Here is a 72,089-nt window from a genome sequence, read left to right on the forward strand (position 1 = left end):
TAAGGTGCTTGGTTTTAAAGCTTAAGGTGCATTAAAATAAATCTAAATTACCTTATAGAGAAAAGTTGAGAATTACCACTACTAAGCCTTAGGTGCATGAATATAAAGCTTAAGTTGCGTAAATTTAAAGTTTAAGGTGCATGGTTATAAAGCTTAAGGTGCATTAAATTAAATCTAGATTGCGTTACAGTGGCAAGTTAAACATGACAATTGCCAAGCCTTATGTGCTTAAAATTAAAGCTTAAGGTGCGTGAATTTGCTCTTTAAGGTGCGTGGTTTTAAAGTTTAAGGTACATTACTTTGAATTACCACTGCCAAGCCTTAGGTGCACGAATTAAAAGCTTAATATGCGTGAATTTACAACTTAAGGTGCGTGATTTTAAAGTTTAAGGTGCATTAAAATAAATCTAAATTGCCTTACAGATAAAAGTTGAAAATTACCACTGCCAAGCATTAGGTGCATGAATATAAAGTTTAAGGTGTGTGAATTTAAAACTTAAGGTGCGTTGTATTAAAGCTTAAGGTGCATTAAATTAAATCTGAATATAAAGAGTAAAGTGCATACTTGCATCTCATCAGTTGATCAAGGTTGAACGTGAGGAGCTGCTGGAGACTGTGGTTCATGTTGGAAATTTATATAGTAATGGAGATTAATGTTTCAGATGAACTACCGTGAAAGCTTAAATAATATTTGGAGTTGTGGAGTTTTAAATATTATTTTAGTTTGGTAGAAAGTTAATTAAAATACTGGAAGAAATTTATATAGCTATATGTTTGAGATATATAGCTATATGCTTGTGATATATAGCTATATGCTTGAGATATATAACTATATGCTTGAGAGTATTAATGCATGTTTGGATTTTTTTCATGCGTAAGATTTTGAAGCATTTTGAAGCTATATGCTTCAAAACTACACTTAACGTGCTTGGAATATGCTCTTCTATTTATGCATTTTGAAGCTATATGCTTCAAAGTTACACTTCACATGCTTGGTATATATAGTTTTATGCTTGAGATTATTGAACTACATATATGTATATTATTTATATTTATCCTTTGCATGATTTCATGCATAAGGAATATATATATATATATATATATATATATATATATATATATATATATATATATATATACTAGTTTTTTACGCGCATTGCGCGATTGAGATAATGCCCAATATTTTTTAAATAAGTATTTTAAAGTATATCAATGCAAGATTATATTGGAATTGTTCATGCATAGATAATTGAATGTTAAATTTGTTTATTTAAATAGGCAATTCTAAATTTACAAATGCAAGATAATATAGTCAAGATTGATTATAGTTGTCAATAAAATAATTGTATAGGTATGGTTGAAACCAAATACAGGACATAAGGGAGAGAAAATAAAATTAGGGCATAAATTATTAAATACTCCGTATATACTAATATTGAAGAGCTAACTACTGATTGTCAAACAAGGACATTGCGAGATAGTTTCTCACTTCAATTTGTTGTGTGATTTGAATACTCTTTTTGTCAATAAATCTCCCAAGTAGTTAATATGATTGACTTAATTATATTTTTTATTTTTTTTATTTTAAAACAATTATTATTATTATTATTATTATTATTATTATTATTATTATTATTATTATTATTATTATTATTATTATATCATCATACCCTTAAGTCATTTTACATGTTAATCTAAACAACTAATTTTCACTAATATAATCCGCTAACACTAACCGCTAACTGCTGATTGTCAAACAAGGATATTGCGAAGTTGTTCTCACTTCAATTTGTTGTGTGATTTGAATGGTCTCTTTGTCAACAAATCCTTCAAGTAATTAATATGATTAGCTTTATTAATTATATTTTTTTAATTTTTTCATGGTATTAATAAAATACTTGGTAAATAAATATATAGCATTATTTTGTATTATAAGTTTGATATTTAATTTAAAAAAAAAAATAGTGCACAAAAAAAAGTAATAAAGACAATGTGTGAATATAATCAATTGATGAATTTGAATGTAAAGAATTTTAAATTGGATAAATATAAAGACAATATAACTAATAAAATTATTTCTCTTAATTAATTTATTAATAATGAATTATTTTTTTAATAAAGACATTGTAGGGACAATGTAGCAAATATAATCAATTGATAAATTTGAATATAAAGAATTTTTATATTGGATAAAAATAAATACAATATAACTAATGAAATTATTTCTCTTATTTAATTTATTGATAATGAATAATTTTTTTTGAATAAAGGCATTGTAGACACATAATTCTAAATTAAAAAATGATATGTATTATTTTTTGTTGTAGCTACTAAATTATTATTTTTAATTAATTTAATAAGAGTAAAATAGAGTACTAATTATGCCAACTTTGATTGGGATGAGGTTCGAACCTAAGACATTTAAATTCTTATTAAAATCAATGAGTAAGTTAACGGTGAACTAACAGAAATTAACGGAAAAGATAATATTTAACGGAAAAGTTAATGGAAAATCACACTCAATAAGGATAAATTAGGAAATCTTAAGGAAAAATTAAAAACTGATCAATCTGAGCCATTCATTTGATTTAAAAATTCGACCGCCATTTTTTCTACCCATTATAGGCCTAACTCTCTTGGGCTCTTATTAGTATAGTAGATATATATATATATATATATATATATATATATATATATATATATATATATATATATATATATATATATATATGTATGTATGTATGTATGTATGTATGTATGTATATAATTTTGCATACAGTTACTGACTCAAAATAACTTTAATTATTTCTCCCATGATGGATATATCATTCAGGATATATCTTATCTTATGGAAGTTGAGTTTTAAATCACAGCAACTTCCATGTAATTTCTCCAAACAAATATATTTTTCATCTATAAATATTTTGGAGAAACATCTGAAAGGGAGATGCAAAAACTTGCATTAAACTGAGATTTTCACAGTCTTACAGTTTTTCAGGAAATTCTCAAACAAAGCAACTTGAGAATTTCATTCATCTTCTTGTATCCCATAAGATTAAATCTTGAACCTTGTTGCTTTTATAGAGGGAGATTTAAAGCTTATAGGAAAGTGATTACACGCATGAAGATATCAAATGATCCAGTTTTTGTTCCCTGCTCTATTCTGTATTATTGTTGTATCTCAAATGTATTACAGATTACAAGCCCTTTATCCAACAATCTATAAGCTTTAAAATATAAACATGTGATCATTGGTCTTGCCTGGGAAGAATAAGTTCTCATCACGGTAATATTTTCAGAATGAGATTCCGAATTTGTCGATGAGAGGATGACAGAAATCACTTTTGGGTTTGTCATTGTTTATTGTACAAGAAGATTTCCGTGCGGTTTTGCATGGTGTTCATGGCATGCTTATTTACATGTTATACATGTGGTTTGAATACATGCTATGAAGTTTCATTTCCGTTTTTACTCAAAATCATGGGCATATCAAATTATGCCAAGATGATTAGTGAGATGTGTAAAATGATTTTATGTAAATAAATCATTTTGTTAGCCATGATTTAATTGGCATGAGAAGATATGTTCTCTCCACAGTGGGGTTAGTGGTTTTAGCGCATCAAAGGCCGGAAGAGATGGATTATCAAGGCAGATACAAGTTACAGGATGAGATCGGTACATTACCTTTTATATATTTGTATCGGCCTCGGCAGGTACGTAAGTTTTAATTTATTTTACTTACTGGTTAAATTCTGGATCATGTCTCGCATATATGCATGAGATTCTTTTGAGTTTTGCATAGTCTGATAGATACAATGATATGTTTATGCATGTGTATAAATAATTTTATATTGAGACTCTGTCTCGGTTGCATGCATAGTATACAAGATACATATATAATATGTTGGATCTTGAGGTGCTATAAATATACCAAATTCAGATTAATTTGGTGATATTAATTTATCTATTGCGTTCTGCATGGTTACAAAAGTTGTGGAATTGTTTTAATGTCCTGCATGACATTATTGATTATTTTAGCACACAGATGTTTTATCCTTGTGAAAGCCTGAAATACTTTGTTATATTTCTGATTAAGGCAGAAAGCCTTTGAAATATTCTGTCAAATTTATGATAAAGACAGAAATGCCTTGGAAATATTTTGGTAAATTTTTTAATGAAGGGATGCAGGAAGTTTTATGCATGAGGTATGCATAATGAAATTCATAAAAATTTATGAATGTATTTAACACACAGTTTCTCATATTGGAAATTTGTTAAAATTCTTAAAGCCAAAAAGTTTACTAGTTTATCTAGTATGAAGGGCAATTAGCAGTGAAAAGAAAGTTTAAATTTAAATCATGGATTATGATTTAAGTTGGTTTGATTCTTTAGTTTAGAAGAAACATGAAAAGTTAAAAACTTAAAATCAAAACGGTTTATTCTCCAAAGTTGATGTTCTCTGAATGGAGGAGGTTTATTCTCCAAAGTTGATGATGTCTCAAACGGAGGAGGTTGAATTTTTATTTTAAGGAGTCCTCACTGCTAATAAGTTCAACATGATGATTGAAATTCTAGGAATCTATTGACTAGGAATTTGCAGGATATAAATATTTATTGACTAGGAATCTATTAAGTGGGTTCCGATATAATCAATTAAATATTTTATTTCACCAGTTCATTAATAGAATATTTAAATTCTATTGGTGAGCTGTCGTAGGCTTCCAAATTAAAACCTTACAAACGTAGTAGCGGGAGTAAGGATCGATCCCACGAGGAGTAACTAGTTTAACTTTTGTGCTCAAATTAAAGGTAGGGGGTTTGGAATATATCGAGAATAAAGATAAAATAAAAGAGAATTTAAATAAACAAGAAATTTAATTGAACGAATAGAGCAATGAAAATAATATATCGAAAACACTTATAATAGGAGACCTTGGTCAGTAAAGATCCACCACCGGAGTTTAACACTGATCATTGATTTATAAAGTAATTAATATGCAGTTGAATATTTGTCGTGAAATTATTTCATTTCCGTTTTCCCTTAGTTGTAGGTAACTAAAGCACACGCGGTTTAATTACCCCTAACTACTAAATAACCTAAGACAAGCGCTATAGATTTAATTTAATAGCAGCAATAGGAACTAGGAAAACCGACAAACTAAATAACACAAGCACAAGCGGTTGCATTTAATTTAGGAAAATATTCTACCCGAGTCCAATTATCACTAAGCCGTCAATAATTAACCCAGTTGCTACTGAATATTAGAGTAATTTGTAGCACAACATTATCTAATATAGCAAATAATTATATCAAATAAATAACTAGTAGGCCTCCCTAGCAATTAAATGACACAATTATTTCAAATAACTTAGAAGAATATTTAATACTCAAATGCATAAAAAATATATAATAAAAATAAATAAATAGCCTTACAGCGTATTGAACTCCGGGGCTTCAATTCACTAAACCAAACAAGAAATTAGCCGCGAATGGGCATTGATAACAACCTTAAAGAATATTCGAGAGGAGGGAAGAATGAACATTTTACAATAAGAAACTTCTACTATTTATAGCATTCTAAAAATAAACCTAAACTATTTCCTACCACTTGTTTCCTACTTTTGTGTCATATGTTGAAACTCCTTGTAATAATGCCTTGGAATAGCTCCCATTGACTTTATTTTTGCTGCTGCACCATATGTTTTGTTAGGAAAGCAAACAAATTAAAATATTATATTTATTTAATTTATTTGTTGATTTCTAATATATATATATATATATATATATATATATATATATATATATATATATATATTAATTAGTATGTATTATATATATATTATATATTATATATTGTATTATATATAAAAAGAACTAATTATTAGATAATATTAAATAACCAATGTAAAATTATTATAAAAAAGTACCTAAAATATGAGTGTAAAATGTGCATATCAAATCCCCCACACTAAAACATTTGCTTGTCCTCAAGCAAAAAATATTATTTGCGAAGTAAATTAAGATGAAATTCCCAAAACTCATAACATATCATGAACAACAATCTGAAGCACCCTGCAATTAATAAGTTAGCACCCCTGTTCAAAAAAGGAGAGAACTAAACAAGTAAGCTCTCACAGGAATATCACTCATCACTCAAGTGTTTGATGGGTATAGATTTCACTCATGTTCATTCCTATAAAATTGCTCTACCATAGGCTTGCATATCTTCTCAATCACCACTACAAGAATCATGCATGACACAAATCATAAGGACTTTCCATAGGTTGTAATGGGGCTAGGGTTAAGGTAGGGAATATTTTAGGAAAGTAGTTTAAATAAAACCTTCAAAGTAGAGGAGCAAAATAAATAGAATTAATCTAACACCCTTTTTTTCACTCAAAACATTTCCCATTGAGGCTCCAACATGCCTATCATTCTCAAAAGTATAGAATGCTTCCTCAGTATTACCAGAATTCCCTTTACTTCATTTATTTAGAAGTAACTTCAACTCAAAATTAATTGCTGATTCTTTCTCATTTATTTCAGCAATATTTTTTCTTTTTCAAACATATATTCTCCATTTTTCCCTTTTCATTTTTTCAATTTTTCATGCCTTTTTTTTTTTTTTTTTTTTGAATCGAGAACTGCTTCATCTTTTCTTTTCCATAGAAGACCAACGACATATTGGCAACGAAGATACAACTCACCTCACTCTCAATCATATTAATAAGAGTAAGTGATCTCCCCCACACTAATCCTTCCCAACCTCACGTAGATTACAAAAATAATCCAAAATTTGCTCAACTAGTTATTCAGCTGGGTGAAGGCATTATTTTAGATATAAAAGGCTTGTAATGTGGTTCAAAATAAAGAAAGGAATGGTCATAAAGCTCAAAGTGGTTAACAAAGGGAAATAAATCATAGGACAAACCGGTTATTTGGCTAGTGAGGCTCAAAATCAAATAATGGCCTTAATCACATTTGAATCATGCATGGTCTAATTAGCTTTAAAAGAGAATCAAGGCAAGTTCTAGAGAAACAAAATTATGGAAGAAAGCGCACAATAGAAAGAAAATAAGACCGAAGTGTCGGTCAATGGCTCAAAATACTCACAGGTTTATTGCTTACTTAGTATAGCCACTACATATCAAACAAGAGATGTTAACAAACTAATCACAACTTGGCAAACTATTTATTCAATCATGTCATGAATTCCAAGAAGGAAAAAAATATTATTTTTCAAAATAATACTTATTTTGCATAAAATACTAAGAAAATATTTGTGAAAATTTTTGAAAATTTTGACATATGCAAACAAATAATAAAACTAAATTCCCTCCCCCACACTTATTATCAACGTTGTCCCCAATGTTGAATAAAAACATGTAGAATAAGGGTTATTGAATGAGAATAGGGAATAGAAGAAAAAGAATTGAACAAACACACCTTAGGTTGCCTCCTAAGCAGCGCCTTTGTTTATCGTCGTTGGCTCGACTTATGATATATCTTTAAATTTCCATCGTCTTTTTGAGTACCTTCGATGATTATGAGTATTCAAAGAAACAGCCCCTTCATGCAGATTAGGACTCAAAGATGATTTATTATTTGGTTCTTCTTTATTTTCAATAGAAGCAATTGCATTAAATTTAACAAGTTTCAAGGAATCAACAAAAATTGCAAAATTATCATCACTAGGAGATTTCATGGTATCATAAATATTAAAGTTCACAAATTTACCATTAGACTCCATTGTAAGCATGCCACTATGAATATCAATTTTCGTTTTTGCGGTTTTTAAAAATGGTCTTCCTAACAAAATATGAGAAATTTGATTATTATTTTCCATATCAAGGACATAAAAATCAGCAGGAAAAACCAAGTTATTAACTTCAACAAGCAAATCTTCAATCACACCCCTAGGATATGTAGTAGATCCATCAGCCAATTGAATTATTATACTAGATTTATTCAAGGGTCCAAGATTTAAAGAAGCATACACAGAATATGGCATAACATTAATAGAAGCTCCTAAATCTAACATAGCATTTTCAAGTTTCACACCACTTATCATGCACGGAATAGTAAACATACCTGGATCTTTGCACTTTTCAGGAAGATTGCCTTGACTAGCCATAGAGACATTCTCGTGCACTTTCACTTCATCAACTCCTTTATTTTGTTTCTTTTTCAATGTGCATACCTCTTTTAGAAAATTTGCATAGCGAGGTACCTTTTTCATAGAATCTAAAAATGGTTTATTAGCCTCACATTCACGAAATGTCTCATATAAATCATTATTTGAGTTTCCTCTTATTGGTTCCAAAAGAGCTTGAGGAAAAGGTGGTACTGGTTCATAATCAGAAAAAGAAGAAAGGTTACCTTGGGACTTCTCTTTATTGGCAATGTTACCTGCACTTATTTCCTTGTCTAAATCAACATTCTTTTCCAGCGACATACTTCCCACAGTAATTGCACTTACATTCTCTTTAGGATTAACGATCGTTTGAGAGGGTAATTTGCCAGAGCTCTGTGCTTCCAACCGACTTACCGTAGTTGCTAGTTAGCCCACTTGCCTTTCTAAGTTTTGAATACTAACCTTTGTTTCTTGAATACTAGCTCTTGTCTCTTGTTGGAATAGTTGTGTTTCTTGTTGAAACTGCAAAGTGTTAGTAGCAAGAGATTTAACAATATCTTCTAGATTCATACCTGAGCTAGAGCTTTGGGCTGGTTGTTGGCTGGAAGGAAATTGTTGTCTATACTGTTGATAATTGGAACGATTCTGAACAAACTGGTTCCCTTGTGAGTTCTCATAGCTAAGGTTCGGGTGATCCCTCCATCCAGGATTATATTTATTAGAAAATGGATCATACTTACCTTGAGGTTGTCCAGGAAAACCTCCAGCCATGTTGACTTGTTCAACTTCTTGAAGAGTTGGGCAGGCATTAGTTTGGTGCCCAACTACCGAGCAAATTCCACATGCTTTTACAGTTTGCATATTGCCTATTGCTAATTGACGAACAAGAGTAGCTAAACCAGAAATTTGTTGTTCAAGAGAAGAAATATTTACCTCATTCACTTGCTTAAACGATTGGACTATTCTATTGCCAAACTGTTGAGAATTTGCAGCCATGTTTGCAATTAAATTTCTTGCAGCGTCTGGTGTTTTGTCAACTAAAGCACCACCGCTTGCAGCATCAATCATGCTTCTATCCATTGGAAAAAGTCCTTCATAAAAGTATTGAATGAGTAATTGATCACTAATTTGATGGTGTGGGCAGCTTGCACAAAGCTTCTTGAAACGCTCCCAATATTCATACAAAGACTCTCCATTGTTTTGCCTTATACCACAAATTTCCTTTCTAATGTTGGCCGCCCTTGAAGCTGGGAAATATTTTTCAAGGAATGATGTCTTTAAGTTATTCCATGTGGTGATGCTCCCAGAAGGTAGATAGTATAGCCAATCCTTCGCTGGATCTTTCAACGAAAAGGGAAAGGCTCTCAACTTGATTTTTTCCTCAGTAACCCCAGTGGGTTTCATACTTGAACACACCACATGGAATTCTTTTAAGTGTTTGTGGGGATCTTCACCTGCAAGTCCATGAAAAGAAGGCAACAGATGAATTAACCCAGATTTTAATTCAAATTGTACATTAGCATCCAGAGCGGGAAAGGTGATGCATAAAGGTTGCTGATCCAAATTTGGAGCACCAAGCTCTTTTAAAGTCCGATTTTGAGCCATGGGTTCCCCTTCTGAATCAGAGTTGGCAGAATCGGTAGCCAGATCACTAAACTCTAATTTCCTCAAAGCTTGATTCTTCCACCTGCGTACAGTTCTTTCAATTTCTGGATCGTACGGCAATATTTCTTTGTTAGAAGATCGAGTTATAGGCATAAACAAAAAGAAAATATATTGCAGCAATTATGTAAAAGTAACGAAAGAAAAGATTGTTTTTTAATTTTTTTTTTTTTTTGGGACAAATTAACGAGAAAAACAAATAAACAAATAAATAATTAAATAAACACAAAATAAACAAGAAAATCTCCCCGGCAACGGCGCCAAAATTTGGTGAGCTGTCGTAGGCTCCCAAATTAAAACCTTACAAACGTAGTAGCGGGAGTAAGGATCGATCCCACGAGGAGTAACTAGTTTAACTTTTGTGCTCAAATTAAAGGTAGGGGGGTTTGGAATATATCGAGAATAAAGATAAAATAAAAGAGAATTTAAATAAACAAGAAATTTAATTGAACGAATAGAGCAATGAAAATAATATATCGAAAACACTTATAATAGGAGACCTTGGTCAGTAAAGATCCACCACCGGAGTTTAACACTGATCATTGATTTATAAAGTAATTAATATGCAGTTGAATATTTGTCGTGAAATTATTTCATTTCCGTTTTCCCTTAGTTGTAGGTAACTAAAGCACACGCGGTTTAATTACCCCTAACTACTAAATAACCTAAGACAAGCGCTATAGATTTAATTTAATAGCAGCAATAGGAACTAGGAAAACCGACAAACTAAATAACACAAGCACAAGCGGTTGCATTTAATTTAGGAAAATATTCTACCCGAGTCCAATTATCACTAAGCCGTCAATAATTAACCCAGTTGCTACTGAATATTAGAGTAATTTGTAGCACAACATTATCTAATATAGCAAATAATTATATCAAATAAATAACTAGTAGGCCTCCCTAGCAATTAAATGACACAATTATTTCAAATAACTTAGAAGAATATTTAATACTCAAATGCATAAAAAATATATAATAAAAATAAATAAATAGCCTTACAGCGTATTGAACTCCGGGGCTTCAATTCACTAAACCAAACAAGAAATTAGCCGCGAATGGGCATTGATAACAACCTTAAAGAATATTCGAGAGGAGGGAAGAATGAACATTTTACAATAAGAAACTTCTACTATTTATAGCATTCTAAAAATAAACCTAAACTATTTCCTACCACTTGTTTCCTACTTTTGTGTCATATGTTGAAACTCCTTGTAATAATGCCTTGGAATAGCTCCCATTGACTTTATTTTTGCTGCTGCACCATATGTTTTGTTAGGAAAGCAAACAAATTAAAATATTATATTTATTTAATTTATTTGTTGATTTCTAATATATATATATATATATATATATATATATATATATATATATATATATATATATATATATTAATTAGTATGTATTATATATATATTATATATTATATATATTATATATTATATATTATATATTGTATTATATATAAAAAGAACTAATTATTAGATAATATTAAATAACCAATGCAAAATTATTATAAAAAAGTACCTAAAATATGAGTGTAAAATGTGCATATCATCTATCTATCATCATGTTCAGTTGGCTAAGTGGATGAGATTAAAAGGAATTTTGATATACTTGAATAAAACCATTAATTATGGTTTAGTATATTTAATAGAAATTTCCATCCTGGAAAGATATTCTAATGTCAGTTGAATGTCTAATCATGAAACTTATTCCTCATTTAGTAGATGGATATTTCTACTTGGAGGAGGTATTGTTTTATGGGTTCTAAAAGCAAAGTTGTTTTTTTCAACTACGGCATTTGAATTTCTTGTGTTGGCTTTGACATGCAAGAAGTTGATTGGCTAAGGAATTTGATTATTTAGATTCCGGTTTGGCCAAAACCGATGTCATCAATTTTAGTACATTGTGACAGCTGTTGGGAATAACATTCAAGAGGTGAATGGGCGGTCAGAATTATTCTTGTGGACAAGAATTAATCTAGTGCGTTAGTGGGCACATCTGAACGCAACTTGCGTTCCCTCTCCCCTTTTTTCTCTTTTTTTTTTTTTGGCTGGTACAGGGGAGACAGGTATTCTCACTACTATAAATACCTGTCTTCCCAGACCTATTTCTCTACACTTGAAAAAAAGCTCTCAAGCTCTATAAATACTCTGAGTACGTATCTCTATAAGTGCAACTGAGTTACGTGAGTACTTCTGTGTGAGCCAGTCGAAAGCTCCCGGGTTAAGACCGCACAGTCTCCGGATATAAGCTTTTAAGGCAGTGTCCTGCACACGTCACAGAAACTATCCTAAACATATCCCAGCCTATATCAATCGTAGTCCATATAAACCTACGACATTTTTATAAAAACCACAACAATTAAAAGCTTATATATAAAATGAAGATGTCGTCCCTCCTTTCCAAGCCCGCCACTAAACTCTCGAAGATCGAGCCGTTGAACGGTATAAATTACCGAAGGTGGGCTGTGAAGATGATGGTGCATTTCGAGACGCACGAGGTTGACTACGTGCTCACCAGCTGTCCTTTCGGTCAAACCACTGCAGCAACGACTCCAACAACACCAACACCAGTCGGAGATGAGATCGAGATTGCTTCGACCGAAGACACAATTCCAGATCCGGTGACACCAGATCCAAAGACGTCTGCGCCCGCAAAATCGTCTGCAACAAGTCAAGACGTTCGAAACAAGTTCGAACGTGATAATAAAATGGTAAGAGGCATACTGCTTCAATACATGTCTGATTCTCTTCTGGATATTTATGCACCTCACAAGTCCGCGAAGGCAATCTGGGATTTGCTACAAAAGAAATACGGGTCAGATGATGCAGGCCGGAAAAAGTATGCTGTTGCAAGTTGGTTAAACTACAAAATGGTTGACGGTAAGCCTATTATTGATCAAGTTCATGAGTTCGAAAATTTAATTGGGGATTTAATAACCGAGGGGATTCCGGTAAGCGACACATTGCAAACTTATGCTTTGGTTGAAAAATTACCTGAATCGTGGTCTGAATTTCAAAATAAAATGAAACATGAACCAAAGTTAAGTACATGGGAAGAAATGGTGAATCACATAAACATCGAAGAGGCGTTTCGCCTAAGACAAAGGTCAGTTTCCTCTCCTGAAAATTTAAAGGCTAACGTTATAGAAACAAGTGACAGGTCAAAAAGTGCAAACAATGGTAAAAATAAAGGTTGGCAGAAAGGCATGAAAGCAAACAACTCTAAAAACTTCAAGGCGAACAGAAACCAAAAATCAGGGAAAGGAGGTGGCTGTTATGTCTGCGGCAAACATGGCCATCGTGCAGCGCAGTGCTACCACAAGAAAGGTGGATTTGATCAAAAAGGGAACCAAGGAGGACCAAAAAGCCAAGCAAATGTGGTGGAAGATTCTGAAGTTGTAGCAGCCGTTGTAACACTAGAAGCCAACGTTATAGAAGACTCCGAAGAATGGATCGTGGACACTGGAGCGTCACGCCATTTTTGTTCAAACAAGAGTCTTTTCAAGAATTTTCAAGCAATTGCTCGAGGGCAAGGTGAACAAGTTTTTATGGGCAATGATAGCGTGGCCGAGGTAAGAGGTAGTGGTACCATAGAAATAAAACTATGTTCAGGAAAAAAATTGTTTTTAAACAATGTAATGTATGTTCCCTCTCTGCAAAGGAACTTAGTCTTGGGGCCTTTATTAGTGAGGGCCGGGATTAAGTTAGTGTTTGAATCTGACAGAATGATAATGACTCGTAGGGGGGATTATCTGGGGAAAGGTTACATGCGTGGGGGGCTTTTTGTGTTACCTTTCATTTCAAACAAAAACAATGCAATCAACATGAATAATGTGGCCAGTGGCACTGGCAGTTCTGCTTATATTGCTGTTTCGTTTGACATGTGGCATGCTAGATTAGGACACATTGGTGTTAAATGCATGAATAGACTAAAGAACATGAACTTGCTAGCTAATGTAACAAATGACACTATAACACAATGTGAGACTTGTGCTGAAGCAAAGTTCATTAAGAAACCGTTTACTTTAGTTAAGCATAAAACAACATGTGCTTTAGAGTTAATTCATTCTGACTTAGCAGACTTTAGAAACACGAAATCTAAAGGTGGAAAAAGGTATTACATATCCTTTATTGATGATTTTACTCGCTTTTGTAAAATATATCTGCTAAGAACTAAGGATGAAGCCGAAGATAAATTTGTTATTTTCAAAAATGAAGTTGAAAATCAACTAAGTATGAAAATAAAAAGATTGCGTTCAGATAGGGGGGGTGAATATGAATCTGCATCCTTTAAGTCGTTATGTGAAAAACATGGAATTATCCATGAAGTGACTGCCCCTTACACCCCTCAACAGAATGGCGTAGCCGAGAGAAAAAACCGAACTCTCAAAGAAATGATAAACGCCTTTTTGTTAAGTTCGGGAGCTCCCAATACACTTTGGGGAGAAGCCGCGCTTACAGCGAATCATATCCTGAATAGAATACCCCACAAGGGGTACGATAACACACCTTATGAGATGTGGAAAGGATACTCCCCAAATCTGAAATACTTCAGAGTGTGGGGGTGCCTAGCGAAAGTTGGGCTTCCCTCGTTCAAAAGACCTAACCTTGGGTCTAAGACTGTGGATGCAGTCTTTGTTGGGTATGCAGAAAAGAGTGCAGCCTACCGGTTCATGCTATTAGAAAACCGGTCCATATGTGAAGCCAGGGAAGCTGAGTTCTTTGAAACCATCTTCCCCTTGAAAACCCCTAATAGGACCGAATCGCTTTCGGTTCCATACTCACAAATTGAGAGTGAGCCTGAACAACTCAGGAGAAGCAAGAGACAACGCACTGAAACTACCTTTGGTTCAGACTTTATAACATATATATCTGAGCTAGAAGACTTAAATGAACTTTCTGAGCAGTTCGTGTGTCAACTAGTCTTAGAAGACGAACCAAAGACTTTCGATGCGGCTATGCGCTCAGTTGATGCGGTGTTCTGGAAAGAAGCCGTTCAAAGTGAACTAGACTCAATAAAGTCTAATCACACGTGGGAAATAGTAGAACTTCCCAAAGGGGCCAAGCCTATTGGGTGCAAGTGGATATTCAAAAGAAAACTTAGACCCGATGGGTCAATAGAAAGATTTAAAGCGAGGTTAGTAGCCAAAGGCTATAGACAGAAGTTTGGGGAAGAATACTTCTGTACTTACTCGCCTGTGACAAAAATAGCAACAATAAGAGTGTTATTTGCATTAGCCGCAGCACACAAGTGGACAGTCCATCAAATGGATGTCAAAACGGCCTTCCTAAATGGAGACCTAGAGGAAGAAATCTACATGGACCAACCTCCTGGGTGTGTAGAACCTGGACAAGAAGGGAAGGTCTGTAGACTAGTGAAGTCCCTATACGGGCTAAAACAAGCTCCAAAACAGTGGTATGAAAAATTTCACAAAACACTGTTGGATCTGGGTTACGCGGTAAACAGATCAGATGCTTGTCTATACTCAAAAGAAGTTGAGTCAAGCATAGTACTCATCTGCATCTATGTAGATGACATGCTAATCTTTAGTCTTAATGTCGAAGCAATAATAGAGACCAAAAGGTCTCTTTCTGAAAGATTTGACATGAAGGACTTGGGGAAGGCGGATGTGATACTTGGAGTGAAAGTCATTCAAAGTGAAAATGACTACAAGTTGTCACAAAGCCACTAAACAGAAAAACTGTTAAGGAAGTTTGACAGTTATGAAGTGACCCCGGCTCCAACTCCGTATGATTCTAGTGTCAAACTGAAAAAACACACTGGAGCAGGAGTGGCGCAAGAGGACTATGCGAAATTAATAGGGAGTCTGATGTTCCTAATGAACTATACCAGACCCGACATCGCTCTTGCAGTCAACAGACTCAGTCGGTACACTCATAATCCAAGTGAGGTCCACTGGCATGCATTAAAACGTGTACTACGTTATCTGAGAGGCACCATCGAGTGGGGCCTGCAGTACACTGGTTTTCCAAATATCTTAGAGGGATATTGCGATGCAAACTGGGTCAATGACAGTGATGATGTAAGCTCCACCAGTGGGTATGTATTTACCATGGGCGGAGCAGCTGTGTCGTGGAAATCCACGAAACAATCATGCATAGCCAGATCAACAATGGAGGCTGAGTTCATAGCTCTTGATCTGGCTGGGCAAGAAGCTGAATGGCTGAGAAACCTACTGGCAGACGTGCTGTTGTGGGGGAATTCTGCTCCATCAGTGCCCATTCATTGTGACTCACAAACTGCCATATGTGTAGCAAAAAATAGTTCCTACAATGGAAAAAGAAGACACATAAGAGTCAGACACGAGTCTGTAAGGCAGTTAATTGTGAACGGAGTACTCACATTAGAGTATGTGAAGTCCGAGAGGAATATTGCAGATCCTCTAACAAAAGGACTGAATCGGAAAGCTATCCTTGATACGTCAAAGGAAATGGGCTTAAAATGAGAGGTAAGGAATTCAAGGTGGACACCACTGTAGTGGTCAAACGAAGCCATGAAAAAACTTACGTAAGAAAGTTGAAGGGTATGCTAAAGTACTGATATGTGAACCAGAGTTCAAAACTACCCACTTCTCAAAGAGTTCAAGACTTAGTTCACTCCTGAGAGGTAAGTTACTCAGGTCACTACGTGCCAGTTCAAGGTTACACACTGGCATTAAGGTCAGTCTAGGTGGTATACTCAAACGCCCTGTTACCACACCCCTTGAATGTGTGGGGGATTGTTGGGAATAACATTCAAGAGGTGAATGGGCGGTCAGAATTATTCTTGTGGACAAGAATTAATCTAGTGCGTTAGTGGGCACATCTGAACGCAACTTGTGTTCCCTCTCCCCTTTTTTCTCTTTTTTTTTTTTTTGTGGCTGGTACAGGGGAGACAGGTATTCTCACTACTATAAATACCTGTCTTCCCAGACCTATTTCTCTACACTTGAAAAAAAGCTCTCAAGCTCTATAAATACTCTGAGTACGTATCTCTATAAGTGCAACTGAGTTACGTGAGTACTTCTGTGTGAGCCAGTCGAAAGCTCCCGGGTTAAGACCGCACAGTCTCCGGATATAAGCTTTTAAGGCAGTGTCCTGCACACGTCACAGAAACTATCCTAAACATATCCCAGCCTATATCAATCGTAGTCCATATAAACCTACGACATTTTTATAAAAACCACAACAACAGCGCTACTACACTAGCCAAAGCATATAACAATAAGTTATAATGGCAAGTTAAGACACATAGGCATGAGATATAGCTATGTGCGGGAGCTCCTAAGTTATGGTGTTGTAGCATTGGACTTTGTACGGTCCCGGTTTACTTTAACGGATCCGTTTGCAAGAGTCCTTACAAGGGACATGGTACATCGGAAGGGATATGGAAAGCCTAATTATTTAATTGCAAGTGAAGGAAAGCTCAACTCACGTCAAAGTTATTACGTTAGACCTTGAGTTCAATGTAGATGAGTACTTCATTTTGTGATTGCAAGCATCAAAAGTATAAATTAAAATTTGTATCCCAAGAAAAAGTGATGATTGGTTCTGCATTGTTGTAGGGATGAGTTTTTACTCTTAACTGATCTTTTAAAAAAATGCAAGATGCTGTGCATGATATAAAAGATTAGCCTCTGTGAGCATGAAGTGTGGCCGCTTCAAACAAGTTTGGGCTTTACTTGGTATGTGCTCATTAAAGGATACGGACGCATGGCCATAATAGTGTCAAGTTACAGTGAGTTGTAATGACTGTAAAATTTGTGTGTGTTATATCTACGTTTCTTCAAAGAGATTGCGTGATTCAAAGTTCGTCCATCACTGCAATCCGAATTAATGTAACGCATATAACACTATGTGAAAGTTCAATCTCTAAGACACTTTCATTTATGCATGAGTTTTGGTTTTATCTTGGTAAAGAATTAATTTTACTATATAAATGGAGGAAATTTATATAGTATTGGAGATTAATGTTTCAGATGAACTACCGTGAAAGCTTAAATAATATTTGGAGTTGTGGAGTTGTAAATATTATTTTAGTTTGGTAGAAAGTTAATTAAAATACTGGGAGAAATTTATATAGCTATATGCTTGAGATATATAGCTATATGCTTGTGATATACAGCTATATGCTTGAGATATATAACTATATGCTTGAGAGTATTAATGCATGTTTAGATTTTTTTCATGCGTAAGATTTTAGGGCATTTCGAAGCTATATGCTTCAAAACTACACTTAACATGCTTGGAATATGCTCTTCTATTTATGCATTTTGAAGCTATATGCTTCAAAGTTACACTTAACATGCTTGGTATATGTAGCTGTATGCTTGAGATTATTGAACTACATATATGTATATTATTTATATTTATCCTTTGATTTCATGCCTAAGGAATATATATATATATATATATATATATATATATATATATATATATATGTATATAATTTTGCATACAGTTACTGACTCAAAATAACTTTAATTATTTCTCCAATGATGTATATATCATTCAGGATATATCTTATCTTATGGAAGTTGAGTTTTAAATCACAGCAACTTCCATGTAACTTCTCCAAACAGATATATTTTTCATCTATAAATATTTTGGAGAAACATCTGAAAGGGAGATGCAAAAAACTTGCATTAAACTGAGATTTTCACAGTCTTACAGTTCTTCAGGAAATTCTCAAACAAAGCAACTTGAGAATTTCATTCATCTTCTTGTATCCCAAAAGATTAAATTTTGAACCTTGTTGCTTTTATAGAGGGAGATTTAAAGCTTATAGGAAAGTGATTACACGCCTGAAGATATCAAATGATCCAGTTTTTATTCTCTGTTGTATTCTGTATTATTGTTGTATCTCAAATGTATTACAGATTACAATCCCTTTATCCAACAGTTCAACATTTACTTCTTCACCTTCAACCTACTGTGGTTCAAATTGTGGTTCAACTTAGACCAATTCAGCTGCAGTAGCTTGAAAATGGTCCTCAACTCGGCCCTGACCAAAACCTCCAGCCTCAAGCTATTTTGCTTCTCGATCCTTAAGAGCCTTTGTTATCCACCATCTGAACGATAGAAAACTCCTAGGAACAGACCGAGTGAAGAGAAAAACACGGTCAACATAAAAGACCTGAATACAAATGAAAGGTGTCAGTAATAAAATTTGGTATCTATTACTTTTTCATAAATTGTGTATGTATTAAATCTTACTGTCAGAAAAGGGTGTTTGAACCAATCGCCAACATCTTTGGATTCGTTCATCACATTAATTAAATCACCATATGTGATTTTTAGACCACCCCTGACAACTAACCGTTTTCATTCTGTAAAAAGAGGAAAATTCCCTACCCTTTTCCTCCTCTAAATCTCATCGGCAAAGCACTCCAATTACTGCATTGTTTCTTTGATTTTGCCCGTCGAACTCCAACTGCAACCTCACTATGACCCTCTTCGGCAGGGACCAATTCTAATCGCCTTGATCTTTTGCGACGGGAGCCTAAAGTTACAAACAAATACAATGACATACTTTTAAAGTGAGAAGTTTGAATGCTTAATGTGCATTAATTTGAGTATAGACTGCATTAGACTAAAAAGTTAAGAATTACAACTACAGAGCCTTAGGTGCGTGAATTTAAACCTTAAGGTGCGTACATTTACTACTTAAGGTGCGTGGTTTTAAAGTTTAAGGTGCATAACTTTGAATTACAACTGCAAAATCTTAGGTGCATGAATTTAAAACTTAAGGTGTGTACATTCACTGCTTAAGGTGCGTTGTTTTAAAGCTTAAGGTGCATCACTTTGAATTACAACTACCAATCCTTAGGTGCGTGAATTTAAACCTTAAGGTGCGTACATTAACTGCTTAAGGTGCATTGTTTTAAAGCTTAAGGTGTATCACTTTGAATTACAACTGCCAAGTCTTATGTGCGTGAATTTAAACCTTAAGGTGCGTCAATGTACTGCTTTAGGTGCGTGCTTTTAAAGCCTAAGGTGCATCACTTTGAATTACTACTTCCAAGACGTAGGTGCATAAATTTGAATCTTAAGGTGCGCCAATTAACTATTTAAGGTGTGTTGAATTAAAGCGTAAGGTGGGTCAAATTGAATCATTAATACCTTAGACTAAAAACTTGATAATTACTACGGCCAATCTTAAGGTGAGTGGATTTGAAGCTTAAGGTGCATAGTATTAAATCCTAAGGTGCGTAGATTTAAACCCTAAGGTGCGTGGATTTAAAGTAAATTGTATAAACAATCAATTGACTACAAAGCACAATAACACAATCACAAACACATCTAAAAATTATTAAAATCATAAAAACTAAGATAAAAAACACCAAAACACCTAAAAACTACGATGATGCAATCCTTTACTTAATAATAACACGGTATTTTGATGAATAGGTGAAATTTACCTTGTATAGCCGACGTCGGTTGCGCCTATTGGGTTACATTCTATTCAGAAACCATTGATGTTGTGTTTTACTTAATGCTTCGCGTCGCGTATATTATGTTGATATTTAAATGGAAAAGAAACAATGAGAGATACCAGCAACAGAGGAAAACACTTTGACGGTAATAATGTTACCGGTAATAATAATACTATAATAACGCTATAAGAGAGTAACAATAGTTGTATTGCTCTTGTCTCGGTATAGAAAATACAGTCCCCCTTTGCTAGCTGAGAAGAGCCCATTTATACTTAGAGTCCTAACGGTAACAACATGGGACATAAATGGGGAGCCTAGCCTTTAATTCTCTTTCATCAATGGGGGCTTCAATGCTGGCTTCAATGACAGTAAAGGTGGCCTGTTGGAATTCCGAACCGTTGGAGTTCTGCCCGTTGGGTTCCCATGTGATGCTGAGTCAGATGCCCATTTGTGATCCGGGTCGGGTGCCAGCCCTATTATCCTGTCACCGGTCCCCCCTACTCCTGAGTCAACGGATGTGTTTGAGTTGACTAGGGAGTAAGACTGAATTTGCTTGATATCGTGCAGAATCCTGGTTGATCCCGAGTATGTGATTTTATTTTCCAAATCACACATGAATTTTTTTTTATGCTGGCCGAGACGGGCTGCGGCTTAGGCAGGCCGAGGTGCGTGCCGCCAGCGGATCACGGCCTAGGCGTCGCCTCGACCGATCGTGGCCGAGGCGTGCACCCCGGCCGATCGTTCGTGGCCGAGGCGTCGCCTCGACTGCTCGTGGCCGAGGCGTCACCTTGGGCGATCGTGGTTGAGGCATCGCCTCGACCGACCGTGGCCGAGGCGTGCGCCTTGGCCGATCGCGGTCGAAGCGTCGCCTCGACCGATCGTGGCCGAGACGGGCTCTGGCCTTTTTTTTTTTTTTTTACGGACAGACTGAGGCGCCGCCCCGGGCAGTGGCTGAGACGCGGGCCTCGGCCTGGCCGAGGCATGCGCCTCAGGCCCCCGGCCGAGGTGCTGCCTCAGTCAGTGGCCGAGGCCTGCGCCTCAGGCCCCGTCCGAGGTGCTGCCTCAGCCGGTGGCCGAGGCGTGCGCCTCAGGCCCTAGGCCGAGGTGCTGCGCCTCGGCCAATCGCCGAGACGCGTGCCTTGGCCTAGCCGAGTCGTGCGCCTAGCGGCTTTTTTTTTTTTTTTTTTTTTGGATCGAGGCGTCGCCTCGACCAGGAGGCCTAGGCGTCGCCTCGACCAGAAGGCCGAGACGTGCGCCTCGGCCTGTGGCCGAGACGTGCGCCTCGGCCTGTGGCCGAGGCGCTGCCCGGCCCCTTTTCTTTTTTTTTTTTTTTTGGCCGAGGCGGACTTCGGCTCTTCGGCCGAGGCGCATGCCTCGGCCAACCCGTGGCCGAGGACTCGGTTCTCTATTTTTTATTTTATTTTATTTTATTTTATTTTATTATTATTTTTTTTTTTACAATGCGGCGTCGACCGGCTTTTGGTTGATCGAAGGTGGTGTTGAGAACCTTTTATTTGAGCAAAGTAACCTGGGCAGACCATGATTACAAAATATTGTTTACAGGTCTGGGCGGACCATGACTACAAAGTATTACTAATAATATCTAACTAAATGTTCTGAGCTCCATACCCGATCGATCATCCTTGCAGATGGTGTGGACTTGTAGATCCTTTCTGCCAATCTTTTTGCATGCTTTTACGTAACAACTGCGGGCTGCTCGCTGGTCTCCTAGATAGTACCCGATTCGGAGTATAGAACTTCATACACAAGTGTTCCACCGACACTATGGCCTTGAGGTCCTCCAGTGCCGGCCTCCCCAATATGATATTGTGCGCACAAGCGAGTCTTACCACGATGAATTCTACGTCAAGTTTGCGAATGTTAGGGCTCGTGCCTATCTCCACTGGTAAGACCACTGACCCCTCTGTCTCCACTGAATCACCCGTAAATCCAGAGAGTGGGGTACGTACTTCTTTGAGCTGGTTCCTAGGTATCCCTAACTTGGTGAAGGCATCGTAATACATCACATTGACTGAGCTTCCTGTGTCGATTAAGATGCGGTGGACCATGACATCGTTGACGTCTATCTTAATCACCAGGGCGTCACGATGGGGAAACGGGCCCTCTGGGAGGTCATCATCATAGAAGGTGATGGCCTCCTGTCTCTGTTTCTTTTCTCTAGGAAGACTCACCACTTCTCCCACGTATAGCTGCCGACTCCACTTCTTTCTTTCCGCGGGCGTATCGCCCCCTACGGGTCCACCATAGATAAAGTGTATGGTGTGCTTCTTTTGTCGTCTGGGCGCCACCTTGGTTTCTTTCTCGCTATCATTCTGCTCAGATATTTGGTCGTGGTCTCTTTTTTTGGCGTTCGAGGTGGACGGCTCGGTGCCATCCTCATTCCTCCAGACATTTTTTGGTGGATTGTGTTGCGGCTGTTGCTGCTGCTTGGATCGCTTGACAAAATGTCGGAAGTAGCCATGTTGGATGAGTTCTTCTATTTGTCTCTTCAAAACGTGACACTCATCCGTATCGTTGCCGGCTTACCTATGAAACCTGCAGTACTTTGTTTGGTCTGCCTTTGGGGAGACCTTCATGCACTCCTCGGGGAATTCTACCATTCCCATCTCCTCAGCTTGCTTTAGAATGACACTGACGGGATCGGTAAGAGGAGTTAGATTACGCAAGGGGGCCAAGCGAGGTTGTTCGTGGTCTCGGCCTTTCCCTACGGTCGGGTGGTTCGAGAGTGGTGCCTGGCTGGGCGGGCCCGCTTTCCCAGGCTTCCCACCTTTCCTTCCATCCTCTTCATCCTTCTTCTTCCTGTCGACGTCCTCTGCTTCGGCATAGCGGCTAGCCGTCCTTATCAGATCTTCGTAAGAGCGGGGGTGGTGGGCGTTCAACTGCTTGTGGAAATACCCTGATCTTAAGGCATGGATAAATATCGAGATCGCCGCCTTGGAGTCGAAGTCGTAGACATTATTAACTTCCTTTTTCCATTTTATCAGGAAGTCTTTGAGGCTCTCGCCTCTATCTTGCTTCACTACACAGAGGTGAGAGAAGGGTTTCTTACGCTGTATGCTACCGGAGAAGTATGTCAGGAAGCTCTTGGACAACTCCCCAAAGTTTTGGATCGACCCATCAGGGATGGTGTTGAACCAGTCTTAGGCCGCTCCATCCAGGGTGGACAAGAACGCTCAGCACATGATGGCGTCCCCTGCCCTGATCATTACCATAGCAGCCTTGTACCTCGTCATGTGGACGCGTGGGTCAGTGACCCCCGTGTACTCCTTGATGGCGGGCAACCTAAAGTCCCTCGGCAAAGGTACGTCCATGATGCTTGGGGAGAATGGTGTTGTCATCTGTACCTCGGGTTCCGGCGACTGCTCCCGTGCCTCCACCCTTCTTGCTAACTCCTCGATTCTTCTCTGCAGCCTCTCGACCAGGGCCGACTCATCAGGGTGCCGGCTGCCGCTCCTCCAAGTGTCAGTGTGGAACCCGCTCATCAACGCGTCGCTTCCCCGCCGAGTGTCGTCGCGGAGCCGGCTCTTCGACGCGTCGCTCCTCCAAGTGTCGACGTAAGGCCGACTCATCAACGTGTTGGCGTGGGGTCGGCTCCCGAGACTCGCCCACCTCCTCTGTGGGTGATCTCTCGGCTTCTCTGTTTTCGTGTTGGCGAGGACCTCTGGTAGAGGATCCCTCGGCCCGTGATCCTAATCTTTGCCGCACGGGCGCCCTTTGTCCCAATCGTTCGGGTGCAGATTGGGAAGGGCCTGGTTGTCATCTGGCCGGTCCACTTCTTTGGGTCTCCACCCTTATTTCCTGGGGCCGCGACGGGGGCACTTGGCCTTGCAGTTCCACCGCCACCTGATTTAGCGCCGCCGTCACTGCTTGCTGAATGACATCGGCGGTCGCCTGGAGGTTCACGGCTTGGTTCACCCCTCCATTGTTGAGTTGGTCTCGAAAGTCCCCTCCATTGTTGAGTTGGTCTCGAAGGTCCCCTGGCCTCCCATTGTTGAGCTGTTCTCGGAGGTCCCCTCTGCGATTGTTGGTGAGTTGGTCCCGGAGGTCACCTAAGGCATTGCCATTGTTCACGTTGCGGGAACTATGGGAGCTGCGGGACACCATTCTTTCAAGCTTGTTGTTGAAAGAGGAATGAGTTGTGTGTGTCGTAGCCTGCTTGAGTTCGGCTCTCAACGAGAGCACCAATGACGGTAATAATAATACTATAATAACGCTATAAGAGAGTAACAATAGTTGTATTGCTCTTGTCTCGGTATAGAAAATACAGTCCCCCTTTGCTAGCTGAGGAGAGCCCCATTTATACTTAGAGTCCTAACGGTAACAACATGGGACATAAATGGGGAGCCTAGCCTTTAATTCTCTCTCATCAATGGGGGCTTCAATGCTAGCTTCAATGACAGTAAAGGTGGCCTGTTGGAATTCCTAACTGTTGGAGTTCTGCCCGTTGGGTTCCCATGTGATGCTGAGTCAGATGCCCATTTGTGATCCGGGTCGGGTGCCAGCCCTATTATCCTGTCACACTTCATCAACGGTATTTTTTGCTTCTTCAAGATCAATGGCTGAGATTGTTTGATGACCATTGAATAAAGGGTTCAGAACCAATGACCTTGTGGTCCAATGGTATCCGGTTGCTCCTCTAAGTGGGAGGGGTTCAGATTAATATAATCGCACCTGATCCTTATATATAAAAGTGCTTGCAAGATGATGTGGCATTAGCCACATCATTATTTATTCTTTTTTTTTAATGCAAATGGGTTTGCAAATTTGCATATTACGAAAATTTGCGAACAAGTTCTACTACATGTACTCCCAAATTCTACTTCCTTACTTTTATTCTATGACATGACAAACAATGATTGGATATTTTCATTATGTGGGTCCCTGGAAATGTGTCTACATCAAGAATTTGTGAGAGGAAGTAGAAATTGGGAGTAAGAAACAAGAGTACATGTAACACCCCTGATTTTCCATACCAATTTAAACCTTAGACATGCAGATAATTCTAACCATAAAAGCATACACAGCGGAAGACTTAGGCATGAAATAGATGGAAAACGTAGAGTGTTATGCCACGCTCACACAACGGTGAACGCATAGGCGTAAACATCTGCAACATAATCTATCAATTCAAAAGCAAAGTCAACAACATAAAGTCTAGAGTCTAATCAAAGTCACGCAGGCCTAACCATCACAAGGAAAAGGGATCTACACTAACTGTCTCTAGACCGCGCTCTCATCTACTCAGCACCTGAAAGAAACACATAGATATATGGGACGACGCCCAGTCAGCGAATGATGCTGGTAACCCACCAATACATGTGAAATATCATATATAGATAGTTTATACATACAAAATCATTTGCGAAACAGGATATAGTATATATCAATTTTAAAGCCAAGATAGAAGTCAAACACAAGACTCTTTGCACTCACAATAACGATAAGGGAGCACATCCCAAGACATCAAGAAGTACAACGACACACAAGAACGGCTCAAGGCGTACTCTACCATCACTCAGTAGAATAACACCCGACATGCACAACACAAGATAACAAAAGACACACATTGGCAACACATGCCTTCGCGACATCACTCGTCACGAATAGAGAATTACACAACAATGGCAACACATGCCTTCGTGGCATCACCCATCACGAATTGAGATGCCTTCCTTATGCCCGGTTCCAACCTTATGGCTACCCCCAACCTTATTTCTAGTTCCAACCTTTACCTCCAGGACCCCTGTACACCAAGTCCAACCTTATTCCCCCGAGAACCGTCGTCCCCACTCCGACAATCTTCAACAATACCACCGATTTCATAGTACACGAGGGTACCGATCACACATGGCAACACATGCCTTGGTAACACATGTTACCCTTTAACAAATACGTGAACCTTACACAAAGGCCACAAACTCCATAATCGCGTCATGGCCACCACGAGGACCACTGCCGTACCTTGGTGACTAATGTCCCATACCATTAATCGTGCAATCAGGGTACAGCCACACACACCACACCATCATAGGAATCAATCAACGGATCACAACGAAGATATGAAACCATACTCAACAAGGAAAGGATCACAATCCGACTCCAACGATGATTAACACAAGTCATCATCCACAATAGGAAGGGACAAACAACACACACGCTAGCATTTAAACACCGAACTAGCATGCTTATCAAACGGGTAAACCAAACATAGTTCCGAAGAACACAAAGACTCACCATGGTTCAACGAATCACAATGTTGAACACTTAGCATGATTCAAGACACCAAAACCTACATGGATTCCTACCATATAGTTCTAGACATACGAAACATCAAGAAGACACTCAAATAGTTCCACAAAAGAACATCGGGAAGTCAAAAGACCAAATATCGAGTCAAAAGAATCACGGGGAACAAATCCCCGCACAACCTCATCATGTACCCCGCGAGTGGGCCCACGAGTGGACCCCCACTCGTGGTACCGCCCGCGGGTACCACACCCACATCACCATGTACCCTGCGGGTGGGGCGGCGGGTGGTGCACTACCCGCCGTTCCGCCCACGGGTACACACCTCTACCAAAATTAATCCCTTCGGGGATTTTCAACTACAAGCTCAAATTCAAGTCCAAAACATGCCAAATCTCATCAAATACAACAAAATGACTTGAATCAAAGGAATAGCCAAGCAATGGCATACATGAACCCTAATAACAAGCTCTAGATATGCATTTTCACAAGACAATGCATCAACACTCACATTTCATAGCAAAATCACATGTAGAATCCAAGAAATCATCATATAGGTAAGCAAAATAGATTTTGTAGAGCATGGGTTACCTCTTGAAGACTCAACTTTCACTTTAACCACTTCACAAGGCTCCTAACAAGGTCCCCTCTCCACACCCACTTCAAGGTTATACCAAAAGATCATAAAGATTTCATCTTTAAGAAAAGACACCTTAGAAAATACTAAAAACACAAAATGAACATAGATCTTACCCTCCTAGATGCTCAAGAGTAAGAAAGGTGGAATCTTGGAGACAACCTTTGAAGAATTTGTAAAGCTTCAACTTGGCTTGGAAGAAAAGCTATCTAACTTTTAGAGAGAAGGAGGAACTCAAGTTTAGAAAGTGTAAGGGAAAGAATGATAGGTGTCTTCTAGGTTAGCTTGCAATACTAACATGAGGTGAAATGTCTTTATTACCCTTACTAAAATAAAGAAGTGTAAGGGAGCAAGGGTACTATCCTCAAAGCTTTAGGTACAACACTTGACTTTGGGTTGACTAGTCAATTACTAGTCCTCGACTATTGAATTTTCAGGAATTTAAGGAATTAAATTACCAATTGGATTAGGATTAATTACTTAATTAATCTCTTAATTGAATTTGGGTTATGGGGTGTCACAGTACATGTAGTATTTTCCTTTGCAAACCTATTGCAAAGCTGACAAAAGTTGTCGCAACAGCTGCGGCAGCTTTTTGTTTTGTTTTTTTTTTTTTTTGTTTTTTTTTTATATATTTCTTTTACTTTTGGATATTTTAATATAATTAATAATGTTATTTTAATATATTAGGCCCACTTTTGAAAGTTGATTAGATTTATAGGGATGTAAAGTGAATAGTAGATGATTTGCAAATGGGATGACGTGGAAGTGAGACTCATTTTTTAAAGTGAGAGAGATTTGCAGGGATAATGTTAGCCTTAGAAAATATTTTTTGGAAAGTGATTTCTAGAAAATGGCTCATTTTTTAAAAAAAAAAAATTTAATTTTCTAGTGTTTGGTTGAATGTCGGAAAACTATTTAATTTTCTACTAAATCCCCTTATACCTTTAAAAAAAAAAAAAAAAAAAATCTCCTTATAGAAATCTAGCACACGGGATGGTTGACTCAAATAACAAATAGCACGAGTAGAATGATTAACAACAATATAAGAACCGTGAAAAGTGAAAAATGTACCAAAAAATATATATAGAGTAAATACCCAAAATAGTCCCTCGACTATAGCTAAATTCACAAATTGGTCCTCGACTTTCAATTTCAACCAATTAAGTCCTTAACTTTGTAATTTTGACACGATTTGCTCCTCCATCTATTTGACTGTTTGTTGACCGTGATCGACAATCTCCAGAAGAATCTTTAGCTCTCACCGGAGCACGTGGAGGCCTTCAGGATGACGTTGCACTGGTTCGGAAACACATCGTCTTCTTCGCTCTGGTACGAACTCAACTACATTGAATCCAAAGGGAGGATGTAGAAAGGCAACCGGATTTGGTAAATTGCTTTCGGCAGTGGATTCAAATGTAACAATGAGGTCTGGAAATGCAACTAGAACCTTAAAAAAATCGACGATGGACCATGAAATTACATATATATCCTCAAAAATCATAGTCAACAAACGGTCAAATGGACAGAGGACCAAATTGTGTTAAAATTACAAAGTTAAGGACTTAATTGGTTGAAATTGAAAGTCGATGATCAATTTATGAATTTAGCTATAGTCGAGGGACCATTTTGGGTATTTACTCAAAAATATAATAATGAATAATGTATTAAATTGAATCTTATAATGAGAAAATTATGGAGACACCTTACTTCCTAAATAAAAATATGAGTTGACTCATTTTAATAATGAGTTAATACCCAAAATCGTCCTCGATTATAGTGGTTTTTCTCAATTTCGTCCTAAACGACTTTGGTGACCTAATATCGTCCCAGACTTTTGTGTTTCGCTCAATTTAGTCCTCCATTTGTTATTCCGTCAAATTAGTGTTAAATAAAGGGACAATTCAGTAATGTCAATATTGATCTCTCTTTACTTTCAACTTGTGAAGTGCAAAATTCCTCTTTCTTGTACGAATTACACCCAGAATTACTCCCGGACCTGCAAATCAAATTTTGTATTTGCAGTTTTAGGAGTAATTCTGGGAGTAATTCGTAAAAAAAAAAAAAAAGGATTTCGCAGTTCACATGTCTATGAGTAAAGAGATGCCAATATTAAAATTACTGAATTGTCTATTTATTTAACATCAAATGGACAGAATAACAAATGATGGACTAAATTGAGCAAAAACACAAAAATCTGGGACTAAATTAAGCGAAATACAAAAGTCTGGGACGATATTAGGTCACCAAAGTCGTTTAGGACGAAATTGAGAAAAACCACTATAGTCGATGACGATTTTGGGTATTAACTCTTTTAATAATTGAATAATTTGTGTGATGGATTATCACACAGTGTGAGCTGATATCTTGGACGACTAAAGCAAGATAGAAGAAGAATAGAGATTGAGACGATGAAGATCATTCTTCATCTGAGCTCTCTCACTCGCACTCCCTTTTCTCCCCCCTTTCCCCCCCTTTCCAAACCCATCTCAGCTGCCGCAAGAACAAAGCCCTTATCCATATCATTTCAACACGAAGAAGCCGAAAAGAGGAGCGTAGAGTTGCGAGTATGCACAAATAGGACGTGCCGGAGACAGGGTTCTCTAGAATCCCTTCAAGTCCTATCCGGTATCGCGCCGCCCCATGTCTCCGTCACCGCCTGCGGCTGCCTCGGTAAATGCGGCGCCGGACCCAACGTCGTCGTCGTGCCCGATGCCGTCTTTATCAAGCACTGCGGCACCCCTGCTCGGGCTGCGGAAATTATGTCCTTCCTCTGCCTTGGCCGAGATGGTAGTGATATTGCGACTGAGACTAACAAGTGTTTGGAGGCACTGGCATTGAGGAAGAGAGCCGAAGATGAGATGGATAAGGCCAATTTCTCCGAGGCCTTCCATTTACTCTCTCAGGTATAACACTACACATCAAAACACTTCTCTTTCCTTTTTTTTTTTTTTTTTTTTTTTTTTTTTTTGTTTTTCCTTTTTTTTTTTTTTTTCTAGAAATTTCATTCTTTTTTTTTTTTTTTTTTGGGGTAAATTTTTGTTAAAATCATTGTGAATTCTGTTACTCTTTCAGAAATTAAGCACCACTAGAAGCTAGTAATGAGCAATTTAGGCTCGGTTTGGCAAGCCTGACTAATAAGTTAACTAATTGAAATTAATTGTTGAATTAGGATAAGTATAAAAAGACAAAAGAATAAATTAAGATTTTAAGATTTTGATTATGAGGGTAAATGATGTAAGTTTTGTAAATTTAATAAAAAAAAAAAAAAAAGTTATAAAGTCGAGCTTATTTTGAAACGCTATTTGGCATAGCCTTTTGAAATGCTACATGGGATAGAAGCTATAAGCTCTAAGATAAGCTACCAAACAGAGCCTTATTCTTCTCCTTTTTATTTTTTCTCTCCTGAAAATTGGAAGAAAAAAAAAAGATTGTGATTAGTAGTTGAATGTTGAAAACCAGAGGATTCTGACAATCTGCAGGGTATTCCATTTTAGTTGCTGCATTTGAATGCACACGTTTACTTTTCAAGAGGCTTAGAAAAGAATTCCTCCATTCAAAGTATGTAAATATATTCAAAATGCCGAATTTACCTTTTAGTAGACATCAACTTGGTAGCAATGTAGCATATCAAATGAGAACAACATATAATTAAAATTTCAAGAACTCTTAAGAGGTTCAGAGTGGATACTCACTTCTGCCCTAAGATTGTAGTCAAACCCGTATTTGGAAATATACAGTTCTTTTAGTTCGTCAAGTGTTGCTGATAGATTGGCACAACGCTAATTAGTTTTGTTACAAATTGTCCCATTATTTTTATTAATTATATTATCATTATATAATTTCCCTGTGTCTACTGTATTGTATTCCAAAACATAAATGGAAAGAGAGACTTGTAAGGATTAAGTTGTATTTTTGTAATGATCTCCTTTGTCCAATGGAAATAAGTCGCTGTTGATTACTTCTTTGTAGTAATTGGCTCATGTCGTTGAGTATACTGGAAGCAGACATTTCTTCTGTTTACTTTTCATGTTTTGGTTCTTTGGGCATCTTATTGACTTGATAACCTTCTTCTTAGTTGTTATTTAACCATTTTTGTAAAACTTTAACTTCTAATGTTGATCTACTGTATTCCATTTGACTGAGAGAACGATTGATGCCTTAATAAAATGTTTTAGTAGTTTGGAGATTATTTTGACCATCCTAGGAGTGTATCAATGCGGGTACAAGATCTCTAGATAATCCTCTGATTCTTCAATTAGATGTCTTGAACACTCTATTAATATTCAAAAATAATCATTTTTCAAATTTTCAGTGCCTATGGTCCAAAAGGTCACTGATTGTGCATTTTTATTCATTGATTTCATTCTGCAGGCTATTTATCTAAAACCATTTGGTGGTGTACATATTTCATATAGAAACAGGTGTGTGCTACATAAGCTCTCTGATTTTATTGATAGTAATTTTAATCTACTCTTTTATATTTAAGAGAACAATATTAAAAATGATATTGGGTATGGAAAGCTTTTCATCCATCTTTGCTTTCGTGATTTTTTGCTTTTTGACCCTCTGATAATCATTTTGTAAGGATTTCTGTCAATAGAGAGAAGTAGAACTCTGTTTTATACAAATCTGAATTCACTTTTAGCTGTGACTCTTAGCTTAACAAACTTGTATATATTCAGGTCAGTTGCTCGGTTGGCAATGGAAGACCCAGCAGGAGCACTCCAAGATGCTAAAGAGGCTCTAAATATTGCTCCCACTTATTCAGACGTGAGTTGCTTATTATAAGTTCATAACAGTTATGCCATTTTTTGTTTGTTTTTTGGTTCAATCCTTCAAGAGCATGCTTGGTGTTCTATTTTCATTTTGATGGTTAGCACATCACCTATATTATAATAATAATAATAATAATAATAATAATAATATTATTATTATTATTATTATTATTATTATTATTGATGTTGTTTTGATGGTTAGCACGTGAAATTGTTTGAAACAATAATAGTTATCCACACATATACACATACATGTATGTGTATATATGTGTGTGTGTATGCATGTATGTTTGTATATATATGTGTGTGTGTGTATTACACACATATACACATACATGTATGTATGTATAAATGCATATCCATATCAGTGAATGCACCGTGAAGCTTGTAGTAATTGTAGTAATTATGAAAATGTTACTGTGTTTTTTCTTATTTTTTACAATAATCATTGTTCTCACTTTAAACTGTCTATATATCTAACAACTCTAAAACAAAGGGTAGGAAAAAAATGCTGTGGCATTTTGGTAATTATTTTTAACTGTAAATTGCACTTCGCAACAAAATATAGAGTGCAATTTCGCTGTATGCTAGAAGCACTCTGTAGTATTGCAAAGTACACTTTAAAGTTTGGGATGTTGGGCGGAGGCCGGTAAAGGCCAAGTCTAGCACTCGGGGATTGTAGGGCAGAAGCCAGTAAAGGGTGAAAAGGCCAAGTCCAGCACCTAGTGTATCGAACAGTGTGATGGCGGTTTATAAGGAAATAAAGTTGCGTTTTCGCTATTAGCAATAGTTTTTGGCATAAGTGGTAAGTGTTTGATCTTAACAAGTGGTATCAGAGTCAGGTCACATGTTCGAGGGTGGTTGGGAGGGGAATTGTTGGGCGGAGGTGGTTGGGGGATGATCCTGACAAGTTACTAAAATGCCACTGCACTTTTTTCTCTCATTGTTTTAGAACCGATCGATCTTTTCAAAAAAGATTAGTTATTAGTTTTCTTTTGAGAACAAATTTTCATGTGATCATAATCTTATATATATAGGGCCTGACAACCACGAGAATAAGGCTTTGAGAAGTGTGGATAAATGCTAGCAATTGATTTAGTAGATCTAATGGTTGGAAAATAAGAAAAAAAGAGAAAAAAAACATGGCGAGATTTTTGTAATTATTACAAACTTCGTCAACGCACTTGAAAAAGTTTGATAGTACATCCGCAGACAATTGATAATGCACTCAAGATCTATGACAGTGCACTCGAGTTGAGTGCATTGTTAGTTATCATGGATGGACCACGGATGAAGTTTAAAATAATTACAAAAATTACATCATGTTTTTCTTTATTTTATAGCCATTAGATCTCCCAAGATGGGCGAATGCGATTTGTCCAACTTGTCACATGAAACATTGTTCTCATTTGAACATGATATAGGAGAGGTGGAAGAAAAGGCTAAGGTGGATTTAGGAGTCTTTGTGCGAACCGTATGCGGTGAGAGCCACACATACTGTAACAACAAGGGATTTGCATCTATACGTGTAGTGTAGTGTAGTGCTTGGGCCTACCCACCCTATTTGTTCCATGATCTATGGGTCTACTAGAGCTACCCACTTCAATCAATTAGCTAAGATTTTGATTGGGTACGAAATCACTAGTGCTCAATCTAGTGGTATTTTTATGCGGATTTCTTTTATCATCATAGGATTCCTATTCAAGATCACTGCAATTCCTTTTTGGGTGGTTGTAGGATGGACAGCCGCCTATAGGTTGCAGGGTAGGGTGGTTGGTACTGCTCAGATTGTGGCCAATCTTCATAACTGTGCGTGAGCTAGGCTTATAGTTCATGAAACTAATCATTATCTTGTATGTAAGGGCGTTGAGACCATAGCATGTTACACGAAACTGTCACTTTCTCTATTGTGTTGTCACACACTCACACAGCTGCCCACCTAAGGCACCTAGAATAGCCACTTGCTTTGTGGTGTTGTTATACAAGATAAGCACACCGCCCGCCTGCCAGCCAGGCGAATTGAGGTTATCTTCTAGTCAACTATCCACCCATTCAAGTGCAAAAACACAATAGAATCATGCAACACACGCTGCTAGTGCGCTTCTTGCTTGCGTCAATGTTTAGATTTTACTGTTTGTAGCATGGGAGTGGATTCCCCTAAAGTCCCTGGGAACCAAAAAAAGATACCTTTGTAACAAAAACTATAGTGGGCTGTGTTGGCGAGATCCAATGGTGAACAACATCCCTAAAGAAAAATTGCATGGAAGTCTAAGGACCTTTAGTAGTGTACTCTACCCTCGATCCAACAGCTTCATGCCAAGCAAGACCGCCCTTATCCCTTTCGTTTCTTAAGTTTTGTGTCCCACTAAACCATTTATCTATCAATTCCCAAACTTCTTTCACGATTTTACAGTGTTGCATCCATAATATAATCTTCCTATCAATACAATTAATTATAGGGGATAAAAGAGCTTTATCATTATTTTTCCTCTCTTTTGCAGCATTGGGTTTTTTTGGACACTCGTTAGTTAGATGCTCATCTTTACCCATGCCACTCAATTTTATTTTGACCAAAAATACCAAAAATTTCTACCCAGCAAAATTAGACCCATCCAAAACAAGCTTTATATCAATTAATTTAGAAGGGGTAGATAATATAGTTATAGTTATACCCAGCAAAATTAGACCCATCCGAAACAAGCATTATATCAATTAATTTAGAAGGGGTACATAATATAGTTATAGTTCTTCTTTCAACCATTCTCCCCAAATAAACTCAGCTAAAAAACAGCCGAAAAACTACTCCCGCCGAACTGCCTCAACACACCAACACCCTTTCAAAATTTAATACCCCAAACCATACCCTTTCAAATTATTCTCTTTACCAAACATATGTGGATCCAATCACGATCTTCTAATAAGAACAAAAGATCTTTCTTGATCAATCCCTTTGCCCCTCATTCTTCAAGAATCAGAAAGATCCCTTTCAAGTTTGAATTTGTTCATTTGGAATCTGGGTTCTTCTACTTCATATTTCTATTGATTTCATATTCATACTTTCACCTCTCTTTTTTTATATCATTCCTTAAGCCCCATAGGTTTGATCCTGTAGAATTTGACCCATTTTCTCATTGAACAAAAGGTACGAAAAAAATCAGAAAAGTACTAAACGTACTATGTGAAATCTTCGGTTTTTCCCCTTCCTCTATCCCATAGGTACAGTGTTTGAAACTTTGAATCAATAGAGAACCTTTTCTTCTATATGAATCGATATTCTTCCATTCCAATTCCTTCCCGACAACACCCCTTCAAAATTTGATACCCCAAACCATACCTTGGCAAACTCAACATAGGGAGACGAGAACAATTGTACAAACCGTGATCAGAGAGGATGCCGGAAACCACTGCATGCGCAGGTGTGTGAAGGCGCGTGAACCCGTCGCCAGCGAAACTCAGACTCTGGTGTTGCCTCCCAATTCCAAACACGACCCACTACCTCACTTTTGACCGCTCTGATACCATGTTAATTATCAAGGTAGAAGTGTTCGTATTACTCTATAGAGTAGTGTATATTTATTGATGGAAGAAGTTATACATGCTAGGCTATTTACACAGAGGAATGAAAGATGCCAACCACAACTCAAACTCAAAACTCTAGGCTAGGAGTTAATCTCTCAACTTCTCACATCCCTCTAACACGTAGCCTACTTTACCTACTTGACATGGGAACGAACTTTGTTTCATTTCCGGGTTTATGGATTGGATTCAATCAGCCCCACTCCTTCCTTTTGATTATGTTGGGAGGCTTTTGTTACTGATGAAATCTTCCAAAGGCAACCCTCTCCAGTTTCCAACTGTTTCCTAAATTGAAGTAGCCTTTGTCGCCCTACCAAACGAAAGAAATCACTATCAAACAGCTCGCCCTATTAAAGTACCAAAGGTGCGCTCAGCCTAGTGACTAAGAAATGGGTTTGCCTTTTAATTGAAGTGATGAGGGTCGGAAAGAAGGAAGTAGGGCTCCTATTGACTAATGGTTTGTTTTTCGCTTTCCTTTAAAATGAAAGTTTCTATGAAGCCCCTACTACTTTGTTTGATTCAAAAGGTGAACAACCCCTCCAACTAGTCGTGTGGGGTGTGGGGTGCTTGTGATAAGTATCAAGAATTCCTAAAAAAAGGCAAAGTCAGGTATTTAATGAAGATCTATCTATCAATATACATCACCAAATTTTTGTATAAGGATTCTAACCATTAGTATCAATGCACATATAGTCAGATCTTAACTGAGATATTAACTTTACAGGCTTATTTATGCCAAGGTGATGCTTTAATGGCTTTGGACCAGATTGAGGCTGCTGAGAATTCCTATTCAGTGGCTTTAGATCTGGATCCCTCCATACGTCGCTCCAAATCATTCAAGGTGCGAACTCAGTTCTCTATTTCTTTTGGAGTAGATATAGTTTGCCCTTTTGTTTTATCATCCTCAAATATTTGTATGTCCCTGCTTTATTAGAAACTCTGTTGCTATAATTTATTTTGATGTCCATATTTATTTTAGTGGTACAAATGTTAGACTTCTTGCTCTAAATTTTGTTAATGCTACTAGGATGCATCTATTCTACCTATACATGTTGTCAATTGCATGTGTAACTAAAAGACTTTGACACTTTGTGCCTATGAAATCCTCGGGGCATCCACTTTTATTCAGGTTCGGATAGCTAAGCTCAAGGAGAAACTGACTCCGGCAATTTGAGATGAGTTCTACTGTGTTCATTTGTTTCATCAAACTCAACATTTCAACATTGGCATAATTATTATTTAAAAAAAAAAAAAAAAAAAAAAAAACATGCATATTTGTTGTAAATAAACACCTTGTACAAAAGAGTTCAAGTAGCCAGTGAGTCAGTGACTGCTACCTAGTAAATATAGGAGGATCTGTGAAGCATAGACTAAAAGCTGTTTCTAATGTATATTTTGCCTAAAGAGTTAGGGTCGTTTACTTCAATTCTCTGTTTTTCATTTTCCAGTTTTCCATTTCTTGGAGGGTATTACTGTTCACACGTGTTTTTCCCATTTTCCATTTAGAGAAGTCTGATTTTCACTTCTCCAAAATCAATGAAAAAGTGAAGAATGGAGATAGGTTAGGAAATTGGAGAAGTGAGTTTAATAAACAAGTTTTCCATTTTCTATTTTTCCACTTCTCCAATTTCATAGTAAACAACCCCTTGATAATTCTTAGTGCTGTAAGAAGTGCCAGAGGGAGATGCTGCAAATATATGCACTTAGAGCAAATGAACTAGGAGTTTGATATACATAATTGTCTGCAAAGCATCATATTGTCTGCTACTAAGCAGTTGTAGGCTATTAGTGTACAATAAGGCTATATATCATTCTTGCCTAGCAAACTAGTTGAAACTCCATGCCCTTTGCTTAGATAGTTGCCAATTGGTACCATGGTCTCCGACTCGTTGATACACCTCATGCATTGTGAATGTCTTAAATTGGTGAGATGTCACGAGGGAAGCGTATAGAGCAAAGCGAGCCGAGGTTTATGGTATGGAGCCAGCCGAGTTGGTTTAGCAGTTGGTGGGGTTGAAATAAGGTCCACAAAGAAAGATGTCAAATTTCTTGACCCTACCCCACAGCTTAGAACCACCCCCATTGCCTTGCTGACCAATCTTCTTCACACTAGGAATACTAGTACTAGTACTACTATTGCCATTGTTGACCCAAGAAGTGACATCTCCATGTACTTGGAAACACCCCTTGAAGCTCCCCAAACTTTTCACCTTCATCTTGATCCTCTTCTCCTCTTCATGCTTCACGAGCTGCTCGTAGTACTCCCTGTTCCTCTTCTCGAGCCCGTGGATCTGCCCTTGGAGGTCCTCGATTTTGCGGCTCAGCATGAACACCCTATGGTCCTCCCTCATCTTCAACAGGCACCTCGCGAGATCAGCCGCCTTCCTCTTCATGAACAGGGACTCCGACGCCAGCCCTTTGTTCTCCTCCGCGAGCGCAGAGACCTGGTACCCGAGCCTCGCATTTTCGTTCAGCAAAATCAGCCTCTCCGACTCCAACACCTCCACCAGGCTCTTCTGCAGCTCCATCTTCCTCGACGACTCCGAGCTGCGCCTCTCCACCTGGGCGAGCTCGTGCAGCATGATCTCGCACTCCACGGTCCTAACCACCAAGTCTGCAATGATCATATCAGGGTCTATTTTGGCTTGGTTTCCCAATTGGGGAGGAAACTGAGCTTGGAATGAGAGAGAGCTCTCGGCATCTGACGAATCAACACCGCCATCCCCATTGTTGTCTTCCTGATCAACGTCTTCGTTGTCGGTGAAGTGGAGGGACGGGATGGGGGAGGAGTAGCGGCGGTAATGGTGGGTCTTGGCGAGCGCCTGGCAGTAGCGGTCGGCGAGGGAGAGGTAGCCATTGTACAAATCTTGAAGCAAAGCCAGCAGCTGAGGGCGTTGCTGGTAGTAGCCGTCCGCACGTTTGGCAAAACTGTCATCTGCTTTGCCTTCTGCAGGGAGATTCACTCCCAACATCTTCATCCTCTCATCCAAATCTTACCAAACAAAAAATATATGTATTAACTTCAAATTGAAACAGTATATAACACTTGTAAAGAATCATAAGTGTTAAAAAAATTCTTAATTGTTACGAGTAATATTTAATTTATAAATTTTTTACAAAACCGCATTTGAAAAAGGAAAACTTTCTAGTGGAGGCAAGTTGTGTGGACTATACTATTAAATAATATATATTCACTAAACAAATAATGTACTTTTAATATATTAAAAATGTACATTATATTCAGATAAAGTACATTATTTTGTATAATGTACATTCAATACACAAATAATGTATTTTTAATAGATTAAAAATGTACTTTTTGTTATGGTCCACCTAACACTGTGTGAACCCTGGTCCACACAATAATTTGCTAGCACCAGGCCTTTTCCTCAATCCCTTCCTTAAACGAGGCCACAGGTTAGATCAGACTCAATCATTATGGCATGGACCCTGATCCACCTTGTAAAGAGAACTATTGATATAAAATACATTTTTAATACTAAAAAGTTCATTTTTTATAAAGTACATTATTTGATATACTACCAAATAATGTACCTTCTATATATAAATAATATACATTCAGTATATTAAAAATGTAAACTACTACTAATCTCAAACTAGGGCCTCCCTCAAGTTGGGGTTACCTCGTTCTATTTCTTTTTAATAAAATAGAATGTGCAATTATGTTATAATAAATAATTTTTTTTATAAGGCCACTACATTGTTAAAAACTCTCATCTAATCTACATTTGTTCTTAAAGGTCAAGTCTATAAGAGAATAAAAATGTTTAGTAATTAAGTGGGGATTTGTCCTTTATATGGAATTTATGCACTAACAATACTTATTCATGATTATTTTTTTCTAGAAAAGAACAATTCATATGGAAGAAAAAGTTTTTTTTTTTTAAAGAACATTAAATTTTATTTTGTGTTCTTCACTTGTCAACCAAATCTGACAGAGACAACGCAATTTTGAATTGAAAATGGTGCATTTATTAGAATATAGAAAATTTTGAAGTTTGAAATTGAGATCACATTTGTTTGATGATTTATTGCGTATAAGGTCAAGAAATGGACCCCTTTGGCCCATCTTCTGCCATATAAGACGATGCTGAAAACAATGGTACCAAGTGACAATGATATCTTTAGGGTTTCAAATTCAAAAACCAAATCTGCTATAAATATACTCCCTCTATACCATTTTACTTGTCTGGTTGAGACTTGACTGAAGTTATTTCTAATTTAATTTTTATAATATTAAATTTAATATTAATATATATAATTTATATATTTAGAAACTACAACACAAACAATCAAATTTAAAAATAACTAAAAATTACTAAAGAAAATAAGTAAGAAAAAAGAGTTGGTTTAACCAATAAAGAGTAAACAGAACAAGCAAAATGGGACCAAGAGAGTATATAATTTTTCCAATTCAAATTCATGAAATCATCAAATATTTACCATTTCAATTATGGCAATCTACAACACAAATACCCACTGCCACTATCCGAGGATGTATACTAGGTAAACTCCGTCTTGTAACCCTAACCGACAAAGGGCCAAAATGAGGTAAAACCAACTTAAGTTGTCTATAACTTATCGGCTCAAATTAAAAAGATTTGAGATTTGAACTTTTGACTTTGTGGTTACAAGTTTGTATTCTTAACTATCTTGGCTTGGGCACATAAATGCAACAGCGAGAGAAAGGATTGGTAACGTCAAAGATTCCATATTGTGGTAGCTTAAACAGTCTACTAAATGATGCTTAATCATTGTATAAAGACACTAGCTTTTGGGTTCAAAGGTTAAAATAATTGGTCTGAAACCAGGCAAAAACTAGGAACACCAACCAAAGAACGAAACATGCATGGTAGGGGTTAACCCCAGCCAAGATGGCGAGATCATATTCACACTTATAACCATAAGGTCATAAGTTCGAATTTTTACCCTATTGGTCTGAGCAGGTCAGCTATAGGTAACCTAGCTAGGTTAGTTTACTTCCTTATGGTCCTTTGCCGGTTAGGAAGGGTTTACTTACACCTAAAAGGGTCGTGGGATTTTCCTCATCATCCAAAAACATGCGTGGTCGGCAACTCCAACCGAGTTTGTCGTTTGGTAACCTTAGTTTGAATCAGTCAGTTATAAGCAACCTAAACTGATTTATCTCCTTGTGATCATGTACCGACATTGCACAACCCTAGAAAAACATGCATGGTCATCTTAAGAAATTATTGGCACCTTAGCTTTCTGAATTATTTAAGTACTAACAATGGAGTGGTTCTATAACCCTCCTCCCTATCTGTGTAATGTTTTGTCTTCGGACTATTATTAATCTATGGCTTTAAAAAAAAAAAAAAAAAAAAAAGGTAACAGCTAGGCCTCTGTGCATCATTGGATTCTTTGTGTGCATCCACAGAAACAAGACAATAACATGATACCCCTGTGCTGTGACGTGCCTCTGAAAAACAGAAAACAATTCTAAGGAAGAATCATTTTCTGTCTGCCACTCTTTTTTTTTTTTTTTTTTTTTTGGTTTTTTGGGTGTAATTTATTTATTTTGGTTCAAATTTTGAAAACCCAAAAAGGTACTGTGGCAGTATGTTTAATAAGGGTTGAAACAGATTTGACATTAGCAGCAAAAGTTATAGGCTTTTTTGGCCAACTTTTCTGTGTCGCCATGTATTGTGCAGTAAGGAAGAAAGTGACCTTTCATCTCACTTTCTCCCACACATCCAAAAATGTACTCATTTTTCCCTGGGGAATGAAAGTTTCACCCTAACATAAGAAATTTAATTACAAATATTATTTACCCCAAAGTTTTAATTACTCTATTTTAACCATTTTTATGTCCATTAATTAATTGTTCGTTAATTGGTGCACCCTACACAAAATTAATATCATCAACATGTGTAAAATAATGTGCACATTGATCTAACAAAACCCCACACCCCCCATCAATTTAGTAGAGTAAAATTCCATCTAAAAAGGTAAATAACTCTTATGAAATTTTACAATTTAAAGTAAAATTTGGACTCTTCTATTAACTACAGCAGACATAATTCCAAATGGAAATGCAAGCTGGTAGGGCCATAATAATTGCTTACTTTTGTTATGCCCCACCTTACCCATCCTTACACATAAATGAACTACAGTTCTTAACCTGGGCTGAGTAGGGAGTACTTTTAAAATTTTGAGATTTGAAAATTTTTTATTAAAAAATGAAGAAATAATTTAATATAATTTAATTTTAAAGTATTAATTTTTATTTTAAAATATTAAGGGTGTGTTTGGTTCACACATCAGAATCAGAATCGGAATGTGTATCAAATACTTGGTAATGGTAATGGGTTTTGGTATAAGTATTTTACATGTTTGGTAGTAAGGTGGAATGAGAATTATTAGACTAATGATGAATAATGGGATGAAATCCTTATAAAATAAGGAAATGAGTTTTTCCATTAATGAGGTATTCCAAATTCATAGTAGTGTTTTAAAAATCAGTCAACCAAACAATAACAATCACTTTTATACCCATATCTGAGTGTTAAACCTACCAACCAAACACACCCTAAATTTATACTCAGTCGCCATTCAAAACACAATAAACAAGACAGATAAAATGAGATTGATCGAAAATAAATATGAAGAAGCATAAAGGTGATGATTATATATATGTACCTACCAGCAACAGAGCAAAGAAGCCAAGAAGGTTTGCCAAAGCTTCCCCTTCTTGAATGATTTGAAGAATAAGGCACAACAGTAGCCTCCTCACCACCACAGCCTTTCTGCCCTTCTCTCATTTTTGTGTCCATTCGAGCAGACCAAACAGGACCTACTCAATTAAACCCACAAACCCAGAAAAAAACATACATTAATTATACTTGCCCAACATTTAAAAAAAAATCATTAAATGACCCTTAAAAAGTTTATACTCAATATGATAGATCCACAATTACATTTCCTCACTATTGATCTTAAATACAAAATCCACATGATTGGAGGATACTAACCATAAAAAATGTCACTTGTAATCTTAATATTGTGACTTTTAATATTCATCATATAAAATATAAACAATCCAACTATCAACTTAGCCTTTTAGTTGAGATTCAACACATACATCAGTTTAGTATCAAAGAAGTTTTAATAGTTGAGAATCAAATCCAATCAACTTTGAAAGATGAAAAAAAAAAATAGGCAATAGAGTAAACTAAAATTTTAGATCTTAATTTTTCTTAGCGAAAATTGTACTTTTCATTCCTAAATTATATGATAATTGTAGAATTCGTCCATAATAGATGATATTGCTCACTTTTTACCTCTAAGCTATCATTAGCATTACACCTTTTGTCATTTTATTAACTTCTCGTGGTCACTTTTTGTACCTAACTTTTGATAGTAGAGAAATGAAAAGTGCAAAATGTCAATGATAGACGAAAAGTGCAATATTTTCTTTTTCTTTTTAAGTACGTAATGCATTATGCATCCTAAATTTATTTATTTATATATATAATGGTGATAAATATGCAAGAAATTGAAGTTGTGAAGCTAGCAGAAGTTTGCACATAGATATTCAATGGGACACCAGTACAATTAATGATGAGTACGGTTTCTCTTTAAAACGGGGTACTACAATAGAAGAAGCAGCTAGTCAACACGCAACAGTAGTAGTTAAAATTTTTTTAAAAAATAATTAATTATTTAAATATTTTTAAGGGAAAAAGAAATCAGAAAACCCATGTCTTTTGGGTCAGTAAAAAACTGTAGTCGATTGTAATTTCTTACTAGCAGAATGGAGATGTCAGTCAAGTATGAAATCTCAAGTCTAATTTTGACAACAAAAAATTTAATAAATAAATAAATAAAAAGAAAAGAAGGAGTTTCTTCTTTCTTATACAAGAACTCAGAAACCCGGGCATTTATTTCCTTTTGATTAAGAAAATGTTTGTTGATAAGGGAAGAATGAAAGGATCGGAGATAAAAGGTTGTAGGTGTAGTTTGAATCCCACCTCCCCTCCCATTTGATATACGGAAAACATGATTAAGCAGAAAATGGTATGCATTTCAGAGAGAGAGAGAGAGAGAGAGGATGGAATTTTTACCTTGAGGTGTTAGGAACAAGTAGTAGAAGCAGCGGCAGTAGTGCACATGCACAAGGGCTTAGAGAGAAAAAGCAATTCTGACTTGTATATATATATATATGTATAGAGAGAGAGATGAGAGTAGGGGGTTTGGATTGTATGAATCTGTTTGATGTGAGTCTGAGAATTTCGTTTTAGTTCGTGGATGGGTGGGGGACTTGGGGAGTGAGGGGGTTTCAGCACCCAGGGGACTTATTGGGACTGGGGTGATGAAGAAGTCAAAGAATTTTGTTGGGCCCCACACAAGGATTTTATTTTGGGACTAAACTATATATAAAAAAAAAAAATTGCAAAATTTTAGGGGTGTTTGGTCTAAGGTATATAAGATAATCAGGATAATATTTGTTTTGGATTGTTAGATTGACATGTTTGATTCAATTTATATTATTTTTTTTTAGGAATGTGACTTGTTTTTACATAAAATTTTGAGATATTTTTTAGCAATAGTTATGTTATGGAACCGGGTGGGTCGGTTTTAAAATACACAATAATATATTCTGAATGTTGACAAATTTTAATGTGGTCCATAAATTAAGTGTCATCCTAATTACACTTTAGTTTCATTTAATAATATTGTTCTATTTTCAATTCTATTTTCACACTCACTAGTTTCATTATAGCAATACGAAGTATTATTTTTATTCTACTACAGTTTCATTTGACAATATACATTATTGTATGATCTCTATTTTGTTGTTTCATTTTCCACATAATGCTAAAATATTGTTTTAATTACACTCCACGTTTATTTGGTTCATTTTAGTTTATATGTTATTGTATGGTTTTGAATTTTAATTTCATTTTCCACACACACTACTTTCATTTTAACAATGTTAAAGTATCATTTTAATTATACTACAGTTTCATTTGATAATACATTGTTGAATGAGTTCTATTTTTTAGTTTCATTTTTCACACACACTACTTTCATTTTAGCAACACAAAAGTATCATTTTAATTATACTACAATTTCATTTGACAACCATGGTCCACATAGTACTATGGACCATAGTCTACTGTATAACTACCGCTAAATGTTCACAATTTGAATGATGAACATTTAGTATGTAAAATTGTGAACATTCAGAATGTAAATTGTGTACTTCTGGACTCCAATAATTTTTTAGTGAATGTGATTCCCTTACTTGTCTTAGATTATGTGAGATTCCTTTACATTTTTACTCTTTATGCCATTTTATTTTAACAATATATAATGTTTATTCTTTAATCAATATGCTATAACATATTTTAAAATATAAAAATAATTAAATACAATTAAACTATTAAAAATAATTTTTTAGTTTTATAGATTTATAAAAACAATTACATAAATTAGTGTGTGTCTGTGTGTATATTTACCAAACTCATTATTTAAAAAGAAAAATACAATTTACCCCAACACACACAAAAAAAAAAAAAAAAAAAAAAAAAAAAAAAAAAAAAAAACGCGCACACACAAGAAAATAATCTTTTAATATTTTTAGAGGAAGTGTAATACACTTCCCTTCCTTAAGAATCTTGGTTTGATATTTCTAGATGGAATATTAGCTAGCTACTTAAAAAGATTCATGCATGTGTTGGTTGATTATTTTTAAATTATTTACTTATATATTTTATCAATTCTTATTTAATTATTTTAATTTTGAAGTTTATTGGCATGCATGAAAATAGATTAAGGGTATAAAAATAAAACAACCATTATAATCTAAAACACATAATAAATGTTAATGAAGTTATACCCATCATTCATATCCGTTTTTCCGTTATGGTTTTTTTAATACATTATGCTATAAAAGTTGTACTATACCATATTTTGGACAAACATACTCCTACCAGTATAATTTCCGTTATCTTTTTCACTATTAATTGTTACCATACACATGCATCCACCATATATTTTCTTATTTTCTTCAACAATAACTAGTAGTTGCACCCGTGCGTTGCACGGCCATGATATTATGATGCAATATATAAAAGATTGTTATATTGAAGACATAGGATCAATAACGTTTTAGATGTAATAAAAAGACAAAATATAATTTATTGGCGTTCCATAAACAAAATAATTACACATTAATATTGTTTCGGAGCAAAATACCTTGTGATTTGATGGCATCACTATTATAGTACACTCAAAAATTAAAAAACAAAAATTTATTCCAGCAAATCATCTGTTACGGGTAGGGGTGGGCATTTCGGTTCAGGTTATCCGAACCGAACGATTAGGTTTTGGTTTATTGTTAAAAATAGATTGGTTTTATATTTTATAAACCGATTGATTTCGATTCGGTTTTTAACTAAACCGAATCGAACCAAAAACTGAAAAACCCTATTATATATAGAGTTGCGTTCACATGAGTACAGTAATATATAGAGGACTGTGCAGATAAATAATGGGCACACGACAAATTAGTATCATGCACACAATTTAATACACAATGGCACAATAGCATACATGTAACATCAGGTTTCAAACCCAGACTCTATTAATTTACAAATATATGCACACGATATACTATACAGACTAATGGCACACGACTACATCTGTCCTCACAGTCCTCTATAATATAGTTGTGTGTGTGTGTGTGTGTATATATATATATATATATATATATATATATATATATATATATATATATATATATATATATATATATATATATATATATATATATTGAAAGGTTCCAATGCGGTTGGGTGCTTTCCATTCGGTTGTGCGGTTGACTAATATGCATGAGCTCTGTACTTAATGTGCGTGAGTCTTGTGCTTAATGTGCCTGAGCTTTGTACTTAATGTGCGTGAGTGTGTAATGTACTAATGTTAATGTGCATGAGTTTTGTACTTAATGTGTCTGAGTCTTGTGTTTAATGTGCCTGAGATTTGTACTTAATGTGCGTGTGTGTGTAATGTTAATGTACTTCTGTTGCTCCTGTACATATACGTCTTCGTCTTCGTCTTCTCTTCATCTCTTTTCCCTTAATCCTCTCTTCCTCTCTCTCTCTCTGTTCTTCTTCATATACGTCTTCGTCTTCTCTTCATATTCCCTTAATCCTCTCTTCCCCTCTCTCTGTTCTTCATCATATACGTCTTCATCTTCATCTGAATTTTGTGTTTAATGTGTGTGAGTTTGTGGTCTGAATGTATTTTGTTTATAGCTTCATGTGCGATTGTGTTAAAAGTCACGCACATTAAGCACAAACCACTCACACATTAAGTACAATACTTAGGCACATTAAGTACAAAACTCACGCACATTAACATTACACACTCACGCACATTAAGTACAAAGCTCAGGCACATTAAGCAAAAGACTCACGCACATTAAGTATAAAACTCACGCACATTAATCAACCGCACAACCGCACGGGAAGCCACAAATGCACATGATTCATTCCCTATATATATATATATATATATATATATATATATATATATATATATATATATTTATTTATTTATTTATTTATTTATTTATATTTAGTTATTTGTTTATATCCAAATGTCCTTATATTTACAAATTTAGGCAAATGTATATACTAAATCCTCAATTCTCTAACCCACAAATTTCCAGAAAATGATATGCATGTATTTTTAGGAGTGCTTGTGTGTGGAGAGAGAGAGAGAAAACACAATGGAATTTTTACCTTGACGTGTTAGGAAAAGTAGTAGCAGCAGCAGTGCACATGCACAAGGCCGGGCTTAGCAGGGGTGACCACGATTCGGAACCGTAATCGTCACTGTAGTAATCGGAACTGAACCGGAACCATTCGTACGGTTTCGGTTCTTAACCGGAACCAATATGGTTCCGGTTAAGGTTCAAGAAATTTTAGAACCGAAACGGTTCCGGTTCTAAACCGTGAAAAAAAAAAAACCAAGTGGTCACAGCTTAAGAGATTCAAACTTTAATTCTTGAATGAAGTTTGAATCTTTCAAATAGGAATTATAAATTTGTTATAAATAAATAATATAATAATACTGAGCCTGAAGGATGGGTATTTAATTATTTATAGAGTTGGAAATAGATTATAAATAATATTTTTACAAGATAAGCATAACTAAGTAAGTTAGATAGATTGGCTTGTCACTTCTACATAGCACCCAACATTACTTGAGGACACGTGTTTAATGTAAGACTTTCCCATATGGGCCTTAATTATGTGGTGCAAGTGGACTAGGCCCATTAAGTAATTGGTTGGACTGGACATTAGATTAAGTCTGCATTCCACCCATATGCCTATATAAACCCTGTATTGATGGGATACAGGACACATTCATTATATAGCACTTAAGTTATGGTACTCATACTGCTCAGAAAATACCAGTACACCATCTGAGTCAAGTATGGGACAAAATGGCTAACCCTAGTATGGGACAAAATGGCTAACCCTATTCTGCAGATCTACTGTTCAAGAGGCAATACAACAGGGCATCAACCATGGCTGGAGATCTACAGTGCTTCCGCTTCCGCTACTACGAGTTAAGTTTCTCGTAGATTATACTCTGTATATTTAGATCTCACATTTGGTATCAAGAGCTTTTATAATCTCTGCCTGGTTGATTGTATTGCCTACAAATCAACATTTTTTTTTTTCATATACATCAAGATTTTGTATATGATTTTTTGGACGGCTGAAAAATTATTATGAGTATTATTTTTTTTTTTGGCATTAAGCAATTTTAATCTCGTGTACATGATTTATATTTCAAAATAAAAACAAAAATAAAAATTGCATGGAATTATATTGTTTTGGATATAATTTGCGCCAATTTTTATTTATTTATTTATTTTTGCTATTGTGCGAGTCACCTGGGATGGCAGCTGTTGAGAACTGCATACGGTGGCGATTGGTTCATGGACTAGGAGGGTGATGTTGACGGATTCTCCGCTGTGAACCTTGTTGTTGGAATGACGGCGCTATGGGGGTCGTGGTTCTGGCTGGCAATGGAAGGAGACACTGGCTGCGTGGTGATGGTCATCTGTTAGAAAATAATAAATTTTGTGGCTCAAACCTGTGGAGACCACTTCCATCCACGTCGCTATGCATGTCTTCACTTCTTGCACGTCATATTGCATGCCATCACCGATTGTTGCGGAGCTTCACGCAAATGCCGCATAGCTCTCTCACTTTTAATTGTATAAATAGTTGTTTAACTTTTGTAATTCATGCAACATCAATTCATTCATTCTTTCTTCTTTATCATACGTAGAGTATATATATATTCCTTTGTTTTCTCTTTATAAGAGATTAATATATATATATTTATATTTTCCCACTCTATTAATTTATTTTGTCATTTATTATATTCTCCCCTATTATTTAACTTCTATAATTCTCAATTTTCGATTCTTCGCTTCCGCATTATTCCGCTATATTCCTAACAAGTGGTATCAGAGCCAGGTTTAATTGAGAGTTATTTTCAAAGATGTCGACTGTTACTAAGTTCGATATCGAGAAGTTTGACGGGAAAATTAGCTTCTCTATCTGGAAGGTTCAGATGGAAGCCGTTCTAACCCAGAACGGTTTGAAGAAAGCGCTAGCTGGGAAGAAGAAGAAACCGGCTGCAATGACAGATGAAACTTGGGAAGATTTGGATGACAAGGCTCGTTCAACCATCCTTTTGTGCCTGTCTAAAGAGGTTATACGTGAGGTATTAAGTGAGACGACTGCGTCAGAATTATGGTCCAAGCTGGATACGCTTTACATGGCCAAAACTATGGCAAACAAGCTACGCCTGAAGGAGCGTCTATACACAATCCGCATGACGGAAGGTACTTCGATTAAATCTCATTTGGATGAATTTAATTCTATTTTATTGGACTTGGAGAATATTGATGTCGTAATTGAAGATGAGGATCGTGCTGTTTTATTGCTTGTCTCTCTCCCTAAATCATACATGCATTTCAAAGAAATTATGCTGTATGGTAATAGTAGTAACACCCTTACTTTCGACACTGTTAAGTCAAACCTATTGTCCAAAGAAAAGTTTGATTTTGAAATTAAGTCTGAGGACAAAGGAGAAGGCTTAATTGTAAGGGGTCGTTCACTTGAAACAGAGAGTAGCAATAAAAAATCTAGATCCAAGTCCAAAGGACGTAAGTCCAACAAATCCTGTAAGTACTGCAAGAAGCAGGGTCATGATGTGACTGAATGCTTCAAGTTGAAAAACAAACAAGAGAGAGAAAAGAAGTCTGCTGAAGCTAGTGTTGTTGAAAGTGATTCAGAAGGTGATGTTATGTTATCTGTTAGCTCCGGTGACAAACGGAGTAAAACTGAGTGGATTCTGGACTCTGGTTGTACATTCCACATGTGTCCTCACAAAGACTGGTTCGTCTCTCTAGAACCGGTTGATGGTGGAGTTGTCTTGATGGGTAATGATACCCAATGCAAGGTTAGTGGAATTGGAAGTGTTCAGATTAAAACTCATGATAATGTTGTCAGGACTCTTACCAATGTTCGGTATATTCCTGATTTGAAACGCAATCTGATATCCTTGGGCACCTTGGAATCTCTGGGGTGCAAGTACATAGCTGAAGGTGGAGTTCTGAAAATCATAAAAGGCTCTCTTGTTCTCATGAAAGCTTCTCGTTCTGGAAGCTTGTACGTGTTGCATGGCAGTACTGTGACAGGTTCAGTAGCGGTATCCTCATCGATGTCTGATGCGGATCTCACTCAATTATGGCATATGCGTCTGGGACATATGAGTGAGAAAGGCATGCATCTCCTGAGCAAGAAAGGCTTCCTTGGTGGTTCAGGTACGGGTAAATTACAATTTTGTGAGCATTGTGTTTTTGGGAAACAAAAGAGGGTTAGTTTCTCTACTGCTACACATCGTACCAAAGATGTATTGGAATATATACATTCCGATTTATGGGGACCGACTAAATTCCAGTCTATGGGAGGCTGTAGATATTTTATGTCTATTATTGATGACTTTTCTCGTAAAGTCTGGGTCTATTTCCTGAAACATAAAAATCAGGCATTTTCTATTTTCAAGACGTGGAAAATACTCGTTGAGACTCAGACAGGTAAAAAAGTCAAGAAGCTCAGGACAGACAATGGCTTGGAGTTCTGTGAGTCAGATTTCAATGACTTTTGTGCAGCAAATGGAATCGCCAGGCACAAGACCTTGCCTGGTAAACCCCAGCAGAATGGTGTTGCCGAACGTTTGAACAGGACTCTATTGGAAAGAGCTCGTTGTATGCTCTCTAATGCTGGGTTATGGAAACGGCGTGATTTTTGGGCCGAGGCCGTTTCTACTGCTTGCTATTTGGTAAATAGATCTCCACACTCATCCCTTGATTTCAAAATTCCAGAAGAAGTTTGGTCAGGTAATCCTGTTGACTACTCTATCTTAAGAGTTTTTGGATGTCCTGCTTATGCTCATTCCAGTACGGGTAAATTAAACCCGAGAGCTGTCAAATGCATTTTCCTTGGTTATGCTTCTGAGTCAAAAGGGTATCGTCTATGGTCTCCTGATTCTCATAAAATCATTCTGAGTCGAGATATCACTTTTGACGAAAATGCACTACTTTCTTCTGAAAAAGATTCCAGTACAGATGAGACGCAGAGTACTGGTGATAAGGTGGAGTTTGATTTCAGGCCTAATGATAGTATTACTACCACTAATGGTAATACTAAAGATGATGCATCTACAAGTACCGCACCTCTCGTCGAGCCACAGCGAGAGTACTCTATTGCCCAAGATCGGCCTAGGAGGACAATTATAAAACCTGCTAGGTACGCTAGTGACGATGAAACTCACTTGGTTGCTTATGCTCTTTCAGTTGCACAGGAGGTTGATGGTGATCCATCCTGCTATTCTGAAGCTATTTCCTGTGCCAACTCGTCCAAGTGGTTGGTTGCTATGCAAGAAGAGATGGAAAGTCTCCATAAGAATGAGACTTGGGAGCTGGTAGAGTTGCCGAAAGGTAAACGCCCATTGAGCTGTAAGTGGATTTACAAAAAGAAAGAAGGCATTCCTGGGGTTGAGAAAGCACGGTGGAAGGCACGGTTAGTTGTTCGAGGTTTTGATCAACGTGAAGGTATTGACTTTAACGAGATTTTTTCTCCAGTTGTTCGTCATACTTCTATACGTGTTCTACTTGCTTTTGTTGCTCTTTTTGATTTGGAGTTGGAGCAACTTGATGTAAAGACTGCTTTCCTACATGGAGAGCTTGATGAAGAACTTTACATGTACCAACCTGAAGGATTTGAAGTTCCTGGGAAGGAACATTGTGTCTGCCGTCTACAAAAATCTCTTTATGGGCTAAAGCAAGCTCCAAGGCAATGGTATAAGCGGTTTGATGCGTGTATGTTGGGGCAAGGATTCTCAAGAAGCCAGTATGATAGTTGTGTCTATTTTAAAGAATTTTCTAAAGGGTCTTTTGTCTATTTGCTTCTTTATGTTGATGATATGCTCATTGCTTCCCCTGATATGTCTCTGGTTGATGAGTTGAAGTCTCAACTAAGCAATGAGTTTGAGATGAAAGACCTCGGTGCAGCAAAGAAGATTCTTGGCATGGAGATACACAGGGATCGTCAAGCGGGTAAACTTTATCTATCCCAGAAAAAGTATGTTGAGAAGGTGCTTGATCGATTCAATATGTCCACTTGTAAACCTGTGTCTACTCCACTTGGTGCACATTTTAAGGTATCCTCTGGTTCATGCCCTAAGTCTGATGTTGATGTGGCTTATATGTCAAAAGTTCCTTACTCTAGTGCTGTTGGAAGTCTTATGTATGCTATGGTATGCACTAGACCTGATTTGGCTCATGCTGTAAGTGTTGTGAGTCGTTACATGCATAACCCTGGTAAGGAACATTGGAACGCCATTAAATGGATTCTACGGTACCTAAAGGGTACTTCGTCTTTGGGCTTGGTTTTTGATCGAAATTCTTCTGCATCTACTGACATTGTGGGCTTTGTAGATTCTGATTATGGTGGTGATCTTGACAGACGTCGATCGCTTTCCAGTTATATTTTCACTCTTTGTAATTGTGCTATCAGTTGGAAAGCTACGCTTCAGTCTATTGCTGCGTTATCTACGACTGAGGCGGAATATATTGCAGCCACAGAGGGTGTCAAAGAAGCTACTTGGCTACGAGGTTTGGTTATGGAACTTGGTGTTTCACAAGGTCACACTATTGTGTTCTCTGATAGTCAAAGTGCTATTCATCTCACCAAGAATGATACCTATCATGCCAAAACCAAACACATTGATGTCAGATATCATTTTATTCGAGATGTTGTAGCTGCGGGAGATATAGTCGTTCAGAAGATTCATACATTGGAGAATCCAGCAGATATGCTCACCAAGCCTCTACCTATTATTAAGTTCAAGCAATGCTTGAGCTTAGTCGGCTGTTCCAGTTGTTAATTTCCACAATGGATTTGATCCAAGGTGGAGATTGTTAGAAAATAATAAATTTTGTGGCTCAAACCTGTGGAGACCACTTCCATCCACGTCGCTATGCATGTCTTCACTTCTTGCACGTCATATTGCATGCCATCACCGATTGTTGCGGAGCTTCACGCAAATGCCGCATAGCTCTCTCACTTTTAATTGTATAAATAGTTGTTTAACTTTTGTAATTCATGCAACATCAATTCATTCATTCTTTCTTCTTTATCATACGTAGAGTATATATATATTCCTTTGTTTTCTCTTTATAAGAGATTAATATATATATATTTATATTTTCCCACTCTATTAATTTATTTTGTCATTTATTATATTCTCCCCTATTATTTAACTTCTATAATTCTCAATTTTCGATTCTTCGCTTCCGCATTATTCCGCTATATTCCTAACATCATCACTGGCGAGGGAGTCAGGTTATTCCTCTTTATGTTAGTCCAGACCTTGGTTTCAGGATGGTCTGGAGCAACACCAGATGAAACGAGCTGAGCTGGAAGAAACGGTTGTAAAGCTTCCAGAAAGGCATCTCAACATACATTCTCGTAAAGGCCATATCTGTGATCAGCTGAAGATTTCAGGAATTCAGGTATGCCCAACAGATGGTCTCTCACGCTTCCTCTCCTCCTTCGCGTTCTCCTCTCCGTAAGGCCGTCGTTGCGGTGGTGGCGTCGCGATGAAGATGACGACGGCACGACTTGGATTTGTAGGCGGCGATGACATTACGGTGATGACGGTGGCGGACGTTGGTGTTGCAACGAGGAGAGTAGCGATGCCTTCGTTGCTTCTTCGCTGGTTTCCCGGCAATGCATGGGAAGAGATGGTACGCCATACGCTAATAAGGTTAATTTCCTATTAAAAATGTAATTTACCTTTATTATTTATTTACCATATAAATAGTTGCTTAATTTAATATTATATATATTAATTTTGTTAAATGGTAATAATTTAGTTTAATATTATCATATTATGTTAATTACCTTAATTAATATTATATTATATATTATTTTGGCAAATTAATGGTAAATATATAGTAATTGCATATTTTTTGAAATATTAATGCCCTTTAGTTTTCTCTTAATTTTAGCATTAAATTGGTAATTAAATTATTATTCAATACCAGGACTATGTGGTCTAATGGTACCCGGGTTGGACTTCCATTTGGAAGATTATGAGTTCGGGCCTCAGTGGAGGCGTTATTGGTTCTTTGTGTTTCAGTAGGTTGAGAAAGTTATATGAACAGATACTACAATGTAATAGAACCAGTAACTTTCAAAAAAAAAAAATTATTATTCAATTTTGAGCAAATATTAAGTATTGAATTTGCTATGTGAATTTTAATTTAATATTGAAATGCATATTAAATTGCCTGAAGTATTGCAATTTATTTAGGATTTATGGGTTAGTATATATTAATATGTAAAAATCCAAGCATGCTATGTATATTCATAAATTATTTTATTATAATTATACATTCATAAAAGCATGCATTAAAGTTGAATTAACATATTATTAACTCATAGTCTATATTAAATGTCATTCAATTTTAGGATCCTTAGGCCTATATATTTGACATAATGGTCTATTAAGACAGCTTGTTTGGTTTCTCATATAATTTTGAGCATATTTTAGTCCTATATTTTACATAGGATTTTAAAACATATTTTGAACAAGCTATTTGGGCCTATGGTCATTAAAGTATGGATCCCACCATTTTGAATGATATTTTAATGATAATTATAGTTAATCTATTTTGACTTATAACATGTATATTATGGTAATAATATTGATTATTATGCATAACATGTTTACTAATTCTTAATTGTTACTGACTACCATATTTTGTTAATGGTATTCATGGTTGATAATAATATTAAGTTTGGATATATTTCAGTACTGGACCATTGAGTTTATGCATCTAATTTGAGTGATTAAGTGCTATAATTATTATCTTGGGTCTATTTATGAGCCATTAAGAATTTAAGGATTATAATTGTTATTTTGGCCATTAAGAATTACAACTATTGTTTAAGTTGATTATATATATATTTTTTTAATCTATCAATAGTTTTCCGAGCCTTAATAATAATATTAATTCCTTTAATAATATAGTAAGCAATATAGTTGGTATATTGCCTTTACCATGGTAATTTGATCATTACCATAATTTCAGTCTCCCTAAAAGACATTATAGTCTTGATTAATTATTATGTGGTATTATGAGATTGGCATTCAGTATCCCCTTAATTATAATTTTGCCATTTATTTAATTAAATTTGGCATTGTTAATTACTATTGTAAGTTTAGAGGCTAATCTCGTTTATTACCTTTTCATAATAATTATTATTGCTTGGTAATCTATTATGTTTGGAAAGATTACCTATTTGGTGATTATTGTTACGTGACGTTGCATTGAGGTTACTGACGGTGAAGATGGGAGAATTCTAGCACTATGGTTGATGCGGTTTGCATCATTAAGGTTAGTCATTAAGTTTTTATCATTATTTTTTTGGTAATTAGTGCTATAGTTATGTTTGATTGCTATAATTTTGAAATTGCCACATTTTATTTCCTTAAGAAAAATGGAAACATTAAAGAAGGTATATTACCATACTTTGGTTGTTATTACCAAATATTAATGGTGATTATAAGGTTATTTATTACCATTAATATTTTAATGATAACATTATTATTATGGTTTATTTATGAATCCTGAATTGTTTCCAATTATGTTTATGTGGCAATGCTTCAAATGAATTTTTTTTTAAGGCAACTGACTATTGTCATTATTGTACATTTATTCCATAATTCATTTATTAGTCTTTGAATTATGATTAATGTTATTGCCCATATTTGGTTAAGTATGAATAAATGAATATTTGGTGTATTTTTCATACTCTTTATATTGTTTTATGCATTTGATCACATTAAGTCCATAATATTAAGTTTAATTATGCAATTAGGGTTTGTGAGATTTTCATTTACAAATAATAACATATACTTTTGGTTTGTTATTGTTATAATTTGTGAATTCAGTTATTTCTCATAAATTTGATCTTTATGCATTAAAACATTTTGTCATGGGGTTACAGTTTAAAATTTCAAATTATTGAAATCTCATATTGTAAATTGCTTTAGGTTATGCAATTTGTCTGGAATATATGAGTTTAATGTTTATTTTTATGCATATTTGTCTTAAGCATAATATTTTGTTTTAAATTATGCAATTTTTTTTTTATTATGCCTCTAGAAATGCATAAATTTAGGATGGACTTATATTACTTCCTATTTAAGTTGGACTAATGCATAAACTTTAGTTGCGGTAGTGCCTGATTTAAGCACGTTTAGTCTGTTAATTTAGTTCATCAATTTAAAGCCTTATCCGTAGGTGAATCTACAATCTCATAATCTCCCAAACGATTTTACTTCAAATATGAGAACACATGACTTAGGGAAGTTTCTTGGGGAGGAATACTAGTTCTATGGCCCTGGCTTAAAAGCCTTGTTGCTACTAGTCTCCTTGCGACGCTACTCTGTCTAAGGAGTTGGTATTTAACCGAGCTTTGTCTCGACCAACTTTCCTGGGAGTATACCTAATAATTGTCTATCATGTGTTGATTTAATTTGTTTGTTAGGCTTTAAATTTCCCTTTTGCCAAGTGATTACAATTTTAGATTAATTAAAGAGTAGCCACAACATCTTTAATATACTAAAATTATGTAAGGTTTAAATTACATAAAGATGGCAATGATAATTGTCTAGTGATCTTATAATTTTAATGAGTTGGGGAGTAGCCACAGCATCCTTAATCAGTTAAAATTATATATTAAGCAGTTTATCTTGATCACATACAGTTTTGGACATATCATTTGTGATTAACTGTATGTAATATGATGGAATTTAGCCCACAGGCAATTTCGTTATATTTGTATAGTTAATCAGGATGAAATACTGGACTACGGTCATAATTTAGCCCACAGGCAATTATGTATCGGAATGTAGTTTAGTAGTTTTATCAGTGATGATAGAAATAAATCAATTTTATTTACTTTATAGTTTTTTGTAAATAATTCTCATCTCTATCATAAAGTTTAATTTTATGATGTAAACTTTAGATCATATTTCTTAATTTACCCACAAGGATTAAGGAAAGGAACATGATTTCTTAAGTTTTTATCATAATAGTTGTAATGAATCCTATTGAGTAAAACTTTAGCCTACAGGCAAGTTTTATATCTCTTGATTCTTCAACTTATTTGATAATTGTTTCATCATAAAATTTCAGTTGGATCTAATTGAGTAAAACTTTAGCCCACAGGCAAGTTTTATGTCACTAGATTCTTCTGTCTATTTAGTAATTGAGATAAAATATTATCATAAGGGTTTAGTTGGTTTTAATAGAATTAAAACTTTAGCCCATCCCACAGGCAAGTTTTATGTCAATAAATCACTCAACCCACTAGATAATAATTTTATTACAATTTCTTAGAATTTATAAATTTAGTTCAATTATAATTCTAAGTTTCATGATTTGCATTGGCAAAACATGTATTTAGTTACTTCCCAAAATTTAGCACTTTATTAATTGAGCCACGGTCGGTTTTCGGACTAACTGTAGTAAGTTACGTGATTTGATATAACTCTATTCCAAGAATAAAATGTACCTTTTTGAGCCAAATTCTAAATTGGTTTTGGAAAGTATATTTTATTATTTTAGAATGTCCAACTATGGTGGGGAGTCATGTCCTCATTAGTTATTCTTTTAGTTGGACTATAATTGGAATCATATATTGATTATTTAGTATGCCCAACTAATGGTGGGGAATTATATCTTCATTAATTAGTTGGTCAAATCAATTATGAGTATGTATATGATTAATTTTGCTTAAGAATATCTTAATCAGTGGGAGTGATTATTTAGAAAAAGATCATTAAGATACTCCATAATCAGTGGGAGTGATCATTTATAAAAAGATCATTAAGATACTCCATTAAAGATTTTGGATTTAATAGGCTTCATACATCCCAAATTGGATTGTATGTCAAACAATAAGTCCAAAAGATTCCACGAGTATTAATCATGTATTTGTTCATATAAATTCATATTGATTGTGCAACATATATTTATGAAGATGTTGTGACAATATTAAAGAGTTTATTAGAACAAAACATATAACTTGTGGTGCACTGTTAAGTAATAAATTCTTCATCATTTAATAGTCTTTAGTTTCTTCAAAATTGATCCTGGGCCATTTTGGTTTGTAAGGCTCAAGACAATTTTGAGAACATAAAAGTAAGACTCATAATGTTCAGTTCATTTTGAGGTGGACCTTAAGATTATTTGGGAAGTTATGGTGTATGTTTAAGATTCCAAATTTATGGACTTAGAGTTTTGGTTTATTGTCTAAGTTATTGGAATGCTTCTGTGACTTACTATCTTTTGGCTATTTTGATGAGTGGGAGTGACAGACGTGTCAACTCCAAGCTTTTAGTCGTTAGAGGTAGTACTTAAGTTAACTTATTAAGAAGTCATAGAATATAGTTAACATTATGCTAACATTAAGAGATCTCTACTTAAGGCATGCTTTTAAGGATCTTAGAGATCATACAGTGTACTGTTTTGTACAATTTGGATGGTTTTCTCTCTCAAGTTGCGCATATATATTTTATTTTGAGAAACATCCCTTAAGGTACCAGGAATAAACATAGGGTTTGTTCATAAAGGATTCAAGTTGGGGAATCAAAATGCATGTGATCATAGGAGATATAACTCACTTATTCAGTAGATGACATATTACTATGGTTCGTGTGTTTTGTTCTTTGATGAGAATTGTGCTAGTACTTGCACCAAGTGGGAGACTGTAAGACTTTTCCATATGGGCCTTAATTATGTGGTGCAAGTGGACTAGGCCCATTAAGTAATTGGTTGGACTGGACATTAGATTAAGTCTGCATTCCACCCATATGCCTATATAAACCCTGTATTGATGGGATACAGGACACATTCATTATATAGCACTTAAGTTATGGTACTCATACTGCTCAGAAAATACCAGTACACCATCTAGGGTTCTAAGTCAAGTATGAGACAAAATGGCTAAGCCTATTCTGCAGATCTACTGTTCAAGAGGCAATACAACATGGTATCAACCATGGCTGGAGATCTACAGTGCTTCCGCTTCCGCTACTACGAGTTAAGTTTCTCGTAGATTATACTCTGTATATTTAGATCTCACATTTAATACTCACCTTCATGACTTACTTCTTTTCTGTGAAACGAGTAAACGAATTGTATTCAACATTAAGTTTAATATGTTCTGCATGTAAGTATCAACATAATTGTGTCTATAGCTTAGTGGGTAAGGCTCTTGCTTTCTAAGGTAGATGGTTTAAGGTTCGAGGACATCCGCTTTGTTTATTTTGTTGGAGTATAATTGTGCGCAACAAAACATACAAATAAAATAAAATAAAATAAAAAGGGTTCGAAGGCGATTTTAACCGGAACCACTGGTTCATGAATCAAAACTGGAACCTTAATATAAGGTTCCGGTTCCGATTTGTGATTTGGTGGAACCATGAACTGCCGGTTCGGAATCGAAACTGACCCGTGATCACCTCTAGGGCTTGGAGAGAAAAAGCAATTCTAAATTTCTGACTCGTATATAGAGAGAGAGAGAGAGAAAGAGAGAGATGAAAGTAGGGGGTTTGGATTGTATGAATCTGTTTGGTGTGAGTCTTAGAATTTCATTTTAGTTGGTGGATGGGTGCGTGGGTTTCAGCGGGCAGGGGAGTGGAGACTAGGGTGATGAAAAAGTCAAAGAATTTTGTTGGGGCCCACAATAGGATTTGATTTTGGGATTAAACTATAAACAAAAATACAAAATGCAAAATTTTAGTGTATAATATTACGTTATTCTTATCCTTGTAAATTTTTTTTCATTTTCAAAAATGGATTCTATTTCTACATTATCAAATTTGTAATCTTTTCACTATATTTTTTTACATCTCTGCAATTCTCTTTCATTTTAAAAAAAAAATAGATCCCACTCTCATATTATATTATAAATATAATAATAAAATAATAATAAAAGAAATAAAATAAAAAAGGTATAGGCACGATAGCTTTTGCGATCATTTTGGCAGCAAAAGCTACCTTAGCAAATTTGTAATCCACGTGATCATTAAAACAAAAAATAAAAATAAAAATATTTCCACTTACCATGTCACTTAGCAAATGAGCAATTGGCTAGGATAAGGCCAGCCTTAGTGTGACACCCCGAAAATCCGACTCCTTAAGTAGGATTAATTCAGGAATTAATCCTAAAATACCTTGGTGAATTCCTTTCCAAAATCCTGAAATTTAATAGTCAAGGGACTAGAAGTTGACTAATTCCTTAGTCAACCATGAATATCTTTTGCTTTGTGCATTGTACCTAGCCTTTTAGTAAGGGTAAACTTGTCCTTTCACACATGATTGGTGTTTAAGCTTGCCCTAGCAAGACACACTTCATTCATTTCCTTACTAGCCAAATCTTAAACACTCCACCTTCTCTCTAAGAAATCTTGGCTTACTCTCCAAGCTAAAAGAAGAACAATCTACCCTTGCAAAGATTCATCACAAGATTCCACCTTTCTATCTTCCAAGCTTAGGAAAGGGTAAGATCTAAAGTTATTTAGTGTTTTTGGTTAGCTTTAAGGTGTCTTTATCTAAGTTTGGTGTTTTCTTGTGGTTTGGCTTGTGTAAGAAGGTTGTGAGGAAGAAGAGTTTCAAAGTAGGGCCTAGGAGGGTTAGAGGAAAGAAGGTTTTGGTCTTCAAAGGTAACTCATGCTATACAAAACCTATTTTCTACTTGCTATTGATGATTCTTGACTTCTATTGATGATTCTTGGTGTAAATGTGAGATTTGATGTATGATCTTGTGATAATGCATGTTTAGAGCTTGTATCTAGGTTTCTTGAATGCTATTCCTTGATCTATTCTTGGGTTCAAGTCATTTCCTTGTTGTGTGTGAGATTTGGGGTGTTTTGGACTTGAACTTGATCTTGGAGATGAAATTCCCTGAAGGGAATTATTTTGTGGCTCGAGTGTTCCCCGCGGGTGGAACAGCGGACGGATGTCTACCCGCCGCCGCACCCGCGGGTGGCAGGTGTGTACCGGGCAGGGGGTACCGCGGGTAGGGATCCACCCGCGGGGTACATTGATGGTGCTTTGTCGAGTGTTGTTTTCCCGTGGTTCCATCCTTTGGTATGTGATGTTTTGACCTCCCTTTAGTTGGATTGTTGAGCTTTTGGGTGTCTCCTTGATTTTCGTATGTCTAGAACGATGTCCTAAGTATCCATGTTAGGATTTAGTGTCTTGAATCGTGCTAATGGTCCAACTTTGTGATTCGTTGGATTTATGTGAGTCTTTGAGATTTGTTGGAATCATTTTGGTTTACCCGTTTGATGAGCATGCTAGATATGATGTCGTTGATGCTAGTATGTTTTGTTTGTTATTCCTATTGAGGATTGGCAACTCGTGTTGCCAATCATGTTGTTAGTGAATTGAAGTCCAGGGTTGTTGTTGAGCATCGTTTAATGTCTTTTATTGAAACCTCTTGATTGGATTCCTTGATGTGATCTTGTACCAATGTCGTACTGTATTGATTATTCCGTAGATAAGCTATTGATTGAGCTTATCCGTTGTTGTACAGACTTTGTGTGGAATCTATGCTTTGTTGTATCTCTAGATTCTGTGTGTATTGACTCTTGTTGAGATGTTGGAATGGATGTGATGAGATGATTGAGCTAGTAAAGTGGACATTGTGGGGACTTATGTGTGAACTGATCCGGTAGTGGGTTTAAAGCTCCGGATTGCCGTTTAGATACTTATGATTTGTGGGCAACTTGGGAAACTCATTCCAGTTGCCAGAGATAGTAACTAACCCGTTGAGCTTGGAATCTCAATAGGGGGTGTATACACTTAAAGTTGCTAGATCTGTTTCCATTGGGCTGCGGTCCTAGTCATTGTGATGACTCTATGGCATGTGATTGATGATTTGGAGTCCTCCACACTGGTCTACTATGATTCGGGTCGTTGAGATGACTCTTTGATGTATGCTTCGGTTTGGCTATGTCCTATGTGGGCTTGGAACATGTTGTGAGTATGAACCTCGCTTTATTGATTATGAGCATGTCTATGATTAACCCTACCTTGAGTATGGTAGGTAGTATCTATTGTTGAGTATGTCGTTTGTTGTTCTATTGCCTTGTTGAGTATGTTGGCATGTGGTCCTTGTTGAGAGTGAATTGATGAGTCTATTGATCTTTCCTCCCTTGGTTTTAAAATGATATATATACTGTATTCCTCTGTCTCAAATGGTTTTGCTTATATCTATATATTATGATACTTAACACGTATTGGTGGGTTACCAGCATCTTTTGCTGACGGGTGTTATCCCTATCTCTTTACAGGTTTTGAGTAGTTTTGGAGAGCGCGCTAGTGGACCGTAGTAGCCTAGTGTAGCTCCTTATGCTTTTCTAGTTGTTTATGGTCTATGAGCCTAGTTAGTTTAACCGTTAGCTGCTGTGGTTTGTTTAGTAGTTTGCATGTGCACCTCTGTTTGATATAGGTGTGGCATAGCACCTCCGTGTTTAGACGTTGCTTCCGTTGTTTAATGATTAATGTTTATCTTTATGTCTCTTGTTTAACCTTTTAAATTTTGGTAAAATCGGGGGTGTTACACTTAGTCTGGCAAATCAACTGTTATGGGTGATTTGGTTGGAATGAGAGATTTAGGGAGGAAAAATTTTGTAATTTTGTGAAAAATGAACAAAGTGTGAATTCAAATTTCATTCTTTGGTATGAGGAATAAAATTATTGAGAATTACAATTATATTGTTTGGTATATATAAGAATTGAAAGGGAAGAAGTTATATAAAGACTAAAATACTCTTCGATATGCAATAATATAATAATAATAATTTGCCATATGAATACTCTATCAAATGCAATTCTTTATAAGCTCACATCCAAAAATCTTCATAAAAATTAATTAAACTACACAACCTACTTAAATAAGTTCATCATCATAATCTAACTTACCCCAACAAACTTAATAAAATGTTAAGTTTCTCAAAAGCTTATATCCAAAGAACATCATAAAATACTAATCTTACAATACAAGGGTGAATCAACGATTTGGTCCCTTAGTTATTAGCGCCTTGTCAATGTTGCCCCTCAATCCCATATTCATCGATTTGGTCCTCGAAAATAATTGTTTTTCGTCAATTCAGTCCCTATGGCCGTATTCCGTCAAGACTTAGGCGAGAGCTCCGATTTGCCCTGGGCATTTTGGTCATTTCTTATTCTCTTAGTCTATTAGTCTCTTAGTCTCTTAGTCTGTTCTTTACCAACGTTAATTTTCGAACCAAAATCGCAGCCCTAACTGTGTTTCCCAACCAAAATCCACCAAATCCTAGCAAAATTGTTAGCATTGGAGCAAATTCGAAGGAATTGGAGCAACACCATGACGAATCGGAGGATTAATAGGTTTGATACTACGCCAAATTGTAAGTTTTCCATAAAACTTAGTGTTTTTTTTTTTCGAAGATTAGGTTCTTGGTAGGCATACAACCTTTACATGAGTATTTATGTTGATTCATAGTTTATTTGAGGTAGACACCAATGCATTAATGTTGTTGGTTCGTAGTGTATTTGAGGTTGACACTAGTGCATTTATTATTATTGTTGTTGTTACTTTGAGGTACACACCAGTGTTGTTGTTACCTTGGGAGACCAGTGATTATTCCATCACCACTAGTTACCTTGGGGGTGGGGACCAGTGATGGGAAGGGTGCACTGGTTGGCTTTTGCCTGACTTTTCTTAGCTTTGTATAAACATATTTTGGGGGTGGAGACCATGTGCTTGTAGACATACCTTTACATGAGCACTTTGTTTAAGGATGAGGACATGTGCTTATTTTTTTGTCTTGAATGTCTGTTTTTTGTTTGGTTTTTAACTTTTGTTGATTATCATATCTTTGTTGTATCAAGATGATGGTGAGGAAGATTCTGTTTTTACAGTGAAACTGCATATTGGTGGGGATTTGGTATTCAAACCTAGGTTTAGTTATAAAAATGGGGTGGTGGAGTTTTTTGACCATTTTAATTGTGATGAAGGTAGTATTTTAGATTTGAGAAGGATGGTCAGAATGCTTAGGTTTTGTGACAAAAAAGTTCAGTTTTGGTATAAGGTTATGAACACAAGAAAACCTACAGTTTTAAGGATAAATAGTGATGCTGATATCCTAGGGTTGATTACTGAAATTCCATTGAACAAAGAGGTGGACATATATGTAGAGCATTTGCATGAAAATCAATGGGACGATGATGTAGAAATCTCTAGGGAACTAGGAGATGATGTCTTATTGCATGATGAAGAAGTTAGTATGGAAAGTGATTCTGTTGAAGCAGGTGATGAAGTTGAAGGAGGTGATGAAGGACATGATGTGGAAGGAGTTGATGCAAACAATCTTATGGACGCTGTTACTAGTTCAAAATCAAAGGAGGTAGAGGATTTTGTGGAGATTGATTGTAATCTGTCTGAACAAGTATTAAGGAGTTTGTGTGATTCAAATTCAGAGGGACAAGTTATGGGGCCACTAAATGTGTTTGAAGAGAGAAATCTAAATAAGGAAGGATTTACTTTTGTGATTGGAATGGTGTTTGCTTCTTCAAAAGAATTCAAGTGGGCAGTTCAGCACCATGAAAGTTTGAGGCAGAAGGATGTTATGTTTAAGAAGAATGAAGGAAGAAGAGTTAGGATAGTGTGTAGACACAATAACATCTGTAAGTGGTCTATTTTTGGTTCTAAATGCAATCCAAGTTCTCCCTTTACTATCAAGACATACAACCCTATCCACACATGTGGGAATCAAGATGAAAACAAGGTTGTAACTTCTGGATTTTTAGCAAAATTCTTTAAGGATGATTTCAGGGTGAATACAGAATAGGGTAGAGGACCATTTCAGGAGCATGTGAAGTCCAAGTTTAACTTCCAGCTCACAAGAAACCAAGCCTATTTGGCCAAAAAAAAAAAAAAAAACTTTAAAACAAATAGATGGACAAGACTCAGAACTATTAGGCTAAGAGGATATTCAAGCTGAGTTAATTTCGTGTCCACGCATGACCAGTTGGCGGACATCTTCACTAAACCCCTTTCGTCGGCTCGGTTCAATGAGTTACGGTTCAAGCTGGGCGTGGTACCTTGTCCCTCTTCCGCTTGAGGGGGAGTATTAGGCTAAGAGGATATTCAGGAGTAGTTAATCTATTCTTTAGCTTAGTCTCTGTTAGTTTCCTACTTTTGTGGTGTACTCTTAGTATATATAGTTTCTGTAATTCACTTCAATAATACGTTAAACTTCTTCCCTTATACATTCACGAGAACAGTTCATGAAACTGAATTGTTAGGAATAAAGTGTAATGGTTTTGATATGCCAAATTTGTATTTGTAGATCCCCCAATTTTATTTATAGGTCTAGTAGAGTCTTAGACTATGATCGGGAAATTATTTAATTATGAAAAGAGAAAAACAGAGGAAGATGGATGAAAATAGAAGAAGAAGATATAAAGCCGAAAATCAAGAATTTGTCTGGAGAAAATGACAAATTGAAGAAGAAGATGAATGATACAATATTCACGTCGCTACTACTCAAAGAAGATATCCCAAAAGAATTTTCGTGAAGAAAATTAATATTGGAAGAATGCATGAAATTGACTTGGAGATCAAGCATCTATGGAAAGAAAGAAGTATATCAAATGTGATTGGAGATTTAATCAAAAGCTGCACGGATAAAGTGGATGATGCTTGATATATTATCTAAAATAGCTCAAGTTTGAAACTCACCATTAACAATTTTACAAGGTAAAATTTGAGAGGTCAAATTAAATTAATCTGATGGAGTTGGGCGCCAATTACAAGTGGAAATTGGGAAGCAATTTCACTTGGGTGGCAATTGGGATGCAATTGCACTTGGGAGCCGCCAATTACAAGTGGAAATTGGGTGGCAATTGAGATGCAATTGCACTTGGGAGCCGATTTCATAGAAATCGAAAATTGAAATTGATCTCAATTGCACTTGGGAGCCGATTTCATAGAAATTGAAATTGGGAGCTAGTTCGAAGCAATTGAAATTGGGAGCCAGTTTCAGAGAAATCAATTGAAATTGGGAGCAAGTTTCACATGGAAATCAATTCAATATGGGAGCCAATGTAGAAGTTTCACATGGAAATCAATTCAATATGGGAGCCAATGTAGAATTGAAATTGGGAGCCAATTGAGGTTGTAGTATGGGATGCAATTTCAAAGATGGGGACCGATTCAAAGAAGACATGGAGATCAAATTGAATTGAGATGAAATTCAATACCAGGAGAAGTCTGGGAGCCAATTTCAAAGTCAAAGTCAACAATTCAAATTGGGAAGCAATTGAAAGCACCAGGAGCAATTGGGTGCCAATTACAAGCCAATTGAAATTGGGTGTCAATTACAATGGAGAAATTCAAATTGGGTGGAAGTTCAAAGCCAGTTTGAAGTCTGAGAACACCCAGACGTGAGAATGAAGAAGATGAAGATGAACTTACAGTGAAAATATTCTCACAAGGAAAATACTAGTCTAACTAGTATGGGATTAAAATAAAGATTATTTTTGAATCCCAGAGATACAAAGACCACTTCAGAGCTGATCAGAGAAGCCATTCTACACCAAAACTGAGACCCAGATATTTTCCACTCAACGTAAAACTAGAGGAGTATCAGATGAAGTTTGGGAGCTCATTTACATGGAGATGAAACTCCATCAACGGCTAGCTTATCTCTTCCTGACATTTTTGCAGAAGATAAGATAAAGATCTCTGACAAAAGATACAAGATTTCAAAAATGAGAGCGTCTCTTTCCAACGGACAGATTCTCATTACCAGCTATAAAATGATGAAGATATGAAGACTTGAAGAAGTGAGAAGAGCAATATAATGAACTCACGAACAAGAGAGCAGAAAATTCGAATCCATCAAAGGGATCGAATAGAGCAATTAAGCTTGAAAGAGCATAGAGCAAAAATCTCATTTGGTACAGAGCATACCAAAAATCTTCAAGTGAGAAGTGAGAGAAGAAAAAGAACTCAGAGAGCTTCAAAAGTGAAATATTCTGAGAGTTCTTAAACAGAGCAAAACAGAGCATAAATATCAAGTGCTTTACTTGATATATTCAAAGAGAGAAAACACTCAGAGCTGTCAAGAGAAATCATTCCAGAGTGTTTATCTTCATCAAAGAGACCTGCACATCATTGAAGATCATCTACAGAGTCTCAGAAGTTGGAAGCAAGACAACACTTGTTTTGGAGCAAAACAAGAGAAGGGAGGAAAGTAGCACGGAGCTGTGAAATCCTGGATTGTTACACGGAGCTGTGAGATCCGAAGCAGCAGTGTCGGAGGCACTGGGCGTGATTGGTGTGGGCTTGGTGATCAAAGAACCAGATCACGGATACGTTTCTACCGGAGTGTGGAAGACGGGGGGAAAGTAACGCGGAGTCGTGAAATCCTGGGATAGTAGCGCGGCGACGTGAAACCCGAAGCAACAGTGTGGTGTCACTGGGCGTGATTAGTGCGGGCTTTGTGATCAAAGCACTAGATCACGGAAATTCATTGTATCTTGGAACCAAGGAGTGGTAGATATAGTGAATTGGCTCTTGGACAAAAGAGCAAGTGGAGTAGGAGGATTACACCACCTCGCGAACCACTATAATTGTCTTGTGTTCTTTACTGCTTTCTTTACATACTGCTCTTTATATATTTGCTCTCATGAAGATATACTGCTCACACAATCTCACACACACTTTATGTTTATTTATTTCCGCTGTGCACCATACTCTAACAATCTAGTTAAGAGTTTTGGTTTATCTCTGTCTTAACAATTGTTGTGCTGTGCGAAAAAGTTTGAAAGTCTATTCACCCCCCCCCCCCTCTAGACTTTCACCCTACCTCTTTTGGGACCAACAATTGGTATCAGAGCAGGTGTTTACCCGAGTCAAAATTGTCCCTAAAGTGGGTCAACTATTTTTGACTGCTAGACAGATCCATTCTACAAAGTGTGTGAATTTGATTAATCTTTCATATCTCTCGTGATGATGATGAAGAAAGATTTAGCTCAAAATCTATTATTCTCTCTTGATAAATTTGATGATTGGAAAGTTCGTATGCAGGTACACTTATCGGCTTTACACGATGAAATGTGGGAAGTTATTTCCACTGGCCCTATAGAAATATTAAAAATCTATACGACGTTTGTCCTATCCCCGGATGCTCCACAGTACGTACAAAAGCCAAAACCGGAATGGACATCGGAAGATAGAACGCGGAATAATCTTGACAATATTGCCAAGGATATTCTATTCAAAGCCGTTGATGATACAATATTTCCGAAGATCCGAAAGTGTGCCACTGCAAAAGAAATATGGGAAACTCTCATCAAGATTGGCGAAGGAGATGAACAAGAAAAAGACAATAAGCTCACAATCGCCATGAAGAAGTTTGAAGATTTCAAAATGCTCTCAAATGAAAGTGTTGCAGACATGGAAGCTCGAATGATCAAAGTTCTTGGAGTGATTAGTGATCTTGGCAAAAATATTAGCCAAAAAGAAATTAATCTCAAAATTCTACGAGGCTTACCATCTGCATGGGATATGAAGGTTACGGCTATGCGCGATCACCGAGATCTAAGAATGTTGTCAACAGACAAATTATTTAGTGATCTAAAAGCATATGAGTTCGAAATGAAGGCCAAAGATGATGATGTTCATGAAGCTCGAAATGCTGCTCTAATGGCCGAACAACCGTCAACCTCCAGGTCAGTAGAAAATAATGTTGATTTTATGACTGATGAACAATTTGCTCTTTTTGTCAAAAAGTTTAGAAGGTTTATGCGAAAAGGAGACAACAAAAATTCTGCTCGTGGAAAATTCATCTCTCGCATAACACAAGAAGAAAAAGTCGAAGAAAATAAGGATTTGTGCTACAATTGCCGCAAACCCGGACATTTTAAAATAAATTGTCCGTATCCGATCGTTAGCAAGTATCAAGGCAAAAATGTTGAATCTACGCCGAACAAATCCGAAAGCAAAAGGTTCAAGCGTGACAAAAGAAAAGCTCTCGTTGGCAACGAACCAAACGAAAATGATGATTCGGAGAAATCATCATCAAGCGATGAAAGTTCAAGTTCGGACGATGATACGACGCTAATATGCAAGCTAATGGAGTTGAGTACAAGTGAAGATTGTCTTATGGCTCTTGAAGCAGAGGAAGAAGAGGTAAGTTCTAATACTTTCAATTCTGTTAATTCCTCTTTTTCTCGTGAATCTATTGATAATCTAATGCGAGATTGTCAAGAGATTATGCTCACTCATCCTCAACTCAAGGAGCGCAATAATATTCTAATTCTTGAAAAAAGAAGAAATGAATAAAAAATTGCAAGATGCTTTACTTGAAGTGAGTAAATTGAAGAATGAAAATATTCATCTTCAAGAAGAGTGTAAAGCTAGAGAGGTTAGAGAACATAATCTTAGAGCTACTATTGCTACGTTCACTAATTCGTCTAAAATAATAGATAAAATGGTGAGCATGCAAAAGCCATCAGGAGATAGAACCGGAATCGGTTATGACTCCACATGTTCTCAAACCCATCAAAATCTGACTAATTCTACTACTACTTTAAATAATAAAGTTCAAGTGGTAAAATTTGTTAAAAGTCAGAATAGCACAATGAGACAAGGACTTGGCTATCAATCAAACGCAAAGTTGAATGTTGAAAGGCCGAAACAAGTTTATACTACGGCAAAGCAACAAAAATTCTACAAGCAAAGATATGCCAAAGAGTCAAGTGCAAAAAGATTTCATAGAAAAGAGGGAAGCTTTTCTAGAAATAAAGTTGGGAGATTTCATCCCACTCAAAAAGATTGGTTGTGCAATAGATGTAATACTTTTTATAGACCAAAGCAACCACTCTCTTCCCAGGTGCCAAAATATAAAAATAATTTTCAAAACCCGGCGCCAAAAATATTTTCTAATGTGAGTTATGATTATCGTGTCTCTAATGGTTACAAATCGCCTCATCTTAATTCAATAAGATCAAGGTGGGTTTGGTTACCAAAAATCACTAACAGTAAAGGACCCAAGCAAGTATGGGTACCTAAAATTAATTAATCTTTTTTGCAGGATGTTTGGTACATCGATAGTGGTTGCTCACGCCACATGACTAGAAATAAATCATATCTAGTTAATTTCAAAGAAATCGGTGGACCAAAAGTTATATTCGGAGGAAATCAAAATTATGGAATTACAAAAGGAGTTGGCACGATCAAGAAAAATGGTTTGAAGATTGAAGATGTTTCTTTCGTTGAAGGATTAAAATTTAATTTGTTGAGCACTAGTCAATTTTGTGATAAAGGCTATCTTGTAGAATTTTCTAAAGATAATTGCCTAATCAAAAATGAGCTCACAAATGAGATTGTTTTATCTGGAAAACGGCGAAAGAACATGTATATTGTGGATTGGAGCACAAGCAAAGATTCAGTGTGCTTAATGGCCAGAAATTCGAATGAAGCTAATTGGGAATGGCACAGAAAGCTCAACCACTTAAACTTCAAGACCATCAATCAGCTTGCAAAGAAGAATCTAGTAGAAGGCTTGCCAGATATTATCTTCAAGAAGGACCAAGTGTGTGATGCATGCCAACGCTGAAAGCAAATCAAATCATCATTCAAGTCAAAGACACACGAGTCAACGTCAAGACCGCTAAGCTTCCTACATATGGACTTATTTGGACCGGTTGATCCAATAAGTGTAAGTGGTAAGAAATATACTCTCGTTGTTGTTGATGATTTTTCCAGGTACACTTGGACCGTGTTTCTCAAGAAGAAAAATGAAGTTGAGCAAGTTCTACCAAAGCTGTTGAAGCAACTACAAAATGAGAAAGAATTGCAAATATCAAAAATACGAACGGATCGCGGAACCGAGTTCGTGAATGGAGTTATACAAGCTTTTTGTAATTCACATGAAATTTCTCATCAATTATCTGCCGCAAGAACACCGCAACAAAACGGTGTTGCCGAAAGAAGAAACCGGACGCTCAAAGAAGCCGCACGAGTGATGATTAGTGCTGCCGGTCTCCCGAAACGCTATTGGGCGGAAGCTATCAACACTGCTTGTTACACGCAAAATCGAAGCATGATCCATAAGCAGCACAAGAAGACGCCATATGAGCTATATAAAGGGAGAAAACCAAATATTGGTTATTTTCATATTTTTGGATGCAAATGCTTTATTCATATTAATGATAAATTGCATCTAAAAGATTTTGATGAGCGTGTAGATGAATGAATTTTTCTAGGATATTCAGCTACCAGCAAGGCGTACAGAGTTCTGAATAAAAGATCAATGGTGGTTGAAGAATCCATACACGTGGTATTTGATGAAAAATCACAGATAAAAAATGATGCACTGGACGAAGAAATTGCTCAAAATGGTAACAAGTGTCATATTGATTTTTGTGATACTAATGATATGTGTGAAGATGATGTTTTGCAGGGAATGGATGAGTTGGAAATTAATTCTCTAGAAAATCCCATCCCTCACCCAGAAGAAGTTGGAAATTCTTTAAATAATAATTTTGGGAGTGATGCCTCACGTGGGAATGGAGATGCAGTACAAGTTGGTGATCCAATTAATGATCAAATTGCATGTGATGTTGGTAATCAATTTCAAGACAATTTAATTGATGAAATTCGAACCAACACTGCAAATTCACAACAAATGGATCCACCCAGTACCATGCACCCATTTCAACAAGATTTAAGATGGCTCAAAAATCACCCTCCAGAATTAATTATTGGGAATATTCATGAAGGCGTGAAAACAAGATCATCTACCATGGAAGCATTGTTCACGTGCTATCTATCTCAGATTGAACCAAAAGAAATTGACGAAGCTCTCAATGA

At 36.2% G+C, this 72,089-nt stretch overlaps 2 protein-coding genes across 4 annotated transcripts; one reads left to right on the top strand and one right to left on the bottom strand.

Annotated features, from left to right (window-relative positions):
• The first annotated feature begins 29,459 nt into the window (after positions 1 to 29,459).
• Positions 29,460 to 36,925, top strand: LOC109193706. Of its 3 annotated transcripts, XR_002056328.1 has the most exons (6): positions 29,460 to 30,051; positions 31,520 to 31,569; positions 31,831 to 31,918; positions 36,224 to 36,340; positions 36,629 to 36,725; positions 36,769 to 36,925. XR_002056328.1 is itself a non-coding variant. In XM_019344559.1 (5 exons), the coding sequence occupies exons 1-5, from the start codon at positions 29,557 to 29,559 to the stop codon at positions 36,671 to 36,673; spliced, it is 795 nt and encodes a 264-aa protein (XP_019200104.1). In that variant the 5' UTR covers positions 29,460 to 29,556; the 3' UTR covers positions 36,674 to 36,925. The 3 variants fall into 3 exon arrangements, 2 of the variants coding, with proteins under 2 accessions (XP_019200104.1, XP_019200105.1); XM_019344559.1 differs by having other exon boundaries at positions 36,629 to 36,925; XM_019344560.1 differs by lacking the exons at positions 36,224 to 36,340; positions 36,629 to 36,725; positions 36,769 to 36,925 and adding an exon at positions 36,026 to 36,173.
• Positions 36,926 to 37,182: 257 nt separating this feature from the next.
• On the bottom strand, positions 37,183 to 43,797 carry LOC109193705 (kinase-interacting family protein). The gene is made up of 3 exons (XM_019344558.1): positions 43,605 to 43,797; positions 42,185 to 42,334; positions 37,183 to 38,491 (listed from the first exon to the last, which is right to left on the bottom strand). The coding sequence occupies exons 2-3, from the start codon at positions 42,312 to 42,314 to the stop codon at positions 37,497 to 37,499; spliced, it is 1,125 nt and encodes a 374-aa protein (XP_019200103.1). The 5' UTR covers positions 42,315 to 42,334; positions 43,605 to 43,797; the 3' UTR covers positions 37,183 to 37,496.
• Between the last annotated feature and the right edge of the window lie 28,292 nt (positions 43,798 to 72,089).

This window comes from Ipomoea nil, unplaced genomic scaffold (genome assembly GCF_001879475.1).
Source record: "Ipomoea nil cultivar Tokyo-kokei standard unplaced genomic scaffold, Asagao_1.1 scaffold1900, whole genome shotgun sequence".
Classification (NCBI taxonomy): domain Eukaryota; kingdom Viridiplantae; phylum Streptophyta; class Magnoliopsida; order Solanales; family Convolvulaceae; genus Ipomoea; species Ipomoea nil.

Bases quoted from the DNA above. Each gene is read 5' to 3' on its own strand.
- LOC109193706 (XM_019344559.1), top strand. From the start codon at position 29,557: ATGAAGATCATTCTTCATCTGAGCTCTCTCACTCGCACTCCCTTTTCT. The intron at 31,570-31,830 runs GTGTGTGCTACA...GTATATATTCAG, and splicing joins CATATTTCATATAGAAACAG to GTCAGTTGCTCGGTTGGCAA. The intron at 31,919-36,223 runs GTGAGTTGCTTA...TTAACTTTACAG, and splicing joins TTGCTCCCACTTATTCAGAC to GCTTATTTATGCCAAGGTGA.
- LOC109193705 (XM_019344558.1), bottom strand. From the start codon at position 42,314: ATGGACACAAAAATGAGAGAAGGGCAGAAAGGCTGTGGTGGTGAGGAG. The intron at 38,492-42,184 runs GTAGGTACATAT...TTGTTTGGTAAG, and splicing joins GCTTCTTTGCTCTGTTGCTG to ATTTGGATGAGAGGATGAAG.